Source organism: Oncorhynchus mykiss, chromosome 3 (genome assembly GCF_013265735.2).
Source record: "Oncorhynchus mykiss isolate Arlee chromosome 3, USDA_OmykA_1.1, whole genome shotgun sequence".
NCBI lineage: Eukaryota > Metazoa > Chordata > Actinopteri > Salmoniformes > Salmonidae > Oncorhynchus > Oncorhynchus mykiss.
Window position 1 is genome coordinate 44,958,511 of NC_048567.1, and position 52,832 is coordinate 45,011,342.

General features: G+C 41.9%; 2 protein-coding genes across 5 annotated transcripts; one reads left to right on the top strand and one right to left on the bottom strand.

The window, feature by feature from the left end:
* Window positions 1–5,901: 5,901 nt before the first annotated feature.
* Window positions 5,902–27,744, bottom strand: LOC110520009 (1-phosphatidylinositol 4,5-bisphosphate phosphodiesterase delta-4). Of its 2 annotated transcripts, none has more exons than XM_021596962.2 (16): window positions 27,410–27,744; window positions 25,509–25,562; window positions 24,498–24,656; window positions 24,090–24,318; window positions 23,819–23,948; window positions 23,180–23,411; window positions 21,630–21,831; window positions 21,372–21,531; window positions 20,947–21,099; window positions 17,808–17,960; window positions 17,327–17,477; window positions 17,055–17,171; window positions 8,046–8,221; window positions 7,778–7,910; window positions 7,046–7,195; window positions 5,902–6,757 (listed from the first exon to the last, which is right to left on the bottom strand). In XM_021596962.2, exons 2-16 carry the CDS (start codon window positions 25,528–25,530, stop codon window positions 6,657–6,659), a joined length of 2,268 nt encoding a protein of 755 aa, XP_021452637.2. In that variant the 5' UTR covers window positions 25,531–25,562; window positions 27,410–27,744; the 3' UTR covers window positions 5,902–6,656. The 2 variants fall into 2 exon arrangements, with proteins under 2 accessions (XP_021452637.2, XP_021452638.2); XM_021596963.2 differs by having other exon boundaries at window positions 21,372–21,516; window positions 27,410–27,743.
* A 2,853-nt stretch (window positions 27,745–30,597) lies between these two features.
* LOC110520010 (ubiquitin carboxyl-terminal hydrolase 37) lies at window positions 30,598–52,114 on the top strand. 3 transcript variants are annotated; one of them, XM_036974218.1, is made up of 24 exons: window positions 30,598–30,911; window positions 36,989–37,196; window positions 37,341–37,506; window positions 37,639–37,727; window positions 37,821–37,936; window positions 41,643–41,720; window positions 41,992–42,080; window positions 42,248–42,353; window positions 42,497–42,652; window positions 42,895–43,026; window positions 43,306–43,429; window positions 43,524–43,747; window positions 43,991–44,108; window positions 44,259–44,338; window positions 44,548–44,712; window positions 44,916–44,966; window positions 45,124–45,259; window positions 45,384–45,609; window positions 45,867–46,027; window positions 46,924–46,984; window positions 47,110–47,225; window positions 50,560–50,629; window positions 50,916–51,054; window positions 51,659–52,114. In XM_036974218.1, exons 2-24 carry the CDS (start codon window positions 37,023–37,025, stop codon window positions 51,747–51,749), a joined length of 2,868 nt encoding a protein of 955 aa, XP_036830113.1. In that variant the 5' UTR covers window positions 30,598–30,911; window positions 36,989–37,022; the 3' UTR covers window positions 51,750–52,114. The 3 variants fall into 3 exon arrangements, with proteins under 3 accessions (XP_036830113.1, XP_036830112.1, XP_036830114.1); XM_036974217.1 differs by lacking the exon at window positions 30,598–30,911 and adding an exon at window positions 31,695–31,887; XM_036974219.1 differs by lacking the exon at window positions 30,598–30,911 and adding an exon at window positions 31,695–31,887 and having other exon boundaries at window positions 42,260–42,353.
* Window positions 52,115–52,832: the final 718 nt, after the last annotated feature.

The following is a 52,832-nucleotide window of genomic DNA, read 5'->3' on the forward strand; positions in this document are numbered from 1 at the left end:
CGGCACTGGGGAGCTACAGTTCATTGAGGGAACCATGAATGCCAACATGTACTGTGACATACTGACGCAGAGTATGATCCCCTCCCTTCAGAGACTGGGTCGCAGGGCAGTATTCCAACATGATAACGACCCCAAACACACTTCCAAGACAACCACTGCCTTGCTAAAGAAGCTGAGGGTAAAGGTGATGGACTGGCCAAGCATGTCTCCAGACCTAAACCCTATTGAGCATCTGTGGGGCATCCTCAAACGGAAGGTGGAGGAGTGCAAGGTCTCTAACATCCACCAGCTCCGTGATGTCGTCATGGAGGAGTGGAAGAGGACTCCAGTGGCAACCTGTGAAGCTCTGGTGAACTCCATGCCCAAGAGGGTTAAGGCAGTGCTGGAAAATGATGGTGGCCACACAAAATATTGACACTTTGGGCTCAACATGGACATTTTCACTTAGGGGTGTACTCACTTTTGATGCCAGCGGTTTAGACATTAATGGCTGTGTGTTGAGTTATTTGGAGGGGACAGCAAATTTACACTGTTATACAAGCTGTACACTCACTACTTTACATTGTAGCAAAGTGTCATTTCTTCAGTGTTGTCACATGAAAAGATATGCTCAAATATTTACAAAAATGTGAGGGGTGTACTCACTTTTGTGATATACTGTATACATTTAACTTAGAACTATAACTCAACAGAATACTACTATGTTACTGTATGAATGTATGAATCTTATTAGAATCATAATACTGGATATAATGTGTGTAGTTTTAGTCAAGAATTAGAACAAGGACTTTCTGTTCCTTGTTAGAAACTAATGGAGCTATCGTTAGACTGACTGGAATACTGTGTTCCTTACAGGACATTCTGTCCATACCCAGGGAGAGGATAGACCTTGGACTTGTAGTAGATTGTTTAACAGGTGGCAGACAATGTGGGAATGCTTGTGAACTACATTACGATTGTGTCTGAGAGGAGGAGAGACATTTATGATGAAATGTGAGGTATATAAACCAATGTACATGGTATTATGACCAGCGCTCTTGAGAAAAAATGCTTTTGGCTAATTTTGGTAGAGTGGTCTCTGTCTACTTTATGCAAATACGGATCTTACAAACTCTTAGAAACAGACAGGGTGATTTAAATTGGTTAATGAACACCTAAGAACTAAATTCATGTAACACAATGTTCCAGCACATGTCTGGGATTTCCGAGAATAATGAATAACAGTAAATGCTGAAATGGAGAATGCGTTGAAACATTTAAAGTCTCACACTTTACTTCTTGTGATCATTTTGACCCCACGGGGTGAGATCTTGCGTGGAGCCCCAGATCGAGGGAGATTATCAGTGGTCTTGTATGTCTTCCATTTCCTAATAATTGCTCCCACAGTTGATTTCTTCAAACCAAGCTGCTTACCTATTGCAGATTCAGTCTTCCCAGCCTGGTGCAGGTCTACAATTTTGTTTCTGGTGTCCTTTGACAGCTCTTTGGTCTTGGCCATAGTGAAGTTTGGAGTGTGACTGTTTGAGGTTGTGGACAGGTGTCTGTTATACTGATAACAAGTTCAAACAGGTGCCATTAACACAGGTAACGAGTGGAGGACAGAGGAGCCTCTTAAAGAAGAAGTTACAGGTCTGTGAGAGCCAGAAATCTTGCTTGTTTGTAGGTGACCAAATACTTATTTTCCACCATAATTTGCAAATAAATTCATTAAAAATCCTACAATGTGATTTTCTGGATTTTTTAAACTAATTGTGTCTGTCATTGTTGAAGTGTACGTATGATGAAAATTACAGGCCTCTCTCATCTTTTTAAGTGGGAAAACTTGCACAATTGGTGGCTGACTAAATACTTTTTTGCCCCACTGTACACTAAGTTGACTGTGCCTTTAAACAGCTTGAAAAATTCCAGAAAATTATGTCATGGCTTTAAAAGCTTCTGATAGGCTAATTGACATAATTTGAGTCAATTGGGGGTGTACCTGTGGATGTATTGAAGGTACGCCTGAAGGTACCACGTTCATCTGTACAAACAATAGTACGCAAGTTTAAACACCATGGGACCACACAGGCATCATACCGCTCAGGAAGGAGACGCGTTCTGTCTCCTAGAGATGTACTTTGGTGCAAAAAGTGCAAATCAATCCCAGAACAACAGCAAAGGACCTTGTGAAGATGCTGGAGGAAACAGCTACAAAAGTATCTTTATCCACAGTAAAACGAGTCCTATATCGACATAATCTGAAAGGCCGCTCAGCAAGGAAGAAGCCACTGCTCCAAAACCGCCATAAAAAGCCAGACTGCGGTTTGCAACTGCACTTGGGGACAAAGATTGTACTTTTTGGAGAAATATCCTCCGGTCTGATGAAACAAAAATAGAACTGTCTAGCCATAATCACCATCATTATGTTTAGAGGAAAAAGGGGGAGGCTTGCAAGCCGAAGAACACCATCCCAATCGTGAAACACAGAGGTGGCAGCATCTTTTCTGCAGGAGGGACTGGTGCACTTCACAAAATAGATAGCATCATGAGGGAGAAAAATTATGTGGATATATTGAAGCAACATCTCAAGACATCAGTCAGGAAGTTAAAGCTTGGTTGCAAATGGGTCTTCCAAATGGACAATGACCCCAAGCATACTTACAAAGTTGTGGCAATAGCTTAAGGACAACAAAGTCAAGGTATTGGAGTGGTCATCACAAAGCCTTGACCTCAATTCTATGGAAAATCTGTGGGCAGAACTGAAAAAGCGTGTTTGAGCAAGGAGGCCTACAAACTTGACTCAGTTACACCAGCTCTGTCAGGAGGAATGGGCCAAAATTCACCCAACTTATTGTGGGAAGCTTGTGGAAGGCTGCCCAAAATGTTTGACCCAAGTTAAACAAGTTAAAGGCAATGCTACCAAATAGTAATTGAGTGTATGTAAACTTCTGGCCCACTGGGAATGTGATGAAAGAAATAAAAGCTGAAATAAATCATTCTCTCTATTATTATTCTGACATTTCACATCCTTAAAATAAAGTGGAGATCCTAACTGACCTAAGACAGGGCATTTGTACTAGGATTAAATGTCAGGAATTGTGAAAAACTGAGTTTAAATGTATTTGGCTAAGGTGTATGTCAACTTATGACTTCTACTGTATATAGGAGAGGTGGAACCAAGCATTCTGGGTATTAGCTCTATAAACTGTGCATTGTCTGTAAAGGGGAGTCTCTCAGTCCAACAGTCAAGACTGTTGGGCTGACGGTTTCATTGTTGCAATAATTAATTGATATAAATAAGATGATTGTTTGAAGAAATTACCAAGTCTCTCTCAGTACTGAATTTCCAACAAATTTTTTTGCGACGAGGAGGTGATCTGCAACTTCACCTGTTGACCGCTCCTGAAGATCTGGGTAAACTGTGCACAGGGGATCAGAAATTAGGATCTCAGGGTAAACCACGCTTATTATTGAGCACCTGGACCCGATCTGAGATCTGAGAGGTAGCGGGCACGGGATACCAGATCTCAGACGTAGTACTGAGAGAGGTAGGCTTGGACAATCTATCAATAAGTGATGAAATTATAAAGGAAAAATAAAGAAAAAATTAAAGCCCCTGTACGCTCAGAGTGAGGTCTTCCTTAAGAGGGCCATAGCTAAGGTAACTAGCAGGACTGAGTTTAGTTGATACGATTGTTATTAAGCGGGATATCCTTGGGCACAATTGTTAATTAGCCAGTTGCGGGCAACCAAAAGTCCAGATCTGTGGTACTGAGTTGATCACAGTAGGATTGGTGAGGTTAATGTAGAGTGAAGGACTAGAGGACTAGGGTAATCTTGCGAGAAAAATCAATGATTGTTTGAAGAAATAACCAAGTCTCTCTAAGTACTGAATTTCCACGACAAGTCCCTCTCTTTGAAAGCTGCAGCTCTACACTTTACCTCAGTGCGATTGTTGCCTGTAAATCCATGGCTTCTAGTTGGGGTATGTACGTACAGTCACTGTGGGGAAGACGGTATCAATGCACTTATTGATGAAGCCAGTGACTGTTGTGGTGTTCTCCTCAATGCCATCGGAAGAATCCCAGAACATATTCCAGTCTGTGCTATCAATACAGTCCTGTAGCTTGGCATCTGCTTAATCTGACCACATTTTTATTGACCGAGTCATTGGTGCTTCCTGCTTTAATTTTTGCTTGTAATCAGGAATCAGGAGGATAGAATTATGGTCAGATTTGCCAAATGGAGGGCGAGGGAGAACTTTGTACGCGTCTCTGTGTGTGGAGTAAAGGTGGTCAGAGTTTTAAACCTTGAGACTTTCTTAGATATCGTGCACCAGCTGTTGTTTACAAATATACATAGACCGCCACCCCTTGTCTTACCAGAGACTGCTTTTCTATCCTGCCGATACAGTGTATAACCCGCCAGCTGTATGTTATTCATGTCGTCGTTCAGCCACAACTCGGTGAAACATAAGATATTACAATGTTTAATGTCCGTTGGTAGGATATACGTGCTTGTAGTTCATCCACTTTATTACCCAGCGATTGTACATTGGCCAGTAGTACCAATGGCAAAGGCAGATTAGCCACTTGTCGCCGGATCCTCACAAGGCATCTCGATCTCCTTCTGCGAAACCTCCATTTCTTTCTCCTGCGAATGACAGGGATGAGGGTCTGTTCGCGTGTCTGGAGTAAATCCCTTTCGTCCAACTCATTAAAGAAAAATTATTTGTCCAGTTCAAATTGAGTAATCGCACTTCTGATGTCCAGAATCTATTTTCGGTCATAAGAGACTGTGGCAGCAACATTTTGTCAAAAAAAGTGACAAAGAGCCTATAAAACAGCAGCCATCCCCTCCAGCGCCATCTTAACACCACACTAGATCAGAGCTTCAACAAACGGACTGACCATGCCAGTGCTGCAGAGGTACAGTGCCTTCAGAAAGTATTCATACCCCTTGACGTATTCTACATTTTGTGGTGTTACCGCCTGAATTCAAAGTTGATTAAGTAGATATTTTTCTGACCCATTTACAAAAATACCTCATTATGACAAAGTGGCCAATTCAATTGTTTGGACATGTTTTAGAAAGAAACAAAGCTTTCTATATAAGGTCCCACAGTTGACAGTCCATGTCAGAGCAGAAAGTAGGCAAGTCAGTTAAGAACAAATTCTTATTTACAATGACTGCCTACCCCGGCCAAACCCGAACCCTGGTGACACTGGGCCAATTGTGCGCCGCCACATGGGACTCCCAATCACGGCCAATTGTGATATAGCCTGGAATCGAACCAGGGTCTGAGATGCAATGCCTTAGACTGCTGCGCCACTCGGGAGACCCAGATACTATAACATGAAGTCCAAGGAACTGGCCGTAGATCTCCGAAATATAATTGTGAATAGGCATATACCGTATCTGGGGAAGGCTATAAAACTATTTATAAGGTGTTAAAATATTCCAAGAGCACAGTGCTCTCCATCATTGGGAAATTGAAAAAATATGGAATTACCCAGACTCTGCCTAGAGCTGGCCGTTCGACCAAACTGAGCAACCGGGCAAGAAGGACCTTGGTCAGGGAGGTGACCAAGAACCCAGTGACCACTCTGACAGAACTACAGAATTCCTTGGCTGAGATGGGAGAACCTACCAGAAGGACAACAGTCTCTACAGCACTTCACCAATCTGGGCTTTATAGGAGAGTGACCGGGCGGAATCTACTCCTGAGAAAAAGGCACATGGCAGCACGCCTGGAGTTTGCAACAAAATAAAGCAAAAGATCTGTGGTCTGATGAGACATTATTTAAAACAGCCAATTAATGGTGTGTAGTACAAAATTGAAAACTGACATAAAATGAATGGAAAGTATTTTTAACCAATAGGAATATAGCTTTCTGAAATATCGTTTTTTAAAGACAGGTCTTTCATTTCTCTTTATTTACAGAGCTCTATGCACATAAATACATTTACAGTTTAATACTTTTACAACACGATTCTTTAGATAATAGATATAGTTTCATGCCACACTTTGAAGAACTGTAAAGAATATCTATTGAAATGTTTAGATGGAGGAATAATTGTTTATACAATTAAGCTACTCTACCAGCACACAGTGCAAATGTTGAATACTTGGATGGTTATAAAACTGATTTTTTTTAAAAAGAGGCCATTGCAAAGTCTGTTACTCTAAAATGACCTTTGAACCCTGCAATATGTCAGTCCTTGTATCAGTTTGATGAGCCAAGAGCTATTGAATGTGTCATGTCAAAGAAGCTAACACTGGGCTCAAGCATTTCTTCATTGATTTCATCTCAGTTATATGCGTGGGCGTCAAACGTGGACCACTATATGATTTGACGCACTCCCATGACATTCAAGTTTTTAAAAAACTCTGATTATTTTAAAAGATTATATATTGGGGAAATAGCAAAAAAATCCCTAAAATGCTGAAAATTCCCAGGTAAGGCTGTCTAGGCCATGAGACAAGTGTTTTTTTGTCTTTCATCAGTGTGAGGCCCCGCTGATGTTGCTTGAACAGAAACTGCTATTTAAGCAGAAATGATCTAAAGCAGTTCATTGGGCGTATAGATTTAGCTTTAAAAACTGATAACAGTATTATTGTAACCCTCCCATGTGGTTGGTGTTTGCGGCATGTTATTCAGCCAATCCTTGGGCCATCAGACTTCTGTTGTTAGCTCGGAGATCTTGATGTTGACAAACAGAGAAGACAGAGGGATTGCCGTCCCATCTTTGGACAGAAGGTGGATATGGCGATATCCTGTGAAGTGTGGGGAGAGGAGCCAAAAGAAATTCAGCTTGTTGTCATGAAGAACCACTTGGAAACCATCCCTCATACAATAAAATATGTACATTTGTACATTACAGGCTTACATTAAAACACTCAGCAGGGATGTCAAATTCTGACAAGATTCATCAATTGATTTAACCTTTAGCGAGTCAATAGGATCAAATTATTTTGTACAATCATTTAAAGAAAACTGTCATTGGGATTTACCCAGTTGTCCAGACTTCACCCTCAGGTGTAATATGATAAGGTCAATCTTACCTGGCTGAATACAGGTGAAGGGCACAGTGAACTGGCCCATGAAGTCGTTCCTGGAGGACTTGTCATAGTCCTCCACCACAAAACGCACCAGGGCCAACTCAGGGACATGGACGATAAAATTGAGGGTCTCATTCCACAGAGGGTTAAAACCTGTAAGCAGGGGGCAGCAGATTCCAGGTTTTAGACAGCCAAGAGAAGTACAGGGGTTCTATCTAATTGACTAAAACATGGCATGGTGTATCATACTTACGTGTAATAATAATGATAATGCATGCTTTTCTTTTTTTTTACATCAGTAACAGTAGAAAGTTTGGACACACCTACTCATTCAAGGGTTTTTCTTTATTTTGACTATTTTCTACATTGTAGAATAATAGTGAAGACATCAAAACTATGAAATAACACATATGGAATCATGTAGTAACCAAAAAAGTGTTAAACAAAGACAAATAAAGAAAAACCTTTGAATGAGTAGTTGTGTCCAAACTTTTGACTGGTACTGTATATTTTTTAAGTCTTAGTTTATTGGATAGAAGATAGAGGAGAGTTTGCTGAAATAACATTGGGCCGAATTGGAACCCATGCTGCTGCGGTTCATGTGCACTGGAGGAAGCGGCCTAGACCCCCTTAGGCCACAAAGCGGCCTAGACCACTTTAGACCAGGAGTAAGCTGGGTCTGTACAAAGACCCCAATGAATGTGTTTTGACAGTCCTTGAAAGCTGGTCCCTCACCGTTGTTGTCAATGTAACTAGTTTCTTGCTTGGCTTGGTCCTGAAATACTCCGTAGATCTCCACTCTAACCAGAGGGTCAACGATAGAGCCCTCCTTGTGGTTCACCTTTGGTAGCTGCTGCCCACTGATCACCTTATGGACAACACATGCACATAAAAATCAAAACTCAGACAAGGATACATACTCAAAAACATTGCAAATGAAACCGGCAAAACACACTAACTGTACATGCACACAACAAAACACAACAGATAGTTGTTTCTGGACCTGGATAGACAGGCGGAGTGATGTGTAACCATTCCGGTCCTGGGGTCTCTCTGGATCAAAAGAGTCATCATTCCTCATGAAGTCAGGTTTGAGGACGTAGCCGCAGCAGCCGTTCTGACTGAAGAGCCCATCGTTCAGATCCATCTCTGGCCCAGCTGTCTGGAAGTTCAGAGCCACTAAGAGAACATCAAATATATGCATACAGCTCTTTTCACAAATTTGTCACAAAGTGAAGAAGAGTGAGGAGACAACGTGCTTGTAGTCTCTAACTCTCCTTGGCTTGCACCCTGTTTCTCTCCAGACCCATCTACAGGATGTGTTACCTTGCCATTTCGGGCAGTAAACCTTCTCCTTCTTTCTTCCAGCCAGGAAGCAAGCAATGCATGTACGGATGTGTACAGTGTGTTTAGCCAGGCCTAATGTAATGTATATATTAGAAACAACAGGTCTGGGACAGAGAGTGTATAAAAAAAAACAAGCAAAGTTTTACGTTATGTGCTAGCTGGGCTATGCCTGAACTTGCGCAGCTAGCACATAATGTTCCAGGAACATACATTCTGTTCTCAGAACATAAAGAAAACGTCCCATAAAAACCACAAGAAAAACCTTCGTAGCGTTCAAAGAGAACGTTCTAAGAAAGTTATTTAACAACATAGACATTCCGTTCTCAGCATCAACAGAAGTCTCTCTCTATCCTCTATCTTGTGAAGCGTGGACCTCGCACACTAATTGGCCACACCTGATCTTAATGAGTGCTTGTTTTCTTTTGGAATTGGGTTTGTTTGAATAGACTAAAATTAAAAGCTTTGTATGCATGAAAAAAACATGGCATGCTAGCTCCATCCTGGTGGCACATTGGACTAATTCCATAGATAGAGAACAGAAGATTATGGGCTCTATTTTCGGCTGGCATTAAGGCGGCGCTAGCGTCGATCTCATGTTCGTTGGCAATTTCAACCTGTTAAAGCTAGCGCTCTGCTATTTTCAAACTGTTGGCAATTTACCTGTCTTATATCATCTCGCTTGCGCTCAGATGGGAGGGATAGAAATATTTGATATGTTGATATGTATGTTTCCTTAAAAATGTGATCCAAAGTTCTCATTTCAGGCAGGGCTAGTAGGGATATGTAAGACCAACCAAAAGCTGGTTTTATCAGTAACACGGTTGGTTATGGCATGAATTTTGACAGTGGAAAAACACAGCCTATGTAGCCGTGATGCACACTGTCAATGTGCGCATGGAAGAAGAGTTTTAAGAAACATAAAACTATAGTTTTTCCCCCATTTCATTTTATTTGATTGAAAACCAAGCATAGTCTCCCTTCCTCTCAATGAAAGCTGTTTATTTTTGTCTTGACCAATGCAGTCAAGACTGTTGAAAAAGGGCTTGTCTCGTGAGACCACTTGGAAATAAAACTTAATCACCGAAGCTTATTAAAAGAGCTAACGTTCCCTTTTTTATCTTTGTGTTGTAGGCAGGCCTACATTATTATAGCCATGCAGATCCCTCGGTGAATACTGGTGAACCTTGTTTTTAGAAGTTGTTTTCCTGTAACAATTGCTTGTTTTTACGTTTCATATGTTCAAAACCCAAGCCCTCCGTAGGTTACCCTGGGCCAGGGCTGCCCAACCCTCTTTCCTGGAGCTCCACCGTCCAGCGTGTTTTCAGTCCGACCCTAATTTAAAACACCTGATTCTAATTAGCTGCTCAACAAGACATTAACTAGCTGAATCAGATATGTTAAATTAGGGTTGGACTGAAAACCTACAGGACAGGAGATCTCCAGGAAGAGGGTTGGGCAGCCCTGCCCTAGGTCTACTATAATGAAGGCTGGCTCAACAGCAATACGTCTTGTCTTTTTTTATACTGCCGATTTTATTATATTGTAATGACCTGGCTGGATCATAAAGGAACAGTTGTCCAGACATAGGATTGAGTTTACGAATTCACGGCTACTGTTTGGCCGTAGCCCACGCCAAATAAATGAAAGATACCAGTATAAAACAACAGCGACCTGCTCTTGTGGGGAGAAAAAAGGGCTAAAAAAAAAAAGATGGTTCTCTCTTTGTCTTTATATTGGATCCTTGTCCAGCTACAGTGAAAAATGTTGATGTGTGTAAAACCCTCCATAGTCTGTGTAGTTGTAATATTATATGCCCACAGGGAGTCATTATGGTGCCTGTAGCTGTATTGGACATAGCCTATTTAAAAACAAGTTGTTGTTGTGTTTTGTTTATAATTTGATAATTATTTGTTGTCTTTTTAGGCCTTATCAGTAAAGAATGTAATCTTGCCTATTGACAACGTTTTGCATTTCCATGTTCAGCCATAATGCAATTTACAGTAGGCCTAGCCCCAATATCAGTGTGAATGCTACCATTCATAAGTTTGGACACACCTAATCATTCAAGGGTTTTTCTTTTCTTTTCTATTTTCTACATTGTAGAATAGAGAAGACATTAGAACTATGAAATAACACATATGGAATCATGTAGTATCCTAAGAAGTGTTAAACAAATCAAAATATATTTTAGATTCTTAGCCACCCTTGTATAAACACTTTGCACAGCATCACCAGCAAAGAAGGAGAGTGATGTTGCTGCATCAGATGACCTGGCCTCCACAATCCCCCGACTTCCACCCAATTGAGATGGTTTGGGATGAATTTATATTTGATATTCTTCAAAGTAGCCACCCTTTGCCTTGATGACAGCTTTGCACACTCTTGGCATTCCCTCAACCAGCTTCATGAGGAAGTCACCAGGAAAGCATTTCAATTAACAGGTGTGCATTGTTAAAAGTTAATTTGTTGAATTTCTTTCCTTATTATTGCGTTTGAGACAATCAGTTGTGCTGTGACAAGGTAGGGTTGGTATACAGAAGATAGCCCTATATGGTAAAAGACCCAAGTCCATATTATTGGAAGAACAGCTCAAATAAGCAAAGACAAAATGACAGTCCATCATTACTGTAAAGATGGCACCAACTTCTAGTCCTTAGGAAACTTTGCAGTATTTCTTTTAATGTATTATTTCTTACAATGTTAGCCCAGAAAATCTCAAGTGTTGTTACATACAACCGGGAAGAACTATTGGATATTAGAGCGACGTCAACTTACCATCACTACGACCAGGAATGCGATTTTCCTGAAGCGGCTCCTTTCTACGTACCACCTAGGGCATTTGAATTGATTCCAGAGGCTGACCCAAAACAACGCTGCTGGAGAAGAGGTAGACGGAGCAGTCTTCTGGTCAGACTTAGCAGGCGCGCACACCCCCCACCACTTCCGAGTATATTACTCGCTAATGTCCAGTCTCTAGATAACAAGGAAGACAAAATTAAGGCAAGGGTTGCTTTGCAGAGAGACATCAGGGATTGTAACACACTCTGTCTCACGGAAAATCTCTCGGGATATGCTGTCGGAGTTGTTACATACAGGAACTCAAGTCCTTTTGTTCACCTGACCTAAAATTCCACAATCAAATGCCAACTGTATTATCTCCCGAGGGAATTATCCTTGATTATTGTCACACGTGTATATCCCCCCTCAAGCCAATACCACGACAGCCCTCAAGGAACTTCACTGGACTTTACTTCATGCAAACTGGAAACCATATATCCAGAGGCTGCATTTATTATAGCTGGTAATTTTAACAAAGCAAATTTGAGAACAATTCTATCAGCATATTGACTGTAGATCTCGTGCTGGAAAAACACTGGATCACTGCTACTCTAACTTCGGCTCCCCTCCTTGTTCGGGCGGGGTTCTGCGGTTGACGTCACCGGCTTTCTAGCCATGGCCACTCCATTTTTCATTGTTCCATTTGTTTTGTCTTGTTCCCCACACACCTGGTTTACATTCCCTAATCACACTGCATATATACATTCCTCTGTTCCCCCCCATGTCTTTGTGTGGAATTATTTTGTTATGTGTTTAGTGTTATGCGCCAGCCTGGTTTTTCCCCGGGTATTGTGATTTGACCCGTAGTATGTTTATTGTCATACATTTGCATTATTGTGAGTGGTTTTGTGCTGATACACTTTTGCCATTGGCTGGAGGGTCTTTTGTGCTTCTGCCAAATAAAGTGTGCCTGATCACAACTCTCTGCTTTCCTGCACCTAACTTCTCACCAGTAGCGCACAACCTTGACAGTATGCTGTATTTTGTACCATCTATTGCATCTTGCTCTGTCATTGCTCATCCATATATTTATATGTCTATATTCTTATTCCATTCCTTTACTTAGATTTGTGTTTATTAGGTAGATTTTGTGGAATCTTTAGATTACATGTTAGATAGTGCTGCACTGTCGGAACCAGAAGCACACGCATTTTGCTACACTAGCTATAACATCTGCTATCCATGTACACTCCCGTTCATAAGTTTGGTGTCACTTAGAAATGTCCTTGTTTTCCATGAAAACATACATGAAATGAGTTGCAAAATGAATATAAAATATAGTCAAGATGTTGACAAGGTTGTGAATAATGATTTTTAATTGAAATAATAATTGTGTCCTTCAAACTTTGCTTTTGTCAAAGAATCCTCCATTTGCAGCAATTACAGTTTTGCAGACCTTTGGCACTCTAATTGTCAATTTGTTCAGGTAATCTGAAGAGATTTCACCCCATGCTTCCAGAAGCACCTCCCACAAGTTGGACTGGCTTGATGGGCACTTCTTACGTACCATATGGTCAAGCTGCTCCTACAACAGCTCAATAGGGTTGAGATCCGATGACTGTGCTGGCCACTCCATTCAAGACAGAACACCAGCTGACTGCTTCTTCTTAAATAGTTATTGCATAGTTTGGAGCTGTGCTTTGGGTCATTGTACTGTTGTAGGAGGAAATCGGCACCAATTAAGTGCCGTCCACAAGGTATGGCATGGCTTTACAAAACGGAGTGATAGCCTTCCTTCTTCTAGATCCCTTTTACCCTGTACACATCTCAAACTTTACCACCACCAAAGCACCCCCAGACAATCACATTGCCTCCACCATGCTTGACAGATGGCGCCAAGCCCTCCTCCAGCATCTTTCATGTTTTCTGCGTCTCACAAATGTTCTTCTTTGTGATCAGAACACCTCAAACTCAAACTCTGTCCATAACACTCTTTTCCAATCTTCATCTGTCCAGTGTCTGTGTTCTTTTGCCCATCTTAATCTTTTATTTTTTCTTTGCAACTCTGCCTAGAAGGCCAGCATCCCGGAGTCACCTCTTCACTGTTGACGTTGAGACTGGTGTTTTGCGGGTACTATTTAATGAAGCTGCAAGTTTAGGACTTCAAGTGAGGTGTCTATTTCTCTAACTAGACACTCTATTGTACTTGTCTTCTTGTTCAGTTGTGAAACTGGGCCTCCCACACCTCTTTCTAAATTATAAATTATAGATGGGCTAAATTATAGATGGACTATGTACAGGTGCAGTAATCTGTGAGCTGCTCTGACAGCTGGTGCTTAAAGCTAGTGAGGGAGATAAGTGTTTCCAGTTTCAGAGATTTTTGTAGTTCGTTCCAGTCATTGGCAGCAGATAACTGGAAGGACAGGTGGCCAAAGGAGAAATTGGTTTTGGGGGTGACCAGAGAGATATACCTGCTGGTGCGCGTGCTACAGGTGGGTGCTGCTATGGTGACCAGCGAGCTGAGATAAGGAGGGAATTTACCTAGCAGGGTCTCGTAGATGACCTAGAGCCAGTGGGTTTGGCAACGAGTATGAAGCAAGGGTCAGCCAACAAGAGCGTTCAGGTCGCAATGGTGAGTAGTATATGGGGCTTTGGTGACAAAACGGATGGCACTGTGATAGACTGCATCCAATTTATTGAGTAGGGTATTGGAGGCTATTTTGTAAATGACATCGCCGAAGTCGAGGATCAGTAGGATGGTCAGTTTTACGAGGGTATGTTTGGCAGCATGAGTGAAGGATGCTTTGTTGCGAAATAGGAAGCCAATTCTAGATTTAACTTTGGATTGGAGATGTTTGATGTGAGTCTGGAAGGAGAGTTTACAGTCTAACCAGACACCTAGGTATTTGTAGTTGTCCACATATTCTAAGTCAGAACCGTCCATAGTAGTGATGTTGGACAGGCGGGCAGGTGCAGGCAGCAATCAGTTGAAGAGTTGCAGTTGGAGGCCACGGAAGGAGAGTTGTATGGCATTGAAGCTTGTCTGGAGGGTTGATAACACAGTGTCCAAAGAAGGGCCAGAAGGATACAGGATGGTGTCGTCTGCGTAGAGGTGGATCAGAGACTCACCAGCAGCAAGAGCGACATCATTGATGTATACAGAGAAGAGAGTCGGCCCAAAAAAATTGAACCCTGTGGCACCCCCATAGAGACTGCCAGAGGCCCAGACAACAGGCCCTCCGATTTGACACGCTGAACTCTATCAGAGAAGTAACAATCATTTGAGAAACCAAGGCTATCGAGTCTGCCGTGGAGGATTTGGTGATTGACAGAGTCGAAAGCCTTGGCCAGGTCAATGAATATGGCTGCACAGTATTGTTTGTTATCGATGGCGGTTAATAAGATATCATTTAGGACCTTGAGTGTGGCTGAGGTGCACCCATGACCAGCTCTGAAACCAGATTGCATAGCGGAGAAGGTGGTCGGTAATCTGTTTGTTGAATTGGCTTTCGAAGACCTTAGAAAGGCAGGGTAGGATAGATATAGGTCTGTAGCAGTTTGGGTCAAGAGTTTCCCCCCCTTTGAAGAGGGGGATGACCGCAGCTGCTTTCCAATCTTTGGGAATCTCAGATGACACAAAGAGAGGTGGAAAAGGCTAGTAATAGGGGTTGCAACAATTTCGGCAGATAATTTTAGAAAGAAAGGGTCCAGATTGTCGAGCCCGGCTGATTTGTAGGGGTCCAGATTTTGCAGCTCTTTCAGAACATCAGCTGACGGGATTTGGGAGAAGGAGAAATGGGGAAGGCTTGGGCGAGTTGCTGTGGGGGGTGCAGTGCTGTTGACCGGGGTAGGGGTAGGGGTAGCCAGGTGGAAAGCATGGCCATCCGTAGAAATATGCTTATTGAAATTCTCAATTATAGTGGATTTATCGGTGGTGACAGTGTTTCCTATCCTCAATGCAGTGGGCAGCTGGGAGGAGGTGTTCTTATTCTCCATGGACTTTACAGTGTCCCAGAACTTTTTTGAGTTTGTGTTGCAGGAAATGAATTTCTGCTTGAAAAAGCTAGTGCTGGCTTTTCTAACTGCCTGTGTATATTGGTTTCTAGCTTCCCTGAAAAGTTGCATATCACGCTAATGCAGAACGCCATAGGATGTTTTTGTGTTGGTTAAGGGTAGGCAGGTCTGGAGAGAACCAAGGGCTATATCTGTTCCTGGTTCTACATTTCTTGAATGGGGCATGCTTATTTAAGATGGTGAGGAAGGCATTTAAAAAAAATAACCAGGCATCCTCCACTGACGGGATGAGGTCAATATCCTTCCAGGATACCTGGGCCAGGTCGATTAGAAAGGCCTGCTCGCTGAAGTGTTTCAGGGAGCGTTTGACAGTGATGAGTGGAGGTCGTTTGACTGCTGACCCATTACGGATGCAGGCAATGATCACTGAGATCTTGGTTGAAAACAGCAGAGGTGTATTTAGAGGGCAAGATGGTTAGGATGATATCTATGAGGGTGCCCGTGTTTACGGCTTTGGGGTGGTACCTGGTAGGTTCATTGATCATTTGTGTGAGATTGAGGGCATTAGATTGTAGGATGGCTGAGGTGTTAAGCATGTTCCAGTTTAGGTAACCTAGCAGCACGAGCTCTGAAGATAGATGGGGGGCAATCAGTTCACATATGGTGTCCAGAGCACAGCTGGGGGCAGAGGGTGGTCTATAGCAGGCGGCAACAGTGAGAGACTTGTTTTTAGTGAGGTGGATTTTTAAAAATAGAAGTTCAAATTGTTTGGGTACAGACCTGGATAGTAGGACAGAACTCTGCAGACTATCTCTGCAGTAGACTGCAACACCGCCCCCTTTGGCCGTTCTATCTTGTCTGAAAATGTTGTAGTTAAGGATGGAGATTTCAGAGTTTTTGGTGGTCTTCCTAAGCCAGGATTCAGACACGGCTAGAACAATATATTTGGATTTGTTTAACACTTTTTTTTAGTTACTACATGATTCCATGTGTTCTTTCATAGTTTTGATATCTTCACTATTGTTATACTCAAACCCTTGAATGAGTAGGTGTGTCCAAACTTTTGAATGGTTCTGTATATATTTCCATATTGAAGCCATGCAATTACTTAGAACAGTGTGGACTGCGAACAGGTTCAAGTTAACATATTTAGCAAAGATGGGATAGGTCTACATTTTGTCATTTTGCTTCTGCAAGCTATTTAACAAACTATGACGGACTAACATTGGAATTGGAGTTGATTCCAAGGCAATACATAAAAGACCGCAAATACACAACTTGAACCAACCATATATTTAGCCACGGAGCATGTTCTGATTGGCCAGTGAGGGGTCAAGCCTCGACACACATACTTCTTTATTCATCAAAACCCAATCCTTTCGCACCACCACAATCATTATTATTGGTTGTAAAAATAGCTAAATATTCACCCCGAACCTATAGCGCTACCACATTTCTATGTGTCCTATCTGTGCTTGTAGTTCAAAAAAGTTAACCCAAAATAAGCATAAGCAATAACAGTGTTATTAAAAATGTTATTGAAACATTCAATTAAAGTTTTAAGGAAGCCACAAAATAACCTATAATTTTAGTTCTCAAAAGCGTTAATAAAAACTCCAGGGAAAAATTTCAAGGAACCAGAGTAAATGTTCTCAGAACCTCCCTGCAACCTAAAAATAAACATTCCCAGAACAGACAACATTTTTTACTTCCGTTATCAGAACATTTAAAAACATTCAGTTTTACGGGTCAGTAAACGCATGACTTCATTCCCAGAATCAATGGGAAACCGAAACTGCTAGCTTGTTTAAAAACAGATTTACACTACAACATTGACCTGAGTACAAAATGGTTTTAGTGAAGAGGCTCTCACCTATCTGACAGCCTACGTTCCACAGCTCCTGTGGGTTGTAGTTGGAGGAGTCGGTCCTCATGCCACTGGGGTAGACCCTGCTCAGCTGTCTGCTGTTGTGGTGCACAAACTCTGCCCCTGAGAAAGACACAGCCATACAGTGATGCTTTTGTCTATCCCATAACCCAGCGGACCTACAACAGTGAATGGTTGTGAATTCCTAACCAATGATCCTTGGCAATATCGATACATTGTTTGGTATGTAGGTATTGCTAAAATAGTTCAGGGTGCACCTGTGTCCTTTGCAAGTTTCCTGGCCTTGGATTCAGAGAAGGAGGACATCTCGTAGCACTTGGAGTGCAGGCGAGAGTACTCAAAGCTGTGGAAATGAACACTCTTACAGTACACGACCAGATCCGATAGTTCCCTGGAGAACTTGGATTTCTGAAGAGACAGGACGTTACATGTGAGTGAACAAATATCACCTGCTTGGTGGCTATTAATTAAACCATCGCATATCATGATTAGCTGGCAGGTCAAAGCACAGTGTTTATTGCTTGCTTAGTGTGTGATATTTTTTGCAAAATGGCAGAATGTATTGTCAGTAATAATCTAGTAATGTATAAGTGTAATAGTTGGTGCAGATGACTGCAAGAGGTTGCCAGTCGTTCACCTCCATCCATCCATCCTTCCGTCCATCCTAACAGATCCATCCATCCGTCTGTCCATCATCCGTCCGTTCATCCTTCCAGATACATACGTCCAGCCACGTACCTTATCATTGAGACGAAGGGCCTCTGCAGACAGGCTCTTAGGGTCAGCCTCATCTTCGTCGCTGACCTCATCAGTGACCTCATCGGTCAGCGTTTCACTTTCTTCTACGCCGCCAATCTTCTTCGCTTTCAGCAGGACCTTTCCCTTCAGATCCTTGTATGAGTATGCACGAATCCAAGGACACATGCGCGTACGGGCGCACACACACACACACATACACACACACATACATACACACACATGTGTATAGATGACCGTGTATAATAACTGATGCCAATGAATAGATGATGTCATGTATTATACGTAGATGACGCCAAAGGAAATACTGTGCCATGTTTGAATATTATTTTTTTAGTGTCTCAAATCTATTTGAGTGGTCCACAATATGTTTTTGCTTTATTTGTATTTTGTATCGTCAATTATTATATCATTTTGGAGTAACACTTTAATACATTTTTCTAACTAACTTTAGTCTAGCACACACATACACAAACACACACCTCATTGGATATTTATCTCTCTTTTAAGTGCTCTGACTAGAAGAAGAGTATGAAAATCACTGCTCCCAGCATGACTGCTGAATAAAAACCTGAACAAAGTCATAGACAGGAAATCAAATCCTTAGAGAACGTCTTCTCAATTGACTTGATAAATAGTTGACTTGCCTTGTTGAATAAGGGTTACAGTAGAGTAGATAAATAGAATAGAATAGAATAGAATCAACTTTGCTTGCCCAGGGACCCCAACCCAGGCAAATGGGCAACCCAGAGACCCCCATCATATGTTAGCAAAAATAAACACACACATCTTGCCTTATCAGGTGAATGTAATCAAAATGTTCAATTGAATAGATTTGGTAGACAGCTTCATTATCTAGACCTTCCCACTGATCATTGGAGAGGAAGTGTAAACTCTAACACTCCATTAGCTAGAAAGGTATCTTGGCTGCGTAGATTTTTTTTTTGCTGTTGTAAAGCTCATTTTCTGCCCTTCTATACATTTTGCCATGGCTAATGCTTTGTTCCTCTGCTCAAACATTATCACAAAAATCAATGGCATGTGCCCTGAATTTTTCGATTCCTCCTGATTGTCCAGCTTTTATTTGATTGTTAGCTCTCAAAGATGGTATTATTTAAAAATGTGTAAAAATGTATATAGTTCAATATTTTTTATTCATGCATTCTATCTGTTTTTTGTTGTTTTAAGTTGACACTGAAACTTATTTTTCACCCCGAAAATCATCACTTAGATGGCCTTCCTAATAATGTTGTATACAGAAAAAAGCCTGTAATTAGCACCAATGACTGTAATTTCCTCCATATTAAAGGAGATTTTGGTAATGAAGCCATTTATTTACTTCAGTGTCAGCTAGCATGCTAACTGTTCCTATAGACTTCCAATCATTGTGCTAACGCTAGTTAGCATTGGCTTGTGAAAGTACATCTACAGTGCCTTGCGAAAGTATTCGGCCCCCTTGAACTTTGCAACCTTTTGCCACATTTCAGGCTTCAAACATAAAGATATAAAACTGTATTTTTTTGTGAAGAATCAACAACAAGTGGGACACAATCATGAAGTGGAACGACATTTATTGGATATTTCAAACTTTTTTAACAAATCAAAAACTGAAAAATTGGGCGTGCAAAATTATTCAGCCCCCTTAAGTTAATACTTTGTAGCGCCACCTTTTGCTGCGATTACAGCTGTAAGTCGCTTGGGGTATGTCTCTATCAGTTTTGCACATCGAGAGACTGACATTTTTTCCCATTCCTCCTTGCAAAACAGCTCGAGCTCAGTGAGGTTGGATGGAGAGCATTTGTGAACAGCAGTTTTCAGTTCTTTCCACAGATTCTCGATTGGATTCAGGTCTGGACTTTGACTTGGCCATTCTAACACCTGGATATGTTTATTTTTGAACCATTCCATTGTAGATTTTGCTTTATGTTTTGGATCATTGTCTTGTTGGAAGACAAATCTCCGTCCCAGTCTCAGGTCTTTTGCAGACTCCATCAGGTTTTCTTCCAGAATGGTCCTGTATTTGGCTCCATCCATCTTCCCATCAATTTTAACCATCTTCCCTGTCCCTGCTGAAGAAAAGCAGGCCCAAACCATGATGCTGCCACCACCATGTTTGACAGTGGGGATGGTGTGTTCAGCTGTGTTGCTTTTACGCCAAACATAACGTTTTGCATTGTTGCCAAAAAGTTCCATTTTGGTTTCATCTGACCAGAGCACCTTCTTCCACATGTTTGGTGTGTCTCCCAGGTGGCTTGTGGCAAACTTTAAACAACACTTTTTATGGATATCTTTAAGAAATGTCTTTCTTCTTGCCACTCTTCCATAAAAAAGCTGAAAGTTTAGAGGGACGGCCAGGTCTTGGTAGATTTGCAGTGGTCTGATACTCCTTCCATTTCAATATTATCGCTTGCACAGTGCTCCTTGGGATGTTTAAAGCTTGGGAAATCTTTTTGTATCCAAATCCGACTTTAAACTTCTTCACAACAGTATCTCGAACCTGCCTGGTGTGTTCCTTGTTCTTCATGATGCTCTCTGCGCTTTTAACGGACCTCTGAGACTATCACAGTGCAGGTGCATTTATACGGAGACTTGATTACACACAGGTGGATTGTATTTATCATCATTAGTCATTTAGGTCAACATTGGATCATTCAGAGATCCTCACTGAACTTCTGGAGAGAGTTTGCTGCACTGAAAGTAAAGGGGCTGAATAATTTTGCATGCCCAATTTTTCAGTTTTTGATTTGTTAAAAAAGTTTTATATATCCAATAAATGTCGTTCCACCTCATGATTGTGTCCCACTTGTTGTTGATTCTTCACAAAAAAATACAGTTTTATATCTTTATGTTTGAAGCCTGAAATGTGGCAAAAGGTTGCAAAGTTCAAGGGGGCCGAATACTTTCGCAAGGCACTGTAACTTCCTTCATGCTGGACGCAGAGACATAAAAATGGTATCCACAATGGTCCTCTTTTGCAGCTAGCGATAGTAAAATATGTATCTTTCACCACAAAATCCCCAACAAATTACTCCCCCCTCCAAAAAACAAAAATTTGCGGAGCCACTGCAGTACCACCCCGGACCCTGATCAGTGAATTGAAGCGGTCCAGTGTTGGTCTTACCTGAGGAGAGGGCAGCTCTTGGGGAACCAGTCTGTCGAGGGGGGCCCTGAGCAGTGTGTCCCCCAGGATGGTGTCCAGAAGCTGGGCCATGACCCTCTGCTGCTCCATGCTGCAGTGGTTCTCCAGGGACAGGATGACAGGAAACTCAGACACCTAGGACACCGGGAGAGGGGAGAGGGGACGGACGGAATTCCTAAAAGGATGTGTTGAACTTTGACAGTCTTTTTTTTTTTACAGTCGTTCTTCTGAGAAGAGGTGAAGGCTGAAGACAGGATGTTTCATGATGCTGAATACTTGGTTGAAGCAAAAACCAATACAGAAGACAAATGGACAGAACCACTAAGAGACTGGATTAGATTTAGAGTTGTGGATAGAGCTGCCGTGGTCATGGAGGCTACAGTTAATTCAGGTATTGAAGTGCCCACCTTGAAGGCGTACTCCGCCAGTGTGGTGATGACGTCTCTGAAAAGTATCTTGGACGTGAAGGTGTGGCCGTGATAAACAACCGGCTCTCCATTTGGCCCATCCCAACAGTCCACCTCGACGCAACGACAGCCACGCTTCAGAGCCCTGCACACAGACACACTGAGTTCAACAGCAGTGCATATCAAAAGCTGTTTGAACAGTGCCTTACTGCCATGTAAGCTATAAAGGGTTGCAATGCTGAGTGTTTTGTTCCTCACTGGATGTAGGCCTCCTGGCTGCTCTGTCCTCGGAGCTGGTCATCCATCAGGTAGGTGTTGTGGGAGGAGCAGATGAAGTAGTGGCTGAGGGGCTGGCTCATGTCCTGGTGTAGGGCCAGCAGCTGGGGATCCAAGATGGCGCCCTCTGGAGAGACCAGGTACATCTGGAAGCCGTCTATAGACATGGCCCCGTGTTTCTTGGCTGTGAGAAGACATGGGAAGTTCTGTCTTATATAAGTCAAACCAATCAGAAAATGCTCAGTAAACTACATCTCTCTGTTGATTGTGGTCGACAATGACAGTTGATTACAATTGACTATGGTCAGTATAATTGTGGTCAATCATGGTTACTAGTTGAAAAATCTATATATATGGACATACAATATACAATACTTAATATAAGGACAAATATATCTATAAAAAAAATCTTATTGGAACTGTAATGGAAATTTTAATGTTTGTGCTTTTCTTATAACTAATTTCTGTGTTCTATTCATATGCTGTTCTATAAATCAATTTCTGTGTTCATGCAAGTGGCTGACTGTACAAATCCTCGCTTATCAGTAGCTGCAATTTGGCAGTATGACCAGACCTTGTTTGGAGAACAAACGAAAGATATCTCAGTTTAAAGGTTTCAGCTTGGAGAGAAAGAAGCCTTGTAAGGTGTTGGTCTGTCCCATGTTATGAAACAGTATTGGTCGGTCACATGAATAAAACAAAACGGTAATGAATTAATTATGCTAAATCATGCAAATATAACTTGTCTGTGCATAGCCGTATATAAGACAACTGCTGGGTCTGCCCAGGCAGAGCTCCTGATTGACATGTGTACTATGGTTGTAACGCTTCTCGTTGGTGGAAGGAGAGGAGGACCAAGGTGCAGCGTGGTAAGTGTTCATATTATTTAATGAAATATGCAACACTAGACAAAACAACAAACACGACAAACAAACAGTCCTGAAAGGTGAAACCAAACCACTAAACAGGAAACAACCACCCACAAAACACAATGGATTACAGGCTACCTAAATATGGTTCTCAATCAGGGACAACGATTGACAGCTGCCTCTGATTGAGAACCATACCAGGCCAAACACAGAAATAGCAAATCATAGAAAACCTAACATAGACAACCCACCCAACTCATGCCCTGACCATACTAAACAAAGACATAACAAAAGAACTAAGGTCAGAACGTGACAATGGTGCATTGAGTTGGTTGGAACCTCTCCAGCACGCTGACAATAAACAATGATTAATTTAAAATTGGCTTTGAGTGTCCCTGTGTAAGAATTTCCATGACAGAAACCCCCCAAAAAAACTACAAAGTAAAAAAAATAAAAGGGCACAAAAAAACGTACAACATATTTTTTATGAAACATGGCGACTTGTTGACCGACCATTGTGGGCTCTTGTGGTTCACTCAGGTATACTAGGTAATGATCATTGTGGTTGTCATTCATTATGATTGACATTGTCTTAATGAGGCTATTAATGATCTCATTCATATAGTTGATTGTGGTTGACCACAGTTGCACAGTGGTCCTTACCGTTCTCTGAGGGTTCATAGCGGTCAATCAACTCTTGGGCGTGTTCCAGACTCCTCTCCCCCTCCTGCTGCTCCTGCTTCAGGAAGTCCTCCAGCTCAGCGAGGGTTAATATCTGTCCGTCCCGAGAATAGTCCTGGAACACCCGCCACACATCCTCCCTCTTCGTCAGCATCTTATAGAACTGGACAAACTCCTCGTTCTCCAGACAACCGGACTCTGAGTTATCAGCCATCTGGGGGTAAAAGCAAAGAGCAGAATACTTGTCTACTTCAGAGAAAAGGTGTTCCCATTACATTTTATTTTCGATTAGAGTTCTACCACCTTATGATGGTAGACCACTGACGGTGTAGTCACTTACGATGACGTCATAGAAAAGCAACCAATGTTGGGGACAATTCCACCACTTACATCATCCACATTTAACTACTGCTCACTATACTTTAAGGTTGATTACATGTCAAAATCCATGGATTTGCATGTGAGTATATGAGCATATGCCTAAATTCCAAATGAATGGGAAAGATAAGCACCCTCCCATTCATTTGGGATTGACAGACAAATAGCTGGATCTATACAAGAGTTAGCATGGGAGATGGATTCAATTCAAAAGTGAACAGTAGATGATGACGGTAACCTCACCGTGAAAAGGCGAAGAGTGTACTCTTCATTCATGTCCACGTTCATCATCTTCAGCAGTGTGCGCACCTCCTTGAAGTTCATCCGTCCATCTTTGTTTTTATCCGCCTTTTGAAACCAGTCCCAGATCCACCTGAGAAAAAGGAAGACGCTGGCTAAGGGCAACAATTAGTAAGAGTTAAGATAGAATGGAGCAACATTATAGACCCTCATTGGTTTGTATGGTTAATCAATCCGTATGTTGTATTTAATGCTGAGCTTGGAACAAGGATACTGGTCGAGCCTCTCCTTGTCATTCATGCTCTTAGTGTTCTGGATCAGTTTGCGGACACCCCGGATCCAGACCTGCGCCTCGGACGGCGACTCCGCCACCAGGTCCAAGTTGCTGCGGCGACCACGGAACACCAGGGTGAAACAGAGGTCAGCGGGGAACTCATCAGCGATACTTAGCAGGATCTCCGACTGGTGACCCTCGCGCACCACATCCACGTCAGCCACAGAGACTAAGAGAGAACATTAGGCATCATGTGAAGACATACTCAGGCTTTTTCTATGCTAAAGTGATTTCTCAATAGATGGTATGGCCGTTCATTCAACTTTTTATCTACAGTCTGATCAATTCTTATGCTGTCTCCTCCCTGCTTCCTCCACCCACCCAAACCCACACACTTGCAGTACTCACAGGTGGAGTGGCCTGTCCCTGCCCACCTGGACTTGTACCAGATGGTCTGGCCATCCTCCTGCAGGCGGAAGTGCCGCTGCTTCTTCCAAGAGCGAGACTTGACCTTCCTCAACATTGCCCCCGCCTTCATCACCTGGAGGTCCTCATCACCCTGGGCAACTGTGCAGGATCAGGGGTTAGTGGTCAAGGTTGGGGTCAAAAGTCATCTTGACCATCCTTACAAATATAGTCTTAATCAATTTAGACCTCGTATTGTTTCTCTATTCTGGTTAACGGAGATTTTGATCAGAGGAAATTCTCTTAAGAAACCACACGTTTAAAAAAACTTTTGCCTAAAATGACATACCCAAATCTAACTGCCTGTAGCTCAGGACTTGAAGCAAGGATATGCATATTCATGATATCATTTTAAAGGAAACACTTTGAAGTTTGTGGAAATGTTAAATCAATGTCTGAGAAAATAACACATTAGATCTAGTAAAAGATAATACAAAGACAAAAACATGTTTTTTTTTTTTTTTTTGTACAATCATCTTTGAAATGCAAGGTAAAGGCCATAATGTATTATGCCAACCCAGGCACAATTTAGATTTAGGCCACTAAATGGCAGCAGTGTATGTGCAAAGTTTTAGACTGATCCAATGAAACATTGCATTTATGTTCCAAATTTTGTATCAAGACTGCCCAAATGTGCCTAATTGGTTTATTAGTACATTTTCAACTTCATAACTGTGCACTTTCCTCAAACAATAGCATGGTATTATTTCACTGTAATAGCTACTGTAAATTGGACAGTGCAGTTAGATTTAAAATAATTTAAGTGTTCTGCCAATAACAGATATGTCTATGTCCTGGGAAATGTTATTGTTACTTGCAACCTCATGCTAATCACAATAGCCTACGTTAGCTCAACCGTCCCGCGGGGGACCCACCAATCATGTAGAGGTTTTAAATTGTATTATTGCATGATTGATGCAATCTCATGCAACCTTTTAGTATCTGTCAACTTACACAAGCTTTGGGGAGATTCCATTGCTAGCCTTGACACATGCCCGTGGGAATTTCCTGCAAAAAAGAAGACAAAAATAATTGCTGTGATACAAATTGTGCTGTAATAGTGACACAAGTAAAATGATTCCCTCCCTACTTCCTGATCAGTGTGGACATCCATGGCTGAATAATCGATCTAACTGTGTCATCAACATTTTAGCTGGGTTGCATGCAGAGCTCGGAAATCCCATCAGACTTATGCTTTATTTTTCGATCTACTGATTGACTAAGAGGGAGAGGTGTAGAAGATTGACAACCCAAAGCTTGGCATTTCTTACAGTCGGTGTGCCGCATGGACTCAATTAAGTCTAGTGTAGTTTGCACTGCAGAATGCTCAAGCAGTATAGGAGTGAATGCAGTTTAACCAGGACAATACAGAGAATGAACCAGGTGTCTCATTCATGAATCTAAAAAATCGCACCAAAAGTAACAGGTAACTCTCCAATTCAGATGCGAATTCTCAAGTCATATGCCATAACCGAATTGACTCCAACCCTATTCTCTATGTCCCTGTGTTAGTATGACAACTACTTTTGGTGCTGCTATCAAATACAAATGTATTAGCCTTTGGAAGAAAATATATTCCGCACCAATCAACTGTCTAGTTCCCTAGGGAAGAGGTGCTCAACTCCTCACAGAGAGGAAACTCACAAGAACTTATTGTATTGTACACTCCAATCAGTCAAATGTTCCATAAAGGGAGAGTTCTTTTTTGGCTGTAGAATGTCTCCCTTTCCTCACATTGTCATTTTACAACCTTTGTAGAACAATGGCTAATTTTGATTGTATATTTTCTCTTTTTTTTTTACCGTTTACAGCAAGGTAAATTGTTCCATAGTTCAAAATACCACAAAGGCATTTCCTCCCAGCCCCACTGTTAGTTTGTGAGCGAAATATCCACTCCTTCTTCAGCAATACAAGTGTAAATAAAGCATTGTCCCTGAAGTACTGCAAAGAAACTATCTGTTTAATATTTTTTAACAACACCAGTGATGTTTTTGATATGTGGTGTTTGTGAAAAGATGTGAAAGAATAGGAAGAGCTCTCACAAAGCAATCATTTTCATGGACCCCTCCTACACATACAGTACACTCTCATGTGTACACACAAAGTCATACGATTCTAACCAATGAATAAACTTTTATGTTATGTTATTTGGTGGGCCGTTGATAGTGTTTTGGAAATATGACTAATACCCAGCCACGTGCCTGAGAGTATCCACCTGACCACAAACACAGGGAGAGAATCCTGACTCACTGGCAAGTCGGTGTCATACTTTAAATGGGCTACTCACACTAAAACTACTCAAAGTATTAAAGAAACACTGTTTATCAAGTGAAATGGCAGCCTCATCATATGCCCATATGTCTTCACTGTACATTTAATTACAAGCACCCCTTATTATAAACATCTGCGATATATGACCTTCATTGTAAATTAGGCTGTCATTGTAAATAAGAATATGTTCTTAACTGACTTGCCTAGTTAAATAATGGTTAAATTTTAAAATTTCCCCTTTCATGAAAGCTCTGTACTCAACCCTCAATGGGCTGTTGCTACAGTTCAGGAGGAGCTGTGTGAAGAATCCTGTAAACAAATTCAGGTCCACCAGTCTTTTAGCACACATGTAAAATGTGCTTGTGCCATGTAGGGAGGCTGGCTGAAGGACAACAAAGTAGAACCAGCTGCTGTAATATGAGACAGAATAAAAACAGCAACCAGGGGGTAAGATTATAATCAAACCAACAACCGCAACACTAAACCACAACCTGTGCTGAACACATTATGTAGTGTAGGCTATGCCTTTTACAATCAAGATGAGGACAAATAGAATGAGTCAAAGGAGAAGAAATTACACTTACCAAATTGTAGACCTCTCCCTCGGGTCTTTGCCCTGGCCCCGCTGGGGCTGCCACTGCTGTGAAGAGCTCCAGAATAGATTGGGGATGTTTGGTGAGAGAAATCCAGGAAAATGCTACAGGAAAAGGCTCCAGACCAGGATTAGGAAGTGTCAAAGATAGCTGGCCACCCAAAAGAGATAGGGGTCTGGCGGGGGTAGCAGGCCTAGTAGAAAGCTCCAGAACTATGGACGCTTAGGGAGTGTCCCGAGACCACTAGCCAAGCACTGGGCTCAGGAGATGGGGAGTGTCCAGAGGAAAGCTGGCTCAGTGTATATGTCCTCTATGCTCTACTTTGCCTGCTTCATCTGGGAAAAGGTTGCCGCCTTCTGGTACACTCCTCCCCCATCCACCTACCCCCCTCTCCTTCCTTCCCTACCACTCCCTCTCTTTTCCTATTTTCCTACACCCTGATGAGGGCTGTTCAATTTTTCCAAGGCTGCTTTAAAAAAATCCTTTGCTGTTTTCCTGTAGGCTGCCACAGTATGCTGCTGCTCACTTTAAATGTCTTGCTCTCCCCGTCTCCATACACACACTCTCTCTCTACCTTATCCATGAGCAGACTGCAGATTCGATTCACCCCTCTCCATTGTTTTAAGGACAGCAATCCAGACAGTACTCGTGTTTACCTCAGCACAGACAGATTACAGATAACTCAGTCTAGGAGAGGTTGCCTGTGCAATATCAAAATGCATGTAGAGAGTGGCATACAGTCGTCCAGTTCACACATACCCAGACAATCCTTTCCATACCTACTGTACTTATCCCATCAATGAGTTAACGTCTATTGCACATGCAGCCATGGTTTGCGGCGTTTATTGTCTATTATAAACTGGGTGGTTTGAGTTCTGAATGCTGATTGGCTGACAGCCGTGGTATATAAGACCGTATACAACGGGTATGACAAAACATTTATTTTTACTGCTCTAATTACATTGGTCGCCAGTTTATAATAGCAATTAAGGCACCTCGGTGGTTTGTGGTATATGGCCAATATACCACGGCTAAGGGCTGTTCTTAGGCACGACGCATCGCGGAGTGCCTGGACACAGCCCTTAGCCGTGGTATATTGGCCATATGCCCCTCGTGCCTTATTGCTTAAATATATTATTTTCCACTATATTGGTACCTACTTTATGTAAGCGTCATTCCACCCTCCTGTGGAACCTTGATCTGGTATACATGTATATGGAAAACAATATAATGGAAAATCCTGAAGGTTGATGGTTAGGTTTAATGGCCTCTTTGCAACTAGAATGCAACCTACTTGTACTAGAAACACTTGAATAACTATTTTACGATCAAATTATTTTTTCTTCTTACAGAACTGCTTTTGATCATAATCCATTTTCAATATCTACAAATGCTAGTTTTCCTAATGCACACTCAGAATAACATAACATTCAGCGTTTCAGATGGGTGGATAGAACATTTGTTTAGTTGGCACTTGAAAACATTACACACATTTTGGCAGAGATCGTCTAGGGATCCAATTTATTTACAAACGGTGTGAATCTCACAATAAACAAAAAGAAAATCCCTTGTATTGTTAATGTCACCTATAGAGGAAATGGTAGGATAAAAACTGCTGAAGCAAATGCGCAAGTGGGGTAGGGGAAACCTTTTATTTTGATTCAATAATGACGTTGCACTTCAAGATACGTTGCACTCCCAGATCATTTCACGATAACTCTGAAATTAAGTTTGAAATCTCAATTTCCAATACAAGAGAATATATCAGTTATTCCTTCAACATTTCAAGGAGGTAAACGGTTTTTGCTGACCAACTGAGAGTGGGGCTTTGTTTTGGAATACATAACAGTAGATTTGTTAAACGAATAGCTCCTAAGAAAAAAGCTAGCTTTCTGTTGATGCCTGGCCTCAAGAAATCAAGTAAATGGATTAAGAGAAAATATGAAGAAAAACATTCCCAGAAAGAGCCGGTAGTTGCTTGTTCTGTTCAGGAGAGTACAAAAAACTGCGGGAGCAACATGCTTTTTAGCTAGTCTAAAACAAGGCCAATTTGTGACATCAACGTTCATGTGCTTTTTGATAACATCAATGTTAAACCTCATATTATGCATGTCTGCGGAATATATATAATAAATGTAACGCAAACACTTCCATAAGGATTTAGGGAGCATTGTGACAACGTCTCAGTGACAATGCCATGAAAGTGGCAATTACAACTTATACTGTAGAGCTGTATAGTTTCTGTCACATTGGTTTAACTTTTTCCAGTCCTAGCATATTTGTCTCTGACACTGGGACCTCTTGGCTTAAACGACATTCATAGCACAGCTCCTCTCAGTGGACATAAAGACACAAGAGAACAAATTAAACTGGCCTTTTCAAATTTCTCATATATTTATTTACATTCTGCACATTTTCAACAGACTGAAAATAGTTGTTATTTAGGCAAAATAATTGTGAGAAAATACTAACACATTATAAGGGCGTTATACGTGCTTATGGTAAGTTCTACAGTGCCTTTTAACGCCAGCCAACATTTACAAAAAAAATGTGTTTATGTGTTCAAGGTAACAAACTACTTTAATTTTGAAGCTTTTTGAGCTTAATGCACCTAAAATATGCTGATTTCACTGAGCTTGTGTTTGCAAAGGGTCTTGAGATAGGTGTTCTTGTTATAGTGATAGAGGACTCAATTTTGTATATGTGCCATTATAGCCAGATATATTAGAAAAGGAGGAGATAAGAATCACAGCTGGAAATGAATAGTAAATCATATAACGCCCCCCGCCCAGCAGACTGTCGACCAATTGCATTCATGTTGTTGTGCTGCACCAAGCGGTTGCTAAGCTAATCGTCACGCAATCCTGTCAAAAAGTCAGGGAATGAGTTGAGAAATCTGCCTATTTTCCTCAAAAGTATGGAATTTTACGATTTCAAAGCTAATTATCTCAAATCCTGGAAACGATTTGTAATGTTGAGCTTCTTGTTTACATAATTCATGCTCATGTTGGCTTTTTGTGCTAGCATCCAATTGACTCCCATTCCTTGAAGAAGAGATCTACTTGTCTGAGTTTTCCCAGAATGCAACGCACTACCCATTGAGATTCCCATCTACTCAAAAGTATCTCTGTTTTGCGTATGTGACAGCATGGGCAGCGCCATTGAGGCAATCTCCATTTTGAAGTAGTCAATTTTCTTCTTCACAATTGGCTGATCCTTCCTGGACATGACTCCAACAGGGTCACCAGGAGGGATCAGCAAATGCAGTTGGAAGTCCCACCCAGTTCACTACATTAAAATGGTGGAAGCCTGCAATGGGGACTTGGCTGTGGTAGTTGTAACTGAAGGTCAAGGTTGGGAAATAGAGGAAGCGGATGTTTTGTTTGAATCAGATTGCGTGTCTAGTGGAGATGAGAGGAAAAAAATATTGGATTTACAATGGCAAATACAAAAGGATATAAGAGAAGAAAAGTGGTAGTGGAATCCAAGCCAAGTAAGTGTTTGGATCAATGTTACCTGAGAGATCCGTTTGAAGTCTCTAAAAATCGTGGATGCATTGGGTAAATGGGTGAGAATAATGATACGTTTTCTTTGTGTCTGCAAATGCAAATAATATGGCCATGTGTCAAGTGTATGTAGAAGGGAGGAGTATCGTATGCCAGCTGAGCCTAAATTCTGCAATTGAACATGCGGCCAAATTTCTGAAGTGTCCTGTTAGGGTGAAGGAGACAGGTGGCAAGAATACGGGCTGTCCAGCATGTCACCTATCCGGAGGCATTGAGAAGAGTGGAAGAAATTAGTGATGTTGAAGAACTAATGATAGTAGGAGTAGAGACACCAGAGACGATTCCTTGGTCAACAGAGGGAATCTGAAATGTTGCATGTAAAGAAGGTGGAAAAGCTGAGGAAATGGACATCGTCGTGAGTGCGATTGAGTTTTTTGGGGGAAATTGGGATTTTACAGCAGAGGCATTACAATGCATGGTCATCACAGACCCCTGAGCCTGTGTAGGGAAGTTATTGGAATTGTGAGAGAAGGAGTATAATTGGTTTTTAATAAAAATGTTGTATTTTGTATAATGTCAGGACCCCCTTTCCCACGATTGATATAATTTTGTTTCACTACCGTTTAGAGTAGGTGGCGGCAGTACACCAGTAGTCTGCCATAATTCCTCAAAGTAGAATAAACCAGCAATGGCGATGCTCAGGCTAATACGACTTTTTGGCCAGTAGAGGCCTCTATCATTCTCTTTGGTTCCTCTATATCATTTCCGCTTTACATTTTCACATTCCCGCCATCATCGAGTACGGTAGGAAAACGTCGTGTGTGTGTGGACCACACTGTCAACAATATAATATTGGGACCACCGAATGCCGGCAAAAAACAATTTACTACTCCCTTAGGACTTATATAGAGATATATTTTTTTTTATATTTTAAAAGTTTCGGTTCAGGGATATTTCATTCGGGTAAGTGTTTTTTTTTGTCTTGTAATTAAGTTTAGACGATGTTTTCACCTCCATCAAATGGCAAACAAGCAAATTAGCCAGTTAGTTAGCTAGCAGACGTTAGATCCTCGGCCTTTTTAGTAGCCAGCTATCGTGCAGGGGATATGGCTAGACTAGGTTCAATGTGCAACTATCCAGTTGTGTTTTGCTGAGTTGATTGGGGGCGTCAATCTCATTTTATAAAATTCAGTTGGCCCCGTTTTGTTAGCAAGCCAACGTTAGCTGTACAGTCGCTTAACGTTAGCTAGTTAACTGACCCGCGTGTAATGGTTGGGTCCTCCCCCTACGTCCCCAGAACTGATATAACGTTAAATTAGCTAGCTAGCTAGCTAGCCATCAGAATCCGACTGGAGAAGTAATTAACGTCTAGTCGGATTCTTATGACTTATCAACTAACGTTAGCTAATCTGACCATCCACATTGAACAAGTAGGTGATACAGTTGAATCTATAAACTCATCATATTTTCATGCAATCGATTCCATAACGTTGCAGTAGCTAAACATCGTTATGTCAGTTCAATTATTAACCAGGTAGCGTTAACGCTAACTTCGCAAACTATTCTGACACTCAGCTAAAACCCTACATTTACAGAGCTATCTGAGAGCATGCCCATCTCTAACGTTAGTTCCCTATGCAAATCAACTACATTTGTTAACTAAATTTCAGCAATTAGATTTACCAATAATGTTACCTATGCTTGCAACTTTAGCCACAATTAGGGTGTTAGGTGTTAATTCAACTTTGGTTCTGGTGTTATACTAAGTATTTCATGTTGTAGAGCAGCTTTTCAGGAACACAGAACAATTTATTTCATGAAGATAGGATTTACTATTGCTGAGATGTTTTATTTTCAATTGACCGAAAAGGGTCGCGGACAGGTCATTGATAATCCCTTGTCGAAAATAAAGCATCAAAACACCTGTCTGGAATCTCAATTCAATACCCTATGTCCAATATCTGAAGATAGGGTGGCCATATTGTTATGACATAGTCCGGGCTGATGTAGCGCACTTTTTTTTAAATGAAATTAATCTGCAAAATTATACAAAAAAAACTGCTGTAAATTAAGCCCATTTTAAGGTAGGATTGTCATACTATTAACCAATATTAAATGCTTTATGCAAAACTGAGTTGAAACAATTTATGAAAGTAAACTTTCTGACTTTGGGCAAATTAGATATGTAATATGCTAATTCGTCTAAAGAATTTATTGAAAAAAAATACAGCATGTGAAACCCATTAATTTAAAGTCCGGTGGTCATGAACAAAAAGCAGTGTTATTAATTATCAATTATTAACAGTTGGGCTGTATGTCACAGTTATGCTGTATTCAGTAGTCCAACTGTTTAGGCCTAGAGTGCCAAAAATACACCCAACCCTGTGCCACCTGAATACCCTGTTCCACCTGAAGATTTCCTAGCCGATAATAGCTGGCTTTTGTCAGATATTTTTTAGGAAAGCCGCTAAATATTATTGGCACGGGCTAATTGTTCGGGAGAAGAAGGGAAAAATCCCATTGCGAAATTATGCTTTTTAGCCTATTCATTGATGGAAATACATTTGACTGGTTGTGCTTATCGGTCTATAGGTTAATTTAGTGGAATTAGTTTGCCGCGTGTGGACAGTAGGCTATATTCGTTATGTATCTTATTTATCACATGCATACAGATACAAGGCCTTTGAGTGGAAAATCTATCATACAGCGTAGGAGCTGCTGCTGCAGCACCCCGTGGTGCTTTCCAGACAATTGGGAACTGTGGAAAAATACGAAGTGAAATTATGGCGTCTGTGATCTTTACATCGAATGTCAGAGCTCTAGAAAGAGACTCGAGTTGGAATTCTGTTGGAGGACCATACAAATAGAATTTTCCCAGTTGTCTTGAATGCACTAAAGTCCCAGTTGTTTTGAACGTGGGATCAAACTGCAGCAGAAGGCAGGCTTCATCAGCATGTCACACACCACTTTGCAAGAGCTGGAGGCAGTATGCATTTTGAAAACGTATACTTGTACTGAACAAAAACATATAAATGCAACAATTTCGAAGATTTTACTGAGTTACAGTTCATATAAGGAAATCGGTCAATTGAAATCAATTTATTAGGCCCTAATCTATGGATTTCCAATGACTGGGCAAGGGTGGGCCTGGGAGGTCATAGGCCCACCCAGACTGATGTCCTGAGTGCTCTGGAGCAGGTTTTCATCAATGATCTATTTTGTACTTAACTCTGTTAATCTTTCCCTCGATCCTGACTAGTCTCCCAGTCCCTTCCACTGAAAACGGAAAGGAGCTAAATATGCAGGTTTAAAAATATATACTTCTGTGTATTGATTTGAATTTCTTGATTTTAAGAAAGGCGTTGGTGTTTATAGTTAGGTTCAGTCGTGCAACGATTGTGCTTTTTTTTCTCGCAAATGCGCTTTTGTTAAATCATCCCCCAGTGTTGCATCGATTGATTATATGCAGCGCAGGACACGCTAGATAAACTAGTAATATCATCAACCATGTGTAGTTAACTAGTGATTATGATTGATTGTTTTTTATAAGATAAGTTTAATGCTAGCTAGCAACTTACCTTGACTTCTACTGCATTCGTGTAACAGGCATGCTCCTCGTGGAGTGCAATGAGAGGCAGGTGGTTAGAGCGTTGAACTAGTTAACCATAAGGTTGCAAGATTGAATCCCAGAGCTGACAAGGTAAAAAAATCTGTCGTTCTGCCACTGCAGTTAACCCACCGTTCCTAGGCCGTCATTGAAAATAAGAATGTGTTCTTAACTGACTTGCCTAGTTAAATAAAGGTGTTAAAAAAAATAAAAAAAATAAAAGAAAATCTGCGTCCAAAAATACAGATTTCTGATTGTTATGAAAACTTGAAATCGGCCATTCAGATTAATCGGTCGACCTCTGCTCCAGAAGCCGTATTTTCTTCTGTTGAAGCCATTCTGTTGTTGATTTACTTCTGTGTTTTGGGTCGTTGTCCTGTTGCATCACCCAACTTCGAGTGTACTTCAATTGGCGGATAGATAGCCTTACATTCTCCTGCAAAATGTCTTGATTAACTTGGATTAATTTTCCCTTCGACGATAGCAAGCTGTCCAGCAAAGCAGCCCCAAACCATGATGCTCCCTCTACCGTAGGGATATTGGTGCTGTGTGCTGTGCCTTTTTTTCTCCACACATAGTGTTGTGTTTTCCTTCCAAACATCTCAACTGTAGTTTCATCTGTCCACAGAATATTTTGCCAGTAGCGCATCCAGGTACTCTTTTGCAGGAATGTTTTTTTTTTTTTTTTGGACAGCCGTGGCTTCTTCCGTGGTGTCCTCCCATGAACACCATTCTTTGTTTAGTGTTTTACGTATTGTAGACTCGTCAACAGAGATGTTAGCATGTTCATGAGATTTTTGTTAGTCTTTAGCGGACACTGTAGGATTCTTCTTAACTTCTTGACGCACCCATCCCGTTAGCGGGATCATTTTCGTCAACACCCGCTGAGTTGCTGACTGCCAAATTAAAATGTAAATTACTAAAAATATTTAGTTTTTATGAAATCACAAGTGCAATATAGCGAAACACAGTTTAGCTTGTTGTTAATCCACCTGGCGTGTCAGATTTCAATACAGCTTTTCGGCAAAAGCATAACAAGCGTTTTATGTAAGAACATCTCTCTCAGTAGACAAAATGTTACAAACACCTAGCAGCTGAGTAGATTGGTCACGAAAGTCAGAAAAGCAATAGATTAAATCGCTTACCTTGGATGATCTTCGGATGTTTGCACTCACGAGACTCCCAGTTACACAAATGTTCCTTTTTGTTCCATAAAGATTATTTTTATATCCAAAATACCTCCATTTGTTTGGCGCGTTATGTTCAGAAATCCAAAGGCTCGAGCGGTCATCGCAGACGAAAATTCCAAATTGTATCCGTAATGTCCACAGAAACATGTCAAAGTTTTTTATAATCAATCCTCAAGTTGTTTTTAAAATATATAATCTATAATATATCAACCGGGACTGTCGCTTTTTCAATAGGAGAGGGAGAGACGATGGCTGCCCCACTCTGTTGCGCAAGCAAAACTCTGCGAACACCCAGCTATCCACTGACGCGATGTTATCTTTCTCGCTCATTTTTCAAAATAAAAGCCTGAAACTATGTCTAAAGTCTGACACCTTGAGGAAGCCATAGGAAAAGGAATCTGGTTGATATCCCTTTAAATGGAGGCAAGGCATCCAATGGAACAGAGAGCTTTCAGGAAAAACATCACTTCCTAGTTTTGATTTTCCTCAGGTTTTCGCCTGCGATATCAGTTCTGTTATACACAGACAATAGTTCGACAGAGTGTTTTCTATCCTAATCTGACAATTATATGCATATTCTAGATTCTGGGCCTGAGAAATAGGCAGTTTCATATGGGTACTTTTTTTTTTTATAGCCAAAAACAAAAATCCTGCCCCCTACACTCAAGTTAACCTCATTGAGCATTCTGCTCTGTGCTCTTGCAGTCACCTTTGCAGGATAGCCACTCCTAGGGAGCGTAGCAACAGTGCTGAACTTTCTCCATTTACAGACAATTTTACCGTGGACTGATGAACATAAAGGCTTTTAGAGATACTTTTGTAACCCTTTCCAGCTTTATGCAAGTCAACCATTCGTAATATTCTTTCGAGGCATGGTTCACATCAGGCAATGCTTCTTGTGAATAGCAAACTCAAATTTTGTGAGTTTTTTAAAAATTTTTATAGGGCAAGGCAGCTCTAACCAACATCTCAAGTCTTGTCTCATTGATTGGACAATTTGCTTTTGGAGAAGTCATTAGCCTAGGGGTTCACATACATTTTACAACCTACTCTGTGAATGTTTAAGTATATTCAATATAGACAATAAAAATACAATAATTTGTGTGTTAAACACTGTTTTTCTATCGTTGTGACTTAGCTGAAGAACAGATAAAATGTTATGACCAATTTATACAGAAATCCAGGTAATTCCAGAAGGTTCACATACTTTTTCTTGCCACTGTATATATTTTAAGAATATGTCCTTCTACTTTTCCCTTCCATTAAGGTTATTTTGGAGAGCACCACCCTGACAGTCACCAATGGCAGTTGCAGTGCCCAAACTCTCCAGTGGTGCTGTTGTCAAAATCCGCTACAACAGCATAGATGTGGGCACCACTCGATGGAAGGAGGGGACCTTTGAGGTTCTTGAGAAGGATAACAAAGTCAACCTGTGCCTGAAGTTTAGTGCCGGTGGTGCAGCCAAAAGTTTCCAGGTATTGTATAATAGTGTTTTCCCCCATACGTGCTCATTTCACGTACCAAAATTGCATGCTTACATTGGACTTGAATAGCTGAGAAATTCTGTATGTTAAGGCAGTCTGAATGTAGATGTTCATTATATATTTCTATGCTTTCAGCTCAACCATAATGTGAATAATGTCGTGATGCAGCCCATACACACTATGAGACGAATTGTGGTGACTCTGAAGGATGACAGCATAGTCACCCTTGAGAGAGTTCCCCCTGTTGTGGCTGAGAAAATGAAAGAATACCTTGAAAAGCTGAAGCATGGAAAATCAACCGGTAACAATCTATTGGAAATTGTAGATCATTAAGTCTTTAATTAAAAAAAAAAAAAAGCTGTTTCTTAAAGTTGCAGCATGATTTACTGTGGACCAGTCCCTCTGCTGGAAAGTAAGTGTTGTTTTCTGGTAGTTCTAAAGACCTCCCAGGGAAGTGCCAGCTTTGGTGTGCTCGGGAATCGATCCGTAAAAAATGAGACCAGTCCGCATGGAGAACGACAGGTAAATAATTGCGTTTAGAAAACACCTGTCATTTAAAACCACACTAAGTACCTCTGACAAGCTCATCCACTTAAACTCTGCCTCTTTATCAAGACAACACCCAGGCGACCCATTGTGGACAACAGGGAGGAGACGACGACCCGCAAGCCCCTGGGTAGCCCCAGCAGAGTGACCTCCACACCTGCCCGCAGTGGGCTGTCTGAGAACAGGTAGTCATTCCCTCCTACAGAGGGAAATCATATTTTTTTTAGCTCCACATTAAATTACTTCACCAATCATGCGGTGTGGACAGAGCAGCGTGCTATGGAGTGGGCAAGCTATAGCCCAGTGAGTTGTTTACATACATGATGGAAAGTGTAGGGCAATGACAATTTTGCTGGTGGGGAGAGGGGGTGGAAGAGATTTGACTTGAAGCCCTGGGCATCTTGTGATGACATACATTATCTAAATTAGGCCCATAGAATTATTCCTACGGAGGAGTGGCTTCTATGGAGGAACTTTGAATGTTTTTGAACTTCAGTTGGCTTAACATTGGACCAGAGAAGCTAACAAGCTTGTGTGTGCAGAGTGGCACCAGAATTAAAAACACATCTTACTTTTTTGTAGTTTAATAAATCCAATGTGAAAGGTGAGGATAACTATAGTATCCCTAACTAGCATTAAAAAAAGTTAATCCATTCTTGTCATGAAAAATGTATCTCCCTATCTTCTGAGTCACGCTTGTAATATCGGTAGGCTACAGATTTTCAGCTGGCTGGCAGACAATGAAAGAAGTTTTTGGTTAATAGAGGGAGGGCTTTGTGTTTTTTGTGGGACTGGGGGGAAAATTATGTAACAGAATGTTATTAACTTCTCTGGGATATGTGGGACGCTCCCACCTTTTCCAAAGAAGGAGAGGTGTCACAAAAGACAGAAATAGCGTTAAAATTAATCACTAACCTTTGATCTTCACCGGATGGCATGCCCAGGACTCCATGTTAGACAATAAATGTGTGTTTTTGTTCGATAAAGTTAATCTTTATGTCCAAAAACCTCATTTGAAATTGGCATGTTATGTTCAGAAATGCATTGTCTCAAACAAACATCCGGTGAAAGTGCAGAGAGCCACATCAAATTACAGAAATACTCATCATAAACATTGATAAAAGATACAAGTGTTAAACACACATTTAAAAAAACTTCTCCTTAATGCAACCGCTGTGTCAGATTTCAAAAAGGCTTTATGGTAAAAGCACACCATACAATTATGTTAGGTCAGCTCCTAGCCACAGAAAAACATACAGCCATTTTCCAACCAAGGAGATGTGTCACAAATTATAAATATTCACTTACCTTTGATCTTCATCGGAATGCACTCCCAGGAATCCCAGTTCCACAATAAATGTTTGTTTTGTTCCATTTATGTCCAAATACATCCTTTTTGTTTGCGTTTAGTACAGTAATCCAAATGCACAATGCGTGAGCACTTAGTTCAGACAAAGTAAAAAAAAGTTATATTACAGTTCGTAGAAACATGTCAAACGATGTTTAGAATCAATCTTTAGGATGTTTTTATCACGAATCTTCAATAATATTCCAACCGGACAATTCCTTTGTCTTTCGAAATGAAAGGGGACGCTGCTCGCTCTCACGGCCGCGCGTATTATTTAGCTCATGGCATTCTGCCAGACCCCTTTGCCAAACAGCTCTTATTCACTCCCCCTTCATAGTAGAAGCCTGAAACCAGTTTCTAAAGACTGTTGACATCTAGTGGAAGCCTTAGGAAGTGCAATATTACCCCATAGACACTGTATATTGGATAGGCAAAGAGTTAAACCTACAAACCTCAGATTTCCCACTTCCTGGTTGGATTTATTTCTCTGGTTTTTGCCTGCCTTATGAGTTCTGTTATACTCACATCATTCAAACAGTTTTAGAAACTTCAGTGTTTTATATCCAAATCTACTAATTTATATGCATATTCTAGCTTTTGGGCCTGAGTAGCAGGCAGTTTACTCTGGGCACCTTATTCATCCAAGCTACTCAATACTGCCCCCCAGTCCCAAAGAAGTTAACCGGTTCCCATGCCTTTAAAATAACGGTTCTGTTCTGGGACAGTATAGATCACTTTTGTTCTTATTCTGTTCCTTAACAAATGTTAATTTCTAGTGTTCTGTTCACTGAACCGGTTCCAACCCTTGATGAAAATACCCTCAAATTAAAGCTGACAGTCTAAACTTTAACCTCCGTAGTAGAGGTCGACCAATTATGATTTTTCGATACCGATTATTGGAGGACCAAAAAAAGCCGTTGCCGATTTTTATTTGTAATAATGACAATTACAACAATACTGAATGAACATTTATTTTAACTTAATATAATACATCAATAAAATCAATTTAGCCTCAAGTAAATAATGAAACCTGTTCAATTTGGTTTAAATAATGCATAAACAAAGTGTTGGAGAAGAAAGTAAAAGTGCAATATGTGCTATGTAAGAAAGTTAACGTTTCAGTTCCTTGCTCAGAACATGAGAACATATGAAAGCTGGTGGTCCCTTTTTAACATGAGTCTTCAATATTCCCAGGTAAGAAGTTTTAGGTTGTAGTTATTATAGGAATTGTAGGACTATTTCCCTCTATACCATTTGTATTTCATGAACCTTTGACTATTGGATGTTCTTATAGGCACTTTAGTATTGCCAGTGTAACAGTATATCTTCCGTCCCTCTCCTCGCTCCTCCCTGGGCTCGAACCAGCAACACAACGACAACAGCCACCATTGAAGCAGCGTTACCCATGCAGAGCAAGGGGAACTATTACTAGAAGGCTCAGAGCGAGTGATGTTTGAAACACTATTAGCGCGCGCTAGCCATTTCATTTCGGTTACACCAGCCTCATCTCGGGAGTTGATAGGCTTGAAGTCATAAACCGCGCCAATGCTTGACGCACAACGAAGAGCTGCTGGCAAAACGCAAAGAAAGTGCTGTTTGAATGAATGTTTACGCTCCTGCTTCTGCCTACCACCGCTCCGTCAGATACTTGGATGCTTGTATGCTCAGTCAGATTATATGCAACGCAGGACACGCTAGATAATATCTAGTAGTATCATCAACCATGTGGGGATAACTAGTGATTATGATTGATTTGTTTTTTATAAGATAAGTTTAAGGCTAGCTAGCAACTTACCTTGGCTTACTGCATTCGCGTAACAGGCAATCAGTCTCCTTGTGGAGTGCAACGAGCGGCAGGTCGTTATTGCGTTGGACTAATTAACTGTAAGGTTGCAAGAATGGGTCCCCCGAGCTGACAAGGTGAAAATCTGTCCTTCTGCCCCTGAACGAGGCAGTTAACCCACCATTCCTAGGCCGTCATTGAAAATAAGAATGTGTTCTTAACTGAATTGCCTAGTTAAATAAAGGTATACATTTTGTTTGGGGGGGGGGGGGGGGGGCAAATCGGGGCCCAAAAATACTAATTTCCGATTGTTATGAAAACTTGAAATCGGCCCTAATTAATCGTCCATTCCGATTAATCGGTCGACCTCTACTCCATAGTCATTGCAACATTTCAAATCCAAAGTGCTGGAGTATAGAGCTAAAACAACCCCAAAAGAATAATTCACTGTCCAAATACTTTTGGACCTCACTGCATGTCATTTAGCAGATGCTTTTATCCAATGTGACTTAGTAATGCATGCATACATTTTACATGTGTGGCCCCAACGGGAATCGAACCCACAACTCTTGGTGTTGTAATCACAATGCTCTACCAAATGAGTCACAGGACCACTTTGCAACACAACCTCTGTCCCAAATCTCCTCCCCTCTCACTAGCCTTTCCCCTGAGAGAACATTTCTACACTTGACATTGGCGTTAGATTTTTTTGTATTTATTGGTCTCGTAACCAATCTTAATGCTCGGTTTGCCCCCTCAGGAATGAGAAGAGGAAGAGACTCCACATCTTTGACTGTGACTTGACTGAGGACTACCCCAAGGAGAATGACTCATCCAGGTATGACAAAGGCAATATGTTACTCTACCAAGCAAAGTTTTGGGTTGATTTCACATCCCTTACTGTCATTTTAGGAATTGAAATGCTGTCCTATGAAAATGTCTTGTCTGTAGTCCACTGACTGATATTGACCAGGAATGCACCATACACTGCTACCATTACTGGGATATGAACACTATTATACCATGGGAAATAAATTTGCGGCAATGGTAGTGAAACCATTGTGCTCCACTTAATTTAAACTGTTCTCTTTAATCTTACTTTATATCAGCAACAACAAGGCCACGTCGGACCCCTCCAGGAAATTTCTGCTGAGCTGCAAAGACAAGCTGAAACAGGCGGAGGAGAAGCGTAGCTCAGGTGAAGACCCTCAGTCAGTCTGCTACACATACAAAGTGGGGATGTCCTTCTCCAGACTAGAACAGAAGCGTCTCCAGACGCCCTGTCTTTGTCTGACATTACTGACTTTATTGTCCCTATGAGGAAATTTTGTTGCAGAGTCATGTACACGTCTGATAACTGTCTAGCTTTGCCAACAGTTTCACTGGTCCAGGCACCACTTCAGCCCACGTCATTCTACGGCAGCCGATCGGCGACCAAAGACTACTCCGCGAGTCAATCCTTTCTAGACAGGTAAGTAAAACATAAAAAAAAAAAAAAATGTTTTACCTTTATTTATCCGGGTTGTTTCATTGTTGTTAATGATGCATTAGAATGTATTTTTAAGATGCTGCCACACCTTCAGTTCCTCAACATTTATTCCCTCCTCCCCACAGGCCATCCACTACATCCCAGACCACCTCGGCTAAGAGAAGTCTCATGTTACCCAATCACTCAACCCCCTTAAAGAAAGTGCGCCCCACTCTGGACTACGGTGGCTGGAACAAGCCGAGACCGTCCACTCTGGCCCAGCCCCAGCCTCCACTGCAAGGGTAAGGAGACACCTCAGGGTTATAGTGGTGATTCTGAAGTTAACCTCCATAGTCAATAAGGGGCTGTTCTAGTGCTGCCTAACTACCAGAAGTTAGTCATTTACTGTAACTGTTCATGCTTGTTATGAGTATGCCAGTACAGACACTTCCATGTCACAACATGTATTCTTACCACCAATGGTTGTAGTGGTGGTACGGATATAGAGTATAACTCAAATGTCCTCTTAACATCTTTGCTGCAGATTCTCCAACCTGGGCAACACGTGTTACATGAACGCCATCCTCCAGTCTCTTTTCAGCCTGCCATCATTCTCCAATGATCTGCTGAAGCAGGGAATCCCATGGAAGAAGGTCCCAGCCAACGCCCTGCTCAGGTAGGCTGCTGTTAGTGTTTCATCAGTCAGCCTCTTCAGCTAACCCCATAACTGAATATAGGAAACTGTCATTAGTTTGATCAGTTCTTCAAATGTCCTCACCTTGTTTCTTCTTAAACACAAAATATTTCTACTTTTTCCAAGGGATGCACCTTTTAAAAAATCTGTTTTGGTGGCTGAGTGATGTCATTTACCAAATTAACTGCTTAGCTGACTTGTGCAACTGCCCTGCGCCCTTATGTACCACTAACCCCCCTCCCTTTCTCCCTGTGCATGCAGACGCTTTGCCCACTTGCTGGCCAAGAAGGACATCTCGTGCCCCGAGGTGAAGAAAGACCTGCTGAGGAGAGTGAAGAGTGCCATCTCCTCCACCGCCGAGCGCTTCTCCGGATACATGCAGAACGTAAGACCTACAATATTAACACCACCACCATTTAGACTCTTACGCGGCTCTGTATATTCGCTCACATGGTAACTTCCTCATTCTCTCTCTATAGGATGCCCATGAGTTTCTGAGCCAGTGCATGGACCAACTGAAGGAGGATGTGGAGAAAATGAACAAGAGCTGGAAAAGCGAGTCGGCAGCGGCCGCGTGGGATGAGCCTCCCCAGCAGGCGGCCGCAGCCCGGCCCGGGGAGGAAGCGGACACCTCGCGCATCTACACCTGTCCTGTGGTGGTTAACATGGAGTTTGAGGTGCAGCACACCATCACCTGCAAAGAGTAAGTGAGTTGCCCCCTTTTCAGACTGTGGATTCCTGGGCGGTAAGTCTCTCCCTTGATGGTAAATAAAATAACAGATCTCCATTACATACAAATATGTCAAGATTTTCTCTTGAGTCCATTCCTTTTAGTTTTTGTGATGTTACCTCTACAAAGCATATGAAATTGTTCTAAAGACTCACTGGATGTCATGTTATTAATGACAAATCATAACAAAGGTTGTGCTGTTATGTGTGGTTTCAGCTGTGGCGAGGTGGTGACCAAGCGGGAGCAGTTCAACGACCTGTCCATTGACCTGCCTCGCAGGAAGAAGACCATCCCTCTCCGGTCCATCCAGGACTCTCTGGACCTCTTCTTCAGGGTGTGTGCCCACTGTCCCCACAAACCACCACATGTCTATATATATATATATATATATATATATCTCCACTAAAGGCAATGAAATAGTCCACATAGTATTTAAATCATAATATCACGTAGATGAGTTACATTTTCTTTCTGTGTATTCCAGATCGAGGAAATCGAGTATTCGTGTGAGAAGTGCAGCGGGAAAGTGGCGACGGTGACTCATAAATTCAGCCGACTCCCCAGGTGCTCCCATTTGTCTACAGCGGGGATCTTTAGCCCTGGTGTTAAGAACACCAACTCCGTACTAAGCTGATCATTCACCTGGGTTGTGTCTTATTTGAAATTGCCGTTTATTCCCTATATAGTGCACGGGAGTAGGGGGCCATTGCCATGACCAAATTGAATGAGAAAGAGGTAACCCTACATCGCTTTCTATCCTTTCCCTCACGCAGAGTTCTGATTCTGCACCTGAAGCGCTACAGCTTCAACGCCCAGCTGTCACTGAACAGTAAGCTAGGCCAGCAGGTGATGATCCCCCGCTACCTCACGCTGCTGTCCCACTGCACGGACGCCACCCGCCCCCCACTCAGTCTGGGCTGGAGCGCAAACGCCGCCATGTAAGAACCCCCCCCCACACACACACACACACAAGCACACTTGGAGACTGTCAAATTGTTGGGACAATGTTCACTTTTTCTTTTGAAGTCACCACACAGTCGGGTCTTCAACGTTATTTGGACATTTATCACTGCACGTGAATATTTTGTTTTCTAACCTACCATGCTCTGTTTTATTTAAAAAAAAAAAAAAAAATGTACAGGTCACGAACACTGAAGGCCTCCCAGTCGGTGAACTCCTCCTCACTACTTCGGTAAGCCAGTCTCTAGCAACATGGAATCACTAACACCCACTTTTACAGCCAACCCAGGAAGGCGGATCATGTTCACTAAGTCCAATGTTTCCTTGGTGAGGCGCAAAATTGTGGATGTTTGGTTCTTCTAACTACTGTTTTCATTTCCTTCCACCAGGAAATTGTCTCTGAAGGCAGGGGGCAGCTCCAGCACTATCCTGGTGGACTCTGACAGCGAGGAGGAGCTGAGCCGGAAGGTGGTGAGCCGCAAGCGCCGTCTCAGCGACTGTCTGCCCGACGACAGAGCAGATGAGGTTGGGGCACCAGAGGGATTGGGGGGGATATACATTACTACACCCTAACCGCTGACACATGCGGGGCCAGGTTGAAAGAACACTGTGTTTAGTGTGTGACATGATGAGCTCTGGCTGTGTTTAGGTCCAGCGAGGCGTCCACCACACAGACGCGTCAGACTTCAACAGCATCAACGATGAGGAAATGCTGGCGGCGGTGCTGGAGATGAGTCGCCAGGACGCTGGGCTCTCCTGCCACGCCCCTGAGGACGAGCCAACCGGCAGCCCTGACACGGGCTTCGGTGACGCTGACGCCCAGGAGATGAACTACCGCCCAGACCTGCTGGAGACGGACACTAAGCCGTCTGCAGGTAACCACCGATCTCAGAAACACAGACACACCAGCCAGGAGGGAAAGGCTTAAACAGTTCACTAAAATTATTTTGAGACTACACACCAAAACAGCTCTCTGTAGTTACTTACTAGATGCCCATTCATTTCATTGAACTATGCAATTTTTTTAAGACTATATACTTGAATTATACAACATGCATGCAGAAGCCTCTGGTTTTTAAATGTGTGTTTTACCAACCCATGCTAAACGGAGTGTGTATCTGTGTGTGTGTAGACGTGCTGGACTCCCTGGACCTGACCATGGACGAGAACAAGGAGAACCAGACCCCCGAGGGGGTGCAGGGGGATCTGGACTGGGTGCAGCAGTATGGCCTGGAGCAGGAGAGGGAGGAGCAGGAGCTGCAGCAAGCCCTGGCCCAGAGCCTGCAGGAGCATGTAAGACTCAACACACACTAGGATGTTAGAGAGAGACCCCCTATACAGCTCTACCATTGGACATTTTACTGTAGGGGAAACATGATGTTGGTGGTTCACCAATGTTTTTGTAATGTAGGCTAATCCTCCTTCCGCTTCTGTAATGTTTTTGTGATCCACAAGAAAATAATCTGTCTTGAGCTCAGACCCACCGTCACTAGCACGCGCTCCAGCAGGTATATCTCACTGGTCACCTCCAAAACCAACACCTCCTTTTGGCTGCCTTTCCTTCCAGTTCTCTGCTGCCAGTGACTGGAACGAATTGCAAAAATCGCTGAAGCTGGTGACTTTTATTTCCCTCAACAACTTTAAACATGAGCTATCTGAGCAGCTAACCGATTGCTGCTGTACATAGTCCATCTGTAAATAGCCCACCCAATCTACCTACCTCATCCCCATATTGTTTTTATTGACACTTCTGCTATTTTGCACACCAGTATCTCTACTTGCACATCATCATCATCTGCTCATTTATCACTCCAGTGTTAATCTGCTAAATTGTAATTACCTCGCTACTATGGCCTATTTATTGCCTACCTCACGCCATTTGAACACACTGTGTATAGACTTAATTTTTTTCTGATGTGTTATTGACTGTACGCTTGTTTATTCCATGTGTAACTCTGTTTGTGTCGCACTGCTTTGCTTTATCTTGGCCAGGTCGCAGTTGTAAATGAGAACTTGTTCTCAACTAGCCTACCTGGTTAAATAAAGTAAATAATAATAAAGTAAATAAATAAAAAAACTATAGGGCCAATGTTACCTATGTGAACCTTTGATAGAGCTGGACAGGACAGCTGGTTATTGCATCACCACGATGCAAACCTGACCTTTGCAACGTGTGGTTTCTCCTACAGGAAGCCCAAGAGATGAGGGAGGACGACGACCTGAAGAGAGCCACAGAGCTCAGCCTGCAAGGTACAGCATAGACACTGCTACCCCTTTTTATGCCAATACGCAGCTTCACTAAAGTAAAGAAGTGTGTGTATGTTTGCACATTTTTACATGTCTTGATTCTCCCTCGTTTTTCTCCGCCCTCCCAGAGTTCAACAATTCGTTGCCGGAGCTGCTGTGTTCAGACGAGGACTCTGGGAACGAAGAGGTGCTGGATATGGAGTACAGCGAAGCAGAGACCGAGGATCTGAAGAGAAATGCTGAGGTACGAAGTCTCCCTCACACTAACCTTCACCAGGTTAGTGTCATTTATCTACGGCATACTTTTCATAAAATTCCTAGGATTTGCGTGGCAACAAATTTATTGGGATTTCTCAAAACTGTCGTATGCAACATATACGCATGTTTTCATTGCTTTAATCAGAGCCCTACGACGTTTGTGCGCTCGTGGCGAGCGTTACAGCCCCGCCTGGAAAATGCAATTTTATGGTAACAAAAGCATCTTCATTTGCTGTATGATTTGAAGATGTTGAAACTGGGCCATGATAGTTTTTTAAAAAAAAAAGCAATTTGATCAGATTTGTAGAAGTACGGGCAGAGTGTTTTAATCTTTTAAAATTAAATGCTACAGGCCACACTTCTATGGAAAAAAATACAAATTGTTCAGTATTTTGTTTCTCTTGCTTTCGTATAGGCTCTGAGATTAAATAGGCTACGATGTCACACTCCTATCGCAATACTGTAGCCAAACAATACTGTCAAATATTTTAAATAGACGACCGGTCTATTTACTTTCGAGCATGCTTGGCTATTGAATGAGAGATGGCGAAATGGTAGTGTAATATTTGTTGTGTAGCAGAAAAAAACAGTCATGTCAGAAAAGGAGACATGTCCCGCAATATGATTATGATTTAGACCTATTTAATAAAAGTAAAATAAATATATTAGGGAACATGCTGCTATGTGATCTCCTTACCAATGGCAAATGTATCTGTTTTATCATTAGGCCTATGTTTTTTAATGTTTTTATTAGCCTACCATTGTTATAAATTCCCGTGCCTCAAACACCTCAATTTCCCCCAAAATAACAATATTTGCTTGCAATACAGTTGATCAACCACTAGAAGTTATGCATGGCGATGCGCAGACTATTTGACATAATCTGAAGTGTTTGTTGTGCCTGCCATCGGTTGAAACACAGCATGCACCCAGGGTGGTTGTCTTATTTTGGCAAAGGAAATGTACTAAAATGGTGCACACATCATAGAATGTTGACCTTGAATGGGAATATCTGTTTTAAGTTATGCTGTCAATCCTCCATAGGAAACAGATTTTGAAATCATAGAAATGTAGATAATAGAATACACATGACCAATTAAGTTGACGGTGGGTGGACCGGCGGCTATCTTTGTGGTTGCAAATATAAGTTACTATTTCAATGGTGTGTACTAGAGGTCGACCGATTTTATGATTTTTCAACACCGATACCGATTTATTACTGGACCAAAAAAAAGCCGATACGATTCATCAGCCAAATTTTATATATATTTGGAATGACAATTATAACAATACTGAATGAACAAAAACACTTTTATTTTAACTTAATATAATACATAAATCAAATTTAGTCTCAAATAAATAATGAAACATGTTCAATTTGGTTTAAATAATGCAAAAACAAAGTGTTGGAGAAGCAAGTAAAAGTGCAATATGTAGCTAACGTTTAAGTGTCTTGCTCAGAACATGAGAACATATGAAAGGTGGTGGTTCCTTTTTAAACACGAGTCTTCAATATTCCCAGTTAAGAAGTTTTAGGTTGTAGTACAGAAAGCAGTGCTTGTCTGCATGTTCCCCTGTCAGTCTGCTCTTTCGCTTATCATAAATGATCCCCACCTCACTGAACACTCTCGCTTGGGCCCGAAGAAGGTGGGGGACAAACTTCTTTCTGAGTGATTGTAATCTGTCCTCATTCTGCTTCCACCACTCCAAAGGCAAGCTGCTCTTTCTGTCAATGACAGGTGTCGTGGAAATTCAGTACTGAGAGAGACTTGTTCATTTCTTCAAACAATCGTTTTCATTTAATATCGATTCATTATTTGCAATAGTTAGACTGTCAGCCCACCAGTCTTGACTGACTGTTAGGCTGAGAGTCTAGCCTTTACAGACGATGCACAGTTTTTATAGAGGCTGTCCACCAGACTGGGTGGCTGATCTACTCCGGACTCTTTACCTCTTTGCACCTGGTTCTGGGTCTTCCTCTTCACTTGTCCCTTCTGCTGTGGCTCTGGGATTTGGTTTCCTTAGTAGGCCAGATTCCTCCTTCAGCCACTCTTTTGCTTTCTCTAGTGCTGTCCCTGAGGTGAAGGCCTAACTCTTGTAACGTAGATCCATGACAGTTGCCAGCACCAGGCACTTTGTCTCCTCGACCTTGGAGAACCACCTCGTCAGGCTGTCCAACATGGTCTTCCGTAAAGTTTTGGTGCCTTGAGTAGAAGAACCCTCCTGCTGCAGCTTCAGCAGCGACACACTGGGGATGATGCATGTGGCTGTAGAGTTGGAGTGGCTCATCTCCAGTGTCGCCTCCATAGGTGCCAGTCTCTCAATTGAGTTAGAGACAATGTCCCACTGTGCAGCAGACAAACTGCTGACGTGTCCGTATTCACCTGCATACACATTCAGTGCACGCCTCTGTTCAAACATCCTCTGCAACATGTGTAGTGTTAAGTTCCAGCGAGTTTAAACTGCTTGGATGATGCTGTGTTTGGGACGGCCCAAGCTCTTCCTGAATGGACCTCAGCCTCTGTTTGGCCAGTAGAGTGGTCAAAGTGAGTTGCACAGCTCTTCAACATGGCATTAATGTCTAGCACAGCTCTCTGACTGGATAGTCCATCATTGATTACAAGCTATAGGGTATGTGCACTGCAGCTGATGTCTGGAAGCACTGCCAGTCTCATAACTTTCACCATGTTTGCCCCACTGTAGCTGAGGACCAACACTACACATTCTGTGTGGATGTCCCAGTATTCCAACACTGTCAAAAACATCGCTCTGGTGCAGTTTCCTGTGTGTGATCCAGTCATAGTCTTGACATTCAGCACAATCTGCTTTCTTGTTCAGACATTGCCAAAGAAATGTCCATTAAGGCTCATCAGTGCCCGACCAGCAGTCAGTTGTGAATGCCATGTGTGGAGTGTTCACTGGTGCCACCAGATTCTTCACTTTCATCACAACTCTTTCATGTGTTTTATCTTGCATTTCTGTGCAGTAAAATGTTTCCTCTTTGATCCTGTACAGGGGTTCAGCAAGAGTAATCAGCTGCTGAAAACCAACGTCAGACACCACTGTGAATGGCTTGTTGTCAGTGGCAATCATCTCAATAATTGCTTCAAATCATACCGTCTGTTTCAAAATACCCGGGTATAACGGTATATCACCCAAGATGAGTGGAGTCTTTGCTAGTCTTGTTAGTGTCTTTTCTAACATGTCCCCCAAGAACTCAATAAAGCATCTGGCACAACTACGCACCATTTTAGTTCTGGGTGTCTAAGATTAAGTAGGGAGAAACGGCCCAGCTGAACACCTTCCTTTCTTGTTCCCAGAGCGGAGACTTGGCCAACTCGTTCCGGCTGATCAGTGTAGTCAGTCACATCGGGAGCAGCTCCTCCTCTGGTAAGCACTGCCTATAGACCACAGTCTGCTAAGATACAGTATATGTCCAAGCTACGAGATGCACTCATTTCTGGTAACCACAAATAGGGGTGTAAGAGATGTGAATGTTATGATTTTGTTTTGGTATCGACTAATCTCATAACACACTACTGTGTTAGCAGGAGCCACAGATCATCAATCTGTTAAAAAAAATGTAAAGCATAAATGTAAAATTTGTCAGCTGAGGCAGCAACACTGTATATTTGTAGTCTAATATTAACCTATAATTCTATCTCCGGACCCTCAGGCCATTACATCAGCGACGTGTACGACATGAAGAAGCAGTCGTGGCTGACCTACAACGACCTGGATGTGTCGCGCACGCAAGAGGCCACGGTGCAGAGAGACCGCGACCGCAGCGGATACATCTTTTTCTACATGCACAAGTTAGTCTCCCTCTACCAGTTTCAGTTGTGTGCTGGGTTATGTTCATTAGGGCAACAATGTGAAATTTGTCCAATACGGAAGCAGATTTTCATTTTCAGTTGCAAAATGTTTTTCTAGTGTCTCCTACTGATCACAACTCTGTTCTCTTATGGTAAGGGAAAAACCACCAGCCTCTCACTATATGCCCTATACCAGTCTGTGTGACTGATTATAATGCAGTGGAGGCTGAGAGAGACCCAGCTCTAGTAAGCAGGGTTGTCCATACGATTGGCAACTCTGAGCAGAAGCTGGAACAAAATCTCCCGTCTTTCATGCTATAAGAAAATATTATTTGTTGAAATTTCTAAACTGGCAAAGTGAAACCGTCTGGTAACTAGACGTTTGCTGTGGGGTTTTAATATCAGAACATTAATACAACTGAAGTTGTACATTCACTTATGGTGGGAGATATTGTGGGGAACTTAATGTAATGTGTGTATCATATTATGCACTGGAACCCACTGTAAGGGGTGTGGATTTGTTTCAGTGAGCTGTGCCTTGACTGACTGCTGTGTGTGTGTGTGTGTGTGTGTGTGTGTGTGTGTGTGTGTACCTTCTCCTCAGGGATGTGTTTGAGGAGCTGTCTGAGCTAGAAAGGACAGGGGCCAGTGGAGGAGCCTCTGAGGCAGGGAGGACTGTCCTGCAGCCCCTCTGAGCCACCAGTCTGTCATCAGTCACACACCAACCAACACACTGAGCTCTCCCCAACAGATGGGTCGGGTTTGGGATGAAGGAGAACCTTTCTCCAGTACTACTGATCACCATCCACATTTTTCTGTCTTCAGGCACTTTGTGCTTTTTTAAAACAAAAAAACAGGCCATGGTAGCTTCTGTTGCGAAGGCAGGCTCAGACGTCAGCACACACAGCCAATTTCCTTCTCGCCAGGTCTGTTCAGAAATGAGAGACGGTGCTCTCAAAAGAAAGAAAATAGACTGTTCTTTGTTTATTAAACACAGAGATATTAGGCCTGAACTTTTCAGGCTTCTTTATTTAATTTTCTATGATTTGTTGTTGTAATATAGTGTTTCTTGGCACACATGATATTAACTGTCATGCATTTAAGAAATTAAATAGTATGTGTCAGATGCTTGATGCTGGTGCTCCTTGGATTGTATGGTTTTTACTTTTTATTTCCAATATAATTTAAATGTATTCTAAAATATAGTTTAGGGTAAGGAGGGTGTACTTTTTTTGTTCTATACAGTGCATTTGGAAAGTATTCAGACACCTGGACTTCTTCCACATTTTGTTATGTTACAGCCTTATTCTAAAATTAATTAAATTGTTTTTTTCCCTCATCAATCTACACACACAATGACCAGCAAAATCAGGATTTTAGAAATGTAAAATCGGGTTCACTTCCGGGCTCCGGCTGGGCCACTCAAGGACATTCAGAGACTTGTCCTGAAGCCACTCCTGCATTGTCTTGGCTGTGTGCTTAGGATCGTTTTCCGGTTGGAAGGTGAACCTTCGCCTGAGGTCCTGGGCACTCTGGAGCAGGTTTTCATCAAGGATCTCTCTATACTTTCCACCGTTCATCTTTCCCTCTATCCTGACTAGTCTCCCAGTCCCTGCAGCTGAAAAACATCTTCACAGCATGATGCTGCCACCACCATGCTTCACTGTAGGGATGGTTCCAGTTTTCCTCTAGATGTGAGGCTTGGCATTCAGGCCAAAGAGTTCAATCTTGGTTTCATCAGACCAGAGAATCTTGTTTCTCATGGTCTGAGTCCTTTA

What these genes read in the sequence shown, in the direction of transcription:
- LOC110520010 (XM_036974218.1), top strand. Translation starts at nt 37,023, where the DNA reads ATGGCAGTTGCAGTGCCCAAACTCTCCAGTGGTGCTGTTGTCAAAATC. An exon ending in GTCCGCATGGAGAACGACAG is followed by an intron (nt 37,728 to 37,820) that starts GTAAATAATTGC and finishes CTCTTTATCAAG; the next exon opens with ACAACACCCAGGCGACCCAT. An exon ending in ATCTGAAGAGAAATGCTGAG is followed by an intron (nt 47,226 to 50,559) that starts GTACGAAGTCTC and finishes TCTTGTTCCCAG; the next exon opens with AGCGGAGACTTGGCCAACTC.
- LOC110520009 (XM_021596962.2), bottom strand. Translation starts at nt 25,530, where the DNA reads ATGGAATCTCCCCAAAGCTTGT. An exon ending in AGGGACAGGCCACTCCACCT is followed by an intron (nt 24,319 to 24,497) that starts GTGAGTACTGCA and finishes GTTCTCTCTTAG; the next exon opens with TCTCTGTGGCTGACGTGGAT. An exon ending in CTATGAACCCTCAGAGAACG is followed by an intron (nt 21,832 to 23,179) that starts GTAAGGACCACT and finishes GTCTTCTCACAG; the next exon opens with CCAAGAAACACGGGGCCATG.